The sequence below is a fragment of the Halichoerus grypus genome, chromosome 5 (genome assembly GCF_964656455.1).
Source record: "Halichoerus grypus chromosome 5, mHalGry1.hap1.1, whole genome shotgun sequence".
NCBI classification, from domain to species: Eukaryota; Metazoa; Chordata; class Mammalia; order Carnivora; family Phocidae; genus Halichoerus; species Halichoerus grypus.
In genome coordinates this window covers 48,015,772-48,087,860 of record NC_135716.1, presented here as the reverse complement: position 1 = coordinate 48,087,860, position 72,089 = coordinate 48,015,772, and the positions used below count along the sequence as shown (strand labels likewise).

At 38.1% G+C, this 72,089-nt stretch overlaps 1 protein-coding gene across 1 annotated transcript; it reads right to left on the bottom strand.

Moving 5' to 3' along the window:
* Positions 1 to 20,210: 20,210 nt before the first annotated feature.
* SLC7A13 (solute carrier family 7 member 13) lies at positions 20,211 to 41,335 on the bottom strand. Its single transcript, XM_078071675.1, is given in 5 exon segments — positions 20,211 to 20,288; positions 25,271 to 25,408; positions 36,542 to 36,673; position 39,487; positions 40,667 to 41,335. Coding segments are annotated over 4 exon segments (828 nt in total). The 3' UTR covers positions 20,211 to 20,288; positions 25,271 to 25,382.
* Between the last annotated feature and the right edge of the window lie 30,754 nt (positions 41,336 to 72,089).

Here is a 72,089-nt window from a genome sequence, read left to right as displayed (position 1 = left end):
AAGGAGAGATCACACCCAACACCAAAGAAATACAAACAGTTATAAGAATATATTATGAGCAACTATATGCCAGCAAATTAGATAATCTGGAAGAAATGGATGCATTCCTAGAGATGTATAAACTACCAAAACTGAACCAGGAAGAAATAGAAAACCTGAACAGACCTATAACCACTAAGGAAATTGAAGCAGTCATCAAAAATCTCCCAACAAACAAAAGCCCAGGGCCAGATGGCTTCCCAGGGGAATTCTACCAAACATTTCAAGAAGAATTAATACCTATTCTTCTGAAACTGTTCCAAAAAATAGAAATGGAAGGAAAACTTCCAAACTCGTTTTATGAGGCCACGATTACCTTGATCTCAAACCCAGACAAAGACTCCATCAAAAATGAGAATTACAGACCAATATCCCTGATGAACATGGATGCAAAAATTCTCAGCAAAATACTAGCCAATAGGATCCAACAGTACATTAAAAGGATTATTCACCACGACCAAGTGGGATTTATCCCTGGGTTGCAAGGTTGGTTCAACATCTGCAAATCAATCAATGTGATACAATACATTAATAAAAGAAAGAACAAGAACCATATGATCCTCTCAATAGATGCAGAAAAAGCATTTGACAAAGTACAGCATCCTTTCTTGATCAAAACTCTTTAGAGTATAGGGATAGAGGGCACATACCTCAATATCATAAAAGCCATCTATGAAAAACCCACAGCAAATACCATTCTCAATGGGGAAAAACTGAGAGCTTTCCCCCTAAGGTCAGGAACATGGCAGGGATGTCCACTATCACCACTGCTATTCAACATAGTTCTAGAAGTCCTAGCCACAGCAATCAGACAACAAAAAGAAATAAAAGGCATCCGAATCGGCAAAGAAGAAGTCAAACTCTCACTCTTTGCAGATGATATACTTTATGTGGAAAACCCAAAGACTCCACCCCAAAACTGCTAGAACTCATACAGGAATTCAGTAAAGTGGTGGGATATAGAATCAATGCACAGAAATCAGTGGCATTCCTATACACCACCAACAAGACAGAAGAAAGAGAAATTAAGGAGTCGATCCCATTTACAATTGCACCCAAAACCATAAGATACCTAGGAATAATCTAACCAAAGAGGCAAAGAATCTGGACTCAGAAAACTATAAAATACTCATGAAAGAAATTGAGGAAGATACAAAGAAATGGAAAAATGTTCCATGCTTATGGATTGGAAGAACAAATATTGTGAAGATGTCAATGCTACCTAGAGCAATCTACACATTCAATGCAATCCCTATCAAAATGCTAACCACTTTTTTCAAAGAAATGGAGCAAATAATCCTAAAGTTTGTATGGAACCAGAAAAGACCCCGAATAGCCAGAGGAATGTTGAAAAAGAAAAGCAAAGCTGGTGGCATCACAATTCCGGACCTCAAGCTCTATTACACAGCTGTCATCATCAAGAGAGTATGGGACTGGCACAAAAACAGACACATAGATCAATGGAACAGAATAGAGAGCCCAGAAATGGACCCTCAACTCTATGGTCAACGAATCTTCAACAAAGCAGGAAAAAATATCCAATGGAAAAAAGACAGTCTCTTCAACAAATGGTGCTGGGAAAACTGGACAGCCACATGCAGAAGAATGAAACTGGACCATTTCCTTACACCACACACAAAAATAGACTCCAAATGGTTGAAAGACCTCAATGTGAGGCAGGAGTCCATCAAAATCCTAAAGGAGAACACAGGCAGCAACCTCTTCGACCTCAGTCGCAGCAACTTCTTCCTAGATACATTGCCAAAGGCCAGGGAAGCAAGGGCAAAAATGAACTATTGGGACTTCATCAAGATAAAAAGCTCTTGCACAGCAAAAGAAACAGTCAACAAAACCAAAAGACAACCGACAGAATGGGAGAAGATATTTGCAAATGACATATCAGATAAAGGGCTAGTATCTAAAATCTATAAAGAACTTACCAAACTCAACACCCAAAGAACAAATGATCCAATCAAGAAATGGGCAGAAGACTAGAACAGACATTTTTCCAAAGAAGACATCCAAATGGCCAACAGACACATAAAAAAGTGCTCAGCATCACTCGGCATCAGGGAAATCCAAATCAAAACCTCAATGAGATACCACTCACACCAGTCAGAATGGCTAAAACTAACAAGTCAGGAAACGACAGATGTTGGCGGGGATGCGGAGAAAGGGGAACCCTCCTACACTGTTGGTGGGAATGCAAGCTGGTGCAGCCACTCTGGAAAACAGTATGGAGGTTCCTCAAAAAGTTGAAAATAGAGCTACCCTACAACCCAGCAATTGCACTACTGGGCATTTACCCCAAAGCTACAAATGTAGGGATCCGAAGGGGTAGGTGCACCCTGATGTTTATAGCAGCAATGTCCACAATAGCCAAACTATGGAAAGAACCAAGATGTCCATCCACAGATGAATGGATAAAGAAGATGTGGCATATATATACAATGGGATATTATGCAGCCATCAGAAGGAATGAAATCTTGCCATTTGCAATGACGTGGATGGAACTGGAGGGTATTATGCTGAGCGAAATAAGTCAATCAGAGAAAGACATGTATCATATGACCTCACTGATATGAGGAATTCTTAAACTCAGGAAACAAACTGAGGGTTGCTGGAGGGGTGGGGGGTGGGAGGGATGGGGTGGCTGGGTGATAGACATTGGGGAGGGTATGTGCTATGGTGAGCGCTGTGAATTGTGTAAGACTGTTGAATCACAGACCTGTACCTCTGAAACAAATAATACATTATATGTTAAAAAAAAAAAAGAAGAAGAAGAAGATAGCAGGAAGGGAAAAATGAAGGGGGGGAAATCAGAGGGGGAGATGAACCATGAGAGACGATGGACTCTGAGAAACAAACTGAGGGTTCTAGAGGGGAGGGGGTGGGGGATGGGTTAGCCTGGTGATGGGTATTAACGAGGGCATGTACTGAATGGAGCACTGGGTGTTATACCCAAAAAATGAATCATGGAACACTTCATCCAAAACTAATGATGTAATGTATGGTGATTAATATAATAAATTAACAAGTCAGGAAATGACAGATGTTGGCTGGGATGTGGAGAAAGGGGAACACTCCTACACTGTTGGTGGGAATGCAAGCTGGTGCAGCCACTCTGGAAAACAGTATGGAGGTTCCTCAAAAAGTTGAAAATAGAGCTACCCTACGACCCAGCAATTGCACTACTGGGTATTTACCCCAAAGATACAAAAGTAGGGATTAGAAAGGGTACGTGCACCCCGATGTTTATAGCAGCAATGTCCACAATAGCCAAACTATGGAAAGAGCCAAGATGTCCATCCACAGATGAATGGATAAAGAAGATGTGGCATATATATATACAATGGAATATTATGCAGCCATCAAAAGGAATGAAATCTTGCCATTTGCAACGACGTGGATGGAACTGGAGGGTATTATGCTGAGCGAGATAAGTCAATCAGAGAAAGACATGTATCATATGACCTCACTGATGTGAGGAATTCTTAATCTCAGGAAACAAACTGAGGGTTGCTGGAGTAGGGGGTGGGGTGGGAGGGATGGGGTGACTGGGTGATAGACACTGGGGAGGGTATGTGCTATGGTGAGTGCTGTGAATTGTGCAAGACTGTTGAATCTCAGATCTGTACCTCTGAAACAAATAATGCAATAGATGTTAAGAAAAAAAAAAGAAGATAGCAGGAAGGGAAAAATGAAGGGGGGGAAATCGGAGGGGGAGATGAACCATGAGAGATGATGGACTCTGAAAAACAAACTGAGGGTTCTAGAGGGGAGGGGGGTGGGAGGATGGGTTAGCCTGATGATGGGTATTAAAGAGGGCACGTTCTGCATGGAGCACTGGGTGTTATGCACAAACAATGAATCATGGAACACTACATCTAAAACTAATGATGTAATGTATGGGGATTAACATAACAATAAAAAAATTTTTTTAAATATAATAAAAATAAATAAAAAATTAAATAAAGTCAAACATTTGCTACTTAATATTTACAGATATAGACATATGACTAAAGTAATTCTACTTTATTCCCAGATTACAGTTGGCTAAAGATTAATTAAAATAAATGAGGACCATTGCCTCCCACATCAACCTGCACAACTCTGGATGGTCCCTTTTGTACAGTACTTTCTTCTGCTTCCAACCCAAGGCCTCCCCTCCCCACACTCCTAGAGCAGATCATGTGCTTGCCTTGCGGTTCCAGTTACGCTGCCTGGCTCTCCTTTCCCGTTCCTCCCATCAGTGCACGCCTGCTGCACCCCTGCCCGGGGTCATGTCTCCTATTTTGTTTCTGTGGACTCATCGCTCCCCTTTTTCAGTCTCCCCCCTCCCCATGCCTCAGCTCAGTCCTACCACCAATTCTCATAGGAAGTTAGGCAAATATGTCCCTACCCTCTTAAATAGAAGACTCCACACTGGATATAGACCCTTCTTGATGGTTCAAGATACTTTCTCCTACTACCTGTACCTCCATTTTTTGTTTGTTTTCATAATTTATATTTTTATGATTTGCCTTTTTAGAAAGTGTCTGTGGAGCCCAAAGGTGAGCTGAAGAGAGGTCCCGGGGAACCTGGACATGTGGAGTCCTGCCCTTGCCTAGTCCTTAGGGACCTGGGGCACCTCCCTGCACCAGGAAGATGAAGGTGTCCACAGACCCAACAGCACCCTGAACGTGCCCCACTACGTGGGTGCACCTCGCTGTGTCCTGAGCCTCCTGCCCGACACTTACAGGCAAGTCCCCACACCAGAGCCTACTCTAATGCAAGCACCCTCTCCACAGCCCTCCCTTTGAGGGCTGCATATACATGTGTTTTACTTTCAGTGCACAGTATTCACTTGTGTTCAAGAATTAAATTTATACTTCCCTTCTAAAAAACCTGCTGTTAGAAAGTAAATATGTTTCATTATAATTTTCAGAATATAAAAAGTCATAAAAAAGGCAAAATAATAATAACACAAGTGTTGCCTCAGGGGCTGCTAAACTGAATAAGCCCATTTGCCCTTCTTTGTTGTTATTTTTTTTAAGCGGGCTCCATACCCAACATGGGGCTTGAACTCTGGACCCTGAGATTAAGAGTCACATTCTCTACCAACTGAGCCAGCCGTGCACCCCCGCCCCTCTGTGAAGTGACTCCAGACAAGTACATGTTTTGTACTTGGGGGGTCACTTTTTCTATAACTTTCCTTCTCTCCCTGTCAGTTTAATAGAATTTTTTTTTTTCATTTTTCTCTAGTTTCTTTCCATTGAACCTGATTTGCTGCTCACCTAACTGGGAGCAATAAAACTAAACTTTTATACCGGCTCAAATTAGGTCTAAAAGAAGGGAACTAGAGCTCAGCATAAACTTTAATACCTGGCTTTGTGATGCAGCTTTGAATTCTCAATAAACCCTTTGGCTTGACGGATTATTTTCTATTTCCTGAGAGCCGAGATTACTTTGTTAAATAACTGCTGGGTACGTGAAGAGTTTTTATATTAACATTCCTGTTGACAGGAAGTGGTGGGGCTGAATCAGCAGACTGATATGTCCTCTAAATCAGTATTAAATAATGTCTGTGTCTGTACGTAAAGACTTGTGGCTAGTGGAGATGCCAGTTGCCAAATTGCATTATAAAACCAAGCCTTTAATTCCTTCTGGTTATTAAGTATTCCACTGAGTGTGTGATAACAGAATAGGAAAGAATATTTTCTTCCCAGGGTTCTGCCAGTTCTCAGCTTGGATTTAACACTTTGGCTGAATGCATTTCCCCTTTCTGTTTCATCTGGATAAATTTTGCTTTTCTGGTTTCCTGTCATATGAGGTTATGTTTACAAAGGGGCCATATCATCTTTGGGTAGAAGGTATTTCACAGGGCGCTGTCAGGCTAATTAGCAAGGAAAGCTGCTTAGTGCCAGCTGCTATGGAAACGTCAGATACTACATTATGTCAGACTGTGTCATTTTAATTGGCATTGAGGGAAAGTAGACTTAATCTTTAGGAACAATTTAATCCAAAATCCTTTACTAACTTGACATGGCATTTTAAATTTGAAGTGGAAATTCAGTTTCTTGAAGGGGGAAAAAAAATATTCTTTTCATAAAAAACGTGAAAATGGGACACCTGAAAAGGAAAAAAAAAAGATTTAAATTGAGTTGATATGGTTTGTAGAAAAGATTACTGTGTATTTTCCTACCTTTTCTTCCGTTCAATCTAATCCCTTCAGGGGGCTATCAAATCTGTATGCTCAAAGAGCTTCACTGTGTGGGTTTAGGAGAACCTAATCATTAACCCACAGAACAGAGAATCTACCAATGGCATCCGCAGTCCTTTAGTACTTTTCTAATGGGTACTCTGGTTAAGATTCTTTTATTTGGAAGCAAAAGAAACTGACTGGCTAATCCAAATGAAGCAGGAGAATTTGTTAAAAGGGTTGCTCTCAACATCAAAGGAAGGACAGGATTCATCGACCTTGAAGAGAACAGAAATCAGAGCAGAGGCAGGAAAATCATGGGGATTGGTTGTTCCTGAACCCTCTCTCCAAGACACTCATATCAAATGACTCAGCTCTGAGAACCTTCAGTTTTTATATATCTCGACTTATTTGCAAATGTCTGGGGAGGGAATATCCTCTGGGCCCAGCTAGATTTAGCATCTCTAGCTTTGGATTAACAGCACAGCCAATGCCAAGAATAAGGGGAAGAATGAAAGTAAAGACAGGACAGTCAGAGCCACTTGGAGAATTATTGTGCACCGAGCAGCAACCTCACTTTGGTGGTGAGCTAATAATCAGGCTCTAGATTGATGTAGTTATCACAGAACATTGATTTTCCTATATTTTTATCTTTTAAAATGAATAAATAACCTCAACACTTCAGTAAGTACCTACAGTATGCCAGGGAGAAGACAAAATTCCAAGCATAAAAAGATAAGCTCGTACTCCAGAGCAAGACCTAGATGTGTAAGTAACGTAACTTGCATCGTAAGAAATACAATTCAGGCTTATGCATTGCTTAGGGAATTGCTAGAAGCTTTGAAGGAAAGTGTCAATCTACATACACCTGAAGATGTCAGGGAAAGCTTCCTAGAAGAAAAACTATTCGAGTTGGGTCTTAAAGGATCAATGGGAATTTGTTATATAACAGGGGAGGAGAGGCATGTTCTATAGAACAAGCGCATTTTTAAAACATGCAGGACCAGCAAAGGATAGAAGAAAAGGACAGCACGGCTCATTTGGGAGCTGTGAATATTTGGTATTGTTGGAGTTTCAGAATCTGAAGGAGAAGTTGCCGAAAATAAGTCTGAAGAGAAAGGTAAGTCCCTGAAGTTTCTATTATGAAACATTACGGTGAATGGACTAAATGCCTTAGATAATGGAGAGTCTAAATGATTTATGGCTTGGTGAAGTGACACGATCAAGGTTGGTTTTAGAAAAGCTACTTTAGGGGCACCTGGGTGGCTCAGTGGTTAAGCGTCTGCCTTTGGCTCAGGTCATGATCCCAGGGTCCTGGGATCGAGCCCCACATCGAGCCCCACATCGGGCTCCTTGCTCAGCGGGAAGCCTGTTTCTCCCTCTCCCTCTGCCTGCCACTCCCCCTGCTTCTCTGCTCTCTCTCTCTCTCTCTCTGTGTCAAATAAATAAATAAAATCTTAAAAAAAAAAAAAGAAAATCTACTTCTGCAGTAAGGTGGAGGAGAGTCTGAGTAAGAGAAGAATACCAGCTCGAAGACCACCACAGTAGAGCAGAAAAGGGAGGTCTGGGGAAATTCAGTCTTCTTTCTCAGGCAATAGTCTAGGGACTAAAGGAGATATGGAATTAATGAAGAGAATGTTCAGAAGGTCACAGTGTTCAGAGGTCAAGTGCTGGGTCAGCAGTCAAGAGAAGATAGAAAGATGAGAGACTTGTATTTCTGAGTCAAAAATACAATTTAGCTATCAAAGTGTGGATATTTATGAGGTTTCACATATAGAATATTTAGAATAAGCATAGGCCTCAGGATGGAACCCTGGAGACAATTAAGGGGGATGGACCAAGGAAAAGACTGAGCAGGAATTCAAGAATAATAGGAAGAAGACCAGTAAGGAACAGAAATCAGAGAAAGTAAACAGAGGGAAGAGAGGGGAGTTTCAAGAAAGCATATGTATTGGTTAGGATTAGACTTAGCTGCAGGTTACAGTTCTTTCTCATGTAGGCTAGATGTGAAGTTAGGCAGCTGGTGCTAGTGCAGGGGCTCCATTATCATCCAATTCTTTCTCTATTCTACTCAGCATCTTAATAGTCTAAGTTGGTTGTCCAAGATTCAGTCCAGTGTGAAGGGGGACATACTGAAGAAGGGAGCACCACTCCCTTTTAAGATAGTTACTCTATATTTTGTACAACACTTCTACTTCCAATCCATTGGCAGAATTTAGCCACATGGGCACATCTGACTTCAAAGGAGACTAGAAAAGGCACATCACATTCTGGGCAATCATGAGTCCAGCTAAAAATGGTGCTCTATTTTATTTACTAAGGAAGAAGGGGGAAATGGGTCCAGAGAAGCAACTGGAAGTCTCTGCCACATAGGAACTGGTGAATAATGACATAAACTGAAGAGAGTTCTTATAAGAGAAGGACTAAAAAGTGTTTATTGTTAGTCAGTGACAGCCTTGGCAAAAGTAATTTCTTACCTGGTGAAAATGTGAGTCAAACTACAGTAGATAGACATTATGACATTATGATAAGGAAAATGAAGAGGAATATAGATTCCACTTTCAACAAGCTGGCCTGTGAAAAGGATGGTAAGAGGTTAAGACCATAGTTAGCTCAGCTCTCTTGAGAATGGGGTTCATTCTGTGCAGTCTGAAGGGCAGGAAGCCAGTCATGAGAAAGAGGACAATGGAGCAATCTTCCTCTTCTAGAAACTGATTCCTCTTCCCACCTCCTCCCAGTTTTTATGGTTTTTTGAGATATTATATTCTTATATGACCTATTTCTTTGTCCAGGTTAATTGGTCGAGGGTAAATTTAACCAAAATTGATCTGAAGAACCCAACTTCATGAACGAGTTGAATAAATGAGGAATGGCTAAGTTACTCAAATAAGCCAAAGTATCTCTACCATGGGATTTTTAGATTTCATACCAGAGGGAATATCGAGTCAATTTCATTCCAGTGATTGAAACTAAAAATAAGTTTGCAGCCATGTTTTTTAATCATGTGTTGAAAAGCAACCTGTAACGAGAAAGACAAATGATGCCAAGATTAAGATTAAGAGGAATATAAAGGTACAAAAATGACAGAAAAGAAGATCAGAGTCCTAGCAACATTTAGATCCTTGCTTCTGGTTGCTCCTGACATCCAGCAATATTCTTTCCCTTGAGCTGTATGAGATCATCAGGATCCTTATAATAAAATTCCCCCTTTCTGCTTCAGTGAATTCTAGCTGGGCTTCTGTCATTTATCATCATTAGAAGTGTTCAAGTAATACTGAGAGGAACATGTTTATATGTTTAGGAAAAAGACCCAAGAGAAAGGTAAGATACAAAAGACAGAACTGGAGAGTGTATCCCAGACAGCAATCTGTTTCTGCATTCCCTTTGAACTAGTTCCCTTTGAACTAAAAGTCCCTGCCCCAAATCCCTCCTGTCCTTGTGACCCCAATCCCTGACCACAGCTGTTTGGATCTTAAAGGGGCACCTGACTTCCCTGTATGTCCTAGATGAGCTTGACTGATCAGATTCTTTTGTGGAGTTTGGAATTGAGATGTGTAGAGACTGAGCTCACAAAGAGTAGAGGCTGAGACTATGTTGGGCCATGTGCAAGCTGTAACTGAGGGAGCCAGCCACTGAAAAGAAGTGGAGCATTCCCACAGAGGGAAGCAGAAGTGCCCGTGGGACCCTGAAAGAGAGGACAATGGAGGGAGTAGCTACCTTGATCAATGCTCCCTTATATAATGTTCAGGAGTGTAAATTTCAGAATCAGAACTAATTTGGAGCCCTCGCTCCCTATCAACTAATGTAACCTTGCAGAAGTTACTTAGCCTCTTTAAATCTCAATTTTCTCATCCATAAAATGGAGTTAAGAGTAGCATCATTCTCATAGTGTTGTCATTAGAATCAAAAGAAAGATGTCTATGAAGTACTGAGCAGAGTCTGACCCATGGTAAACATATAATGTTAATCATATATTAAATATAATATGATAATCAAAATGACGAATAATAAAAATTATCTCTTGGTTCTGATTCCCATCAATCCCAGATCCTTTCTTCACTCCTCAATGAGATCTACGTATCCTTATAATAATCTTTCTTTCTGTTTGATCTGAATAGGTTGAGATTTTGTTCCTAACTAACACGGACTTAAGAATGCTTGGTTCTCCATCCCCAGGGTGAGTTTGGATAAGTTACTCCCTGAATTGTCATTCAGCAATATTGCCCTCTCTGTCCATCCTGAAGCACTCTTGCCCTTGGCTTCTGTGACCCTACTCTCTGTGGCTTCTGTGGCTTTCCTCCTACTTCTCTGGCCATGGTGTTCCCTTGCTGGCTCAGTCTCTTTTGCCTGCCCCTTAAATGCTGTAGTCCTCAAGGCTTACTCCTAGGTGTCCTCATTTTTCTCACTCTGTATTTTCTTCCTAGACAATGATGTAAGCTCATGGTGTCAATCATCATCTAATTGAACCCTTGACTCCCAAAGGGTTATCTTAATCCCAGACCTCCTCTAATCTCCAAATCTACATATCTCACTGCTCACTTAACATTTTACTTGGCGATCTGAAAGGCAACTCACAATCTCCAAGCCCAAAACTGATCTCATGATCTTTTCCCTCCAAAGCTGGTTTTCCCCCAGGGTTTTCTATCTTGATACCACTACCCACCCACCCATTCAGTTTTGCAAGCCAGAAAACTGTAAGTTATACTACAGACCATTCTCTTTGTTATGCCCTGGTCCATCACTAAGTCCTGTTGCTTTTCCCATCAAAATATATCTTGAGTTTTTCCTACTTCTCTTTCTCCTTGCCATCACCCTTGTCCAAGCCATCATCATCTTTCGCAGGACCCTGCAACAGAAGTTATTTCATGACATCCTATCATATTTTTCTACAATCTTTTCTTCATACTACAGCCAAAGCTATATGGCTTTCTGTTGTTCCTTAAGGTAATAAACTCCTTATCACGGCATATAAGGCTCTGGATCATCTGGCTCTTGTGTGAGAAAAGGGGTATGTGGGAGCGGGCTCATACTGGCTGGCAATGGCATACAGATGGTTAAGTTCTCCAGAATTTTGCAAACCGATTTTTGAAAGGTTGATAATTTAAAGTTGGATGCGGTAGGAGAAATTGGCAAATGCTACAAAGCAGGGTTTTCTTTTTCCCCTGGGAGAACCAGTTTACTAGCGCACTGCTTATCTCTCTCTTCAGCCTCAGACTCCCGTTAGCATTCTGTGCTTTCAGCACACTAGCTAACTTTAAGTTGCTCTAATATGTCATACTTCCTCCTATATCAAATCTATTGGCCCTTTAAGTTCCTCTAATATGTCATACTTCCTCCTAATATCAAATATATTGGCCCTTCTTTCCCAGGAAACTATAAATTTTAAAAGGTCAGTGACTCTATCTGTTGACCCAACATCATATTCTCAGTGCCTATCAGTACCTGGCACAGGGTAGGTGCTCAATAAACACCCTGTTCTCACATGGATATTATAAATTTCAAAACAAGGTGGTACCTGTGATAATGATTTGAAAATGATAAAATAATATTTAAATATGATGCATATTAAAAGATGTGATGCTTCTTGAACAAACATATTCCTATTTTTACTAGCTTTTCTATTTTCCACTTAAGATAGTATCACAATTCATCTTCTAAATGATAAATTTTTATTTCTATAGAACTGTCATAACTGAACCATGATATTAACGTTTATTTAACTTGAATTAGATATGACTTTTATTATCATAATAAAATTACATCAGAATAGATGAGGGTAATATTTAACAATGAATTCTTTGAAATTTCTTCTTTCCTATTTCAAAAGTCAGCTTTCCAGAAACATATATTCTTCCTCTTTATACAATGAGGTAGTTGAAACATAAAGTTAAACTATTTCCTCTCAAAAGAGATTGTTTAAATTATCAGAACTCTCTTGGAAAACATTTCCAGTAACTTCTAATGAAGTGAAAATTTCATCATCATAATAATTATTAAGATTATATCCTCCGGTAGAATTTTCCATTTATATGGAAAAGAAATATGTTCATGACTATTTCCCTATCAATACTTGTAACTATTCATTCATTTTTCATGCTACTTTTTTCCTCACAATAAATATTTTTCTTTTGTCCTTAAGGCACTAAATGCAAATCAGATTTATTTTAGCATGTGAGCTAATTAGCCAAGGCAGTACTTTTTTACAAATGTCATAGTTTTATATGTATATATATATATATATATATATATATATATATATATATATATGATTTCTTCCACATAATTGCAACTTAATTTTGGGAAGAACAGATTGCTCCATCATAGAATAATATGGGATAACATTGTAATATGTAAAGTAATACGGAGTAATTAGCTACTCTTTACCAAAATCACTAGTTTTTGTTGTATTTAATGTTGGTACCAGATGTGATTGAGTAGATATCTTCTAGATTAATATTAGGGATCTAGTCAATCTTCTATGGTTCCAAGTTCAAATTATCCCCATGTTGGGCATAACAGAAATAAATATTCTATATGGAATAATCATCTCAAGCTCACGTGGAACATTGAGCAAGATAGGTCACATTCTGGGCCATCATATATATCTTAACAAATTTAAAAGAATAGAAATCATACAGTATCTGCTCTCGGACCACAATGGAATTAAACTGGAGTAATCAGATGTGCTCAGCTTTTAATCCATGCGTTGGTCTCTCCCTACTGGTTTTCTTATTCTTGTATCTGGATGTGATTCAGCAATGCAGTGTTGCTTGTAAAATGGCATATTTGTGCATCACTTTATTAAAGTTGCTTATGTGTCTATCATTTGAAAAGTGTCTCCTGTTTTTCAATGAAGCATTTGTTGTATTTTATGTGTCTTTCCTTGTCAGTACACACTATTAGTTGTAATTAGTCTCTGCTTCCAAGTGTACATGAAGCGAACAGACAGTCGCACAGTCCTTCAGTTGTATTTGATCACTGTGGACAACAAGCCAACAATTTAAACCAAAAACAACTTCCTTCTTTTCTTTAATAAGAGAAATAGCTTGTAGTTTCTGTTTGGATTTTTTATGTACTTCAGCTGTCCTTATATGTTTGTCTATGTTGATTTACCTTATAGAAACATTTTTCCCTGCCTTTTTTTTCTTTTTAAGCTGAGCATTATAATTTAAATACTAGTAATGTCGGTCTGGTAAGAATTTAAGACGTTTTCCTTTTTATAAGACTTATAGCTTACACAGCTTACTGGACACTATTGTTTGGTACTTCATTCTAATTCAGTGATGCTAGATACTTTTCAGCTTATTGTATTACCTCACTTGATTATTCTATATATACTAACATTTGTAATTGCTCCCTCAAGTCCAAGGACCACATCAGGCTGAGAAATTTATGCAAAAAAGTATTTAGGTTATGGCCTTTGAAAAGGCTTATTATAAAATCACTGTTTTACAAGTTGTCAAATACTATACCCAATACATCTCTGATGTTCATTTCATTCCTGCTTTTTCTGCGGTCTTCCCTGACCCCCCAGACTAAATCAGATCTCCTCATTTTATGCTCTTTTAACACCACATTCTTTTCTTACAGAACTTTATCTCAGTTTGTAATGATATATTTATTTTGAGATTAGTTGGTTGAACATCTAAGTTTCTCTGAGAATTGTAAGATCCATGAAGGCAGGGATTGTGTTAATTAAGGTACAGACTAAAATGCTTGCACAAAGAGAACCTCAAATAATGGAACTTATACAAGTCGCAAGCTTATTTTTCATTCATATAACATTCCACACAAGGTGGAGCTGGTAGGATGGCTCTCCTTTCCTCAACGCATGGCTTCCATCTCTAAGTGAAGGGAACTGACAATTTCTTACTATCTCCCTGTCAGACCAAAGCAGCGGCACAAGTTCAATACTTCAAAGGGTAAGACCCCTAAAAGAGCATACATTGCTTCTACTCCCAACTCATCAACCCTGACTTAGTCGCAGGACCACAAGTACTTACAAAAAATCTAGGAAATGTAGTCTTTAGCTGGTAATCACCTATCCTAGGGAAGAAGGGGAGATTAAACCTAGGGGGACAGGGAGCAGTCTGCCACAATATCTCTGTTATTACTACACATTGTATCTCCAGAACCTGCTCCAGTGCCTGTCCCATAGCAAACTCTCAGGAAATATTTTAAGGATGAATGGATGAATGGATTTCACATTTTCATACCATCACTGACCTTTCCCCCGGCCTTTGACAGCTGTGGACCCAGAAGAGCAGGAGGCCCAGGGGAGTTACAGTTATGGGAAAGTGGCTGTACGAGCAGCCCAGGAAGCAGCTTTTTTTTTTTTAAGATTTTATTTTATTTATTTTAGGGAGAGAGAGTGTGTGAGCAGGGGCAGAGGGGTTGGGCGGGGAGGTGCTGAGGGAAAGGGGAAGCAGACTCCCCACTGAGCACAGAGCCCTGCATGGGCCTCCATCTCATGACCCTGAGATCATGACCTTAGCTGAAACCAAGAGTCAGAGGCTTAACTGAGTGACCCCCCCAGGAAGCAGCCTTTTTACAAGGATGAAGCTGATGAGATAAACTGAGACTCACGCTGTGTGAATCACTAATCCCTAAGATAAAATGAAGATGTTTCAGAATCTACTCAGGTGGGATCATCTTCCATTGTGCCATTACCCATCACTCTTAAGTTGAAGGCGTGCCAATTTCTTCTTCCAGCTGAACACACAGGATTGTCAAAAGGGACACACATAGCTCCAAAAACCCAATACTAATTCTGAGAGATAGTGCAGTACAAATACAAAAGGAAAAGAAACATTTTTCTTTCACAACTGAATTGTTACTTCCCATTATCAATAGAAATAAGTGAGAAATAAGACCATGACTCTCCAAGGAAAATTTAATTGCAACTTTCTCTATTCCCACCTAGCACCTTCTATAGCACTCTTCACATGGTATCATAGTTAACTACACTATGAGATATTTGCAGACTGAGAGCATATCTTGTTTATAGTTATATAATCCCCCAAGTACCAAGTAGCACATAGTAGTATTAACAAATGTCTGTTAAATGAATCAGTGAATGAATGAGGAATTAATGAATGAATAATGAATCTCCTGAGTCATTGTGCTACTGGAAGAATAAAAGGTACCTTGAAGAATAAAACCTTCTCCTCTCTCCCTTCAAGAGAAGCTGAAGGAATCTCAGAGCTTCAGTAGGGCCATTAAAAAAAAAAAATTGGAAACAAGGGAAGAAGGAAAACACTATTTTTTTCTGCTTAACCTAAAAACTGTGAAGTATTAATTTGGTTATGGATGAGAAAAATGTTTCTCTATTTTGTTACGGGATTGGAATTTACTATCTATCAGAATTAGGATGTGCTTTGGGAGGTTGTGTGTGTGTGTATTTTAAGTATTCCTCCAAGCACAACTGCTGTTCCATGGCCTGACAGTGCTCTTATGGAAGACTCATATCCATTCTGGCCGTTACCAAGCTACTTAGGAGGTGTCGGCACAGCTCATTGACTCCCCACCTCCCACCCACCCACTCACCCACCCAGAATGTTACTTTGAAATGAACGACTCAGATTTGGGAAAATGTGCTTTCGTGAAGAGAAGAATGAATTGTGGGAGGAGATCAACCTCTGTAATTAAGAGGCATGATTTCCCAAAGGAAGGTAAAGATTTTCAGGGAAGAAGTCAGAAAAAATGAAGCATGATTAGAAACATGGATGTGTCCGAGACGGGTCCTCTATGAGTGTTTTAGCTTCTCGGGTGCTGTCTCTCTGGACCTTGGGAAAGGTCATATTGCCTACGTGGTAACACCCTTGACACACCAAGATGTGTAATCAATTGTGAGAAAACTATTCTGTGTACCATAGTGGTGGTGGTGGCAGTAAAGAGTGGGCCTACACTTAGTTAACCTTGCCCACCTGGGTGCCCATGGACAGGGGTGACAGAGGCTTATGGCCTTTCCCCAGGCCTGGGATAGAGCCAGAGGAGGGCAAGGATGCTATGAAGGCCAGGGGTAGCACTCCCACACAGAGGGAGGCAAGATTTCAAATCAAAGAAAGCAGCTCTCCTTCCCCAAAAGGCAGATATTTTTTTCTCTAAACTGCTCCTTGTTTGAATCTCATTTGGGTTAATTTGTCAAAAAGTTTAGAGATTTCAGCATTCTTTTATTTATTTATTTATTTTAATTTACTGTGCTCGCTTTGGCCACACATATATTTATTTTAATTTATTTATTTTATTATGTTCAGTTAACCATTGTATAGTACATCATTAGTTGTTTTTTTTTTTTTAAGATTTTATTTATCTATTTGACAGAGAGAGGGAACACAAGTGGGGGGAGTGGGAGAGGGAGAAGCAGGCTTCCTGCTGAGCAGGGAGCCTGATGTAGGGCTTGATCCCATGACCCTGGGATCAGGACCAGAGCTGAAGGCAGCTGCTTAATGACTGAGCCACCCAGGTGCCCACATCATTAGTTTTTGATATAGTGTTCAATGATTCATTAGTTACGTATAACACCCAGTGCCCATCACAGCACATGCGCTCCTCAATACCCATCACCCTGCTACCTCCCTCTTCTCTGAAACCCTCAGATTGTTTCTCGGGGTCCATAGTCTCTCATGGTTCGTCTCCCTCTCTGATTTCAGAATTCTGAAAAAGACTTTAACTGTAGCTCACTTTGTTCTTAATATTTTCATTTCCAAAGAGTTTGGTACCAGTAAGAGGCCAGAGAGCCTACAGATATTAAGCAATTTATGTTTGTCATTGTTATCTAAGTAGTCCCAGAGATCCATGAGATCATTGGTGGGAAGCAAGGTGTCATAATAATGCTCTGCATTTAAAGAACATAGTACTCTAAGGACCTAAAACAGTTTCATGGTGGATTTGTATTAAATATAATTTATTTCATAAGCTTAACATCCCAGTATTAGTTCATTAACTATTAAAAAAGATTATGAAATGCTTTTTAAAAATTATATTGCTTTCCATATAAACTGATTATTACCTGTTCTCAATTTGAATGTATCATCTCCAGTCTGGACACTAATTCAAAGCTAAAATAGCCATCTGGCTATCAATATGCATTCATTTTACATGGATGTGTGTATTTACATTCAATTTTTGTTTATGTTTAATATGCGACTACTCATTTCTCTGTTAAATCTCCTAGAAAGTCTCGATCGCTTTTCTGTGGTTTATAAAGGCTGCATATTCCCTAGTTAAAGGGCACCTATCCAGCAGACACTCAATAATTACACACTGTTGATGACCACGCTACTGGTAATTTAGGATGTAAGATGAGTTAAATTCAACATTTTCTTCTCATCCAGCAGAGATGGATTTCTTTTCCCCCATGGCAGAACTCCAGCGGCAATGATGAATCTCAAGGCTTCCACAGCAGAATTTGCCCTTCATTTGTCTGCACTGCTCTTCCTTTTGCTTCATGGCTTCTCCAGGGCTTTTTACAATAAGCTGTACCTACGGCCTCGCCTGCTGCCCCTCCACAGCTGTTTGGAAGCGGATTAGCTCGCTGCAGGCTGGAGCACCTCCCCAACCGCTACCATCACCATCAACTAGAAACAACTCCCAAGACTATCATTTGTGAGGGTGACACGTGGCCCCAGCTCCTGGGAAAGTTCTCTGGCTCCTCAAATGGTTAGTTAGATGGATAGATCAGTGCAGTGGCATCACTGACAACACTCAGGGAAATGTGAACCTAGCCGCACAGAGGAGTCGCCACTTTCGTGTCTGACCAGGTCTGCATATCCACCCACAATTTGGCAGGAAGTCAGTTGTGAGAAGTTTCTGGAAACTTTAGCCAGTTAATCTGAATTTTCCTCTTAAGCTTTGAGCCAATAACCCTAGATTCTCTGCTCATGAGTTAAGTAACTTTTAGCTGGACTAATTGTAGAAATTAGTTTGGTCCTACATAAGGCTTAATGCTGACCTGGTCTCTTTGGTACCTCTGCCTTTAATCTCAACTGAAATTGTATCATATAAATTCTACACTGACTCATGGCATTTTTCTCCACGTACCAGGAAAGCAACACTGTGGAGAGAGGATTAATCATATTGGATGGGACGTGATACTATAGCTTCCTATTTATCAGATTATTTCCCATTTCCACCATCAGAATACATTTGAAGTCTTAAAAAGTTTTGGCCTGGCAAATAGTAGGCCTATAAATATTCCTTAAATGAAAGAATCATCTTAGTTTCATACTTTCTAGGACAAAATATTTTTCATTTTTTATTTTACGTGTAGGCTTTCCAGATTGTGTACCATTTTGTTTTAATAAGTAGTACAATTAAAGGACTTCCTGTGATCAAATATTTTTGAGAAGCCACAAGTAAGCTAACATCAGAGAAGCTTATTTACTGAATCTGTTGAGAGAACTAGGTTGTTTAAGGTTATAACGATCAAAATAAGATATTTTGCAAATGCCCAGAGCATGATTTCTTTTATTCCCTAGAAATCAGTGTTAATTTTCATTGACCATCATAATTCACTATGTCCTGGCTAAGGTAATTAAAGCCAGATGAGTTGGGTTTACCCACGCCCAGTTTTCAAACTAAGAGTTTTCAAATACTACTAAAAATCATTCTCAAGTTAAAGGCCTGATAAGTTAAACTTTAAAGTTAAAGCTTAGAATTCAATATATGGCCTAGGTTTATTAGAGAATATAATAAATATACTTCAAGGAGTTATCTAATTGTGGGGCTTTTTTGTTTTATATTTTCTACACCGCAGTAATCATATTTATTCAGCGATTTATTGTTTTCTAGTATGGTCTTTACAAGGCACTGGTTCTTGGCATTTTATGCGAAATGAAGATGGATAATATGAGGAAAATTTATCAAAGACTTGGAGTTGGCCGGGAGGTACTACCGGGTGTCCTTTCAAGGGAGCCCTGGGTATTAGCAGGAAGACCCTCTAGGGGTCATCTGATTGTGCAGAGCTGTGACCTTTGACTCTCTTTGGTTGACTAGTGTTTTGCAACTCTGGGAAGACAGAAGTGAAGATATAGAAAACTGATAACAACGTAAATAATTTCTGTTCCTGCCAATGCAAATTAGTTTTGTCCTGTGAAGAACCTATTATCTCTGTAAATCAAATTCTTATTTGAAACACTTTTAACGTCTTACTGGTTCTCTCATTAATGACTTAAATAATTTTTGGTACATGTTCATTTTTCATTGGTATAAGAGCCATTGTTTCACTATTTTGAAAATTATACCTTAACATAATGAAATATGTCCCTGCCCTTTAGACGCTTATAATCTGAAGTGAGGAAATACACATATGTACTATATCCATAATACATGTCAGGATTTGGGAAATTCCCTGTAAGAATTGTGTGTTCATTAGAGAGATTATTTTTACTTGGAACACAGAGGTTTCAAGCAAGGATTCAGGCCCGTGTATTCTGATGACAAAGATAGAAATAAAGGAAAACATTCTAGGTAGGGATATTTCAAACAAATACATGGAGATAGAGAAAATAAATTGAATGTTGAAGGAACAGCAACCAGGTCAGTTTAATGAGAGCATGGGTGTACATAGAGGAGTTGTAAAATGAAAGCCAGTAAAGGAGAAGAGGCAAGAGAGAAAGAACAATTGTTTCCTTTGGGCATCCCTCCACAATTCATACTATTTCACAGTTTTTAAGGTAACATATTCTCATAATGACTTTTAAGATTAAGATAGAAATACATTAGAGGGAGAAATGTGAAAGCAGCTGTAGCCTGAACACTTAAAAGTCAGAAGTGCTGCCATTTTTATATACAACACATCCCCTTCCTTGTGCATTTCACCCCCTCCCTGCCATCCGCGTAACCTCTCTTTCCTGGCCCAGACACCCCCTCTCTAATTTAGAGTCTCGCCACCTCAAGGTAAAAGTAATACTATGATGGAAATATTGTGAGTGTTGACACAGACAGATTTCGGCTCAACTCTTAACTCTGCCACTTACTGACTCTGGTGTTGAGAGCTTCAGGATCTTCTGTAAAATAGTTGCATCTGAGTCTTAAGGTCCTCACTTCTGGCCTTAGGGTGGCAAGTCTGAGGGATAGGGAGGCCGGGGAAGGAGAAGATGCATAAGAGACTTGGCATTATTTTTTTTTTCTAGCTCAGCTTTCTCACACAAAAATGAAGGAGTCCCAGTAACCTACTATTGAATTGGCCTCTAGGCATAGTGAGGAGTTTCTGTCATCCCACACAGAATATTCCAAGCCAAGTTCAAGAAGCCCTGTCTATGCTCAAGGTTCCAGGGATAAAACCCAAATGACACAGACTTAGGGAGAGGGGTGGCATTTCACACTCTATTCTAGCTATCTTATAAAGAAATAAAGAGTTGGCCAAATGTCCATCCACAGATGAATGGTTAAACAAAATATGGCATATACATATAATAGAATATTATTCAGTCCTAAAAAGGAAAGAAATTCTGACACAGGCTACAACATGGATGAACCTTGAAGACATTATGCTAAGTGAAATAAGCCAGTCACAAAAGGACAAGTATTGTGTGATTCCGCTCACATGAGGTAACTAGAGAAGTCAAATTCATAGAGACACAAAGAAGAATGATGATTTCAGGAGCTGGGCGTTAGGAGAAATGGGGAGCTAGTGTTTAATAGGTACAGAGTTTCAGCTGGGAAAGATGAAAAGAATCTGGAGATGGATGGTGGTAATGGTTGCAAACAATGAGAAATGTACTTAATGCCTCAGAACTAAACATTTTTAAAATGATTAAAATGGTAAATTTTATGTTATGTATATTTTACCACAGTAAATAGAAAACGATATAGAATTGAGCTGCCCAGCTCAAACGAACGCTTCCTAAGTTAGGAGATTTTCCCATACTGACCCTCTCTCTATTTCTTATGCTCCTATCACTTTCTCTCCCCCCAGAGTCTCCACTTTCTTCATCATGTTGCTCTTCCCCCTTCCCCGCTTCCTGGGCACTGCAATTTCCCCAGCAGCTAGCTATTCATAAGCTTTCTTTAGCACATGCAAAATTTTGTTTTCTTCCAGCATAAGTTGTGAATCATAGTCATTTCCTTCCTGCCCTCAGTTTTCACTGCTGGGGAGGGAAGAAGAGGAAGCATCAAGCCTCGGGATGGGGGAGGAAAGGAAGATAATCCTCCAGTGTGAGCTGGAGTTTGGGTCTTTGGTTTGTTTTTCTTTGGTTATCCTCAAAAACATGAAACAAGTTAGAGAGCCTCCCTGCAGCTACCGAAGAGATTCATATCTCTCCAACTAGCATAACTTCAAGTCCTTGTGTTAAAAGAAGAGCTTCTTCTCTCCTTGGTTGCATTTCAAAACTCTCTTCCATTGATTCAGCATGGGAGGCCTCCATGACCAACTGCATCTTCCCAATAACCAGAATACACCCACCCATCCCACCCAAGTCAAGGAGTGGGGGAATCATTGGTAGAGTCTTACCACACAGACCTAATAATGAGAACAAAAGATAACACAGGTGAAGCCTCCACCTGTTCTTGACATGGAAGCTCAATAAATGATGCACATTTTAAAGATCAGAACCATGGATGCCTGGGTGGCTTAGTCAGTTAAGCGTCTGCCTTCTGCCCAGGTCATGATCCCAGGGTCCTGGGATCAAGTCCCACATCAGAATCCTTGCTCAGCAGGGAGTCTGCTTCTCCCTCTGCCTGCTGCTCGCCCTGCTTGCTCAGTCTTTTCTCTCTCTCTCTGACAAATAAACAAATAAAATCTTTAAAAACATTAAAAAATAAGGATTAGAACCATATGTAAGTATCATGGAAGAACTTTAAACATTACCCAAATCTTTTTAGGGTAGATACTGTAGGATTTTTGAACAAGGGAATGACATGTTCATAGCTCTCCTTCAGGAAGATGACAATTAGTACCAATGAGGTAGATAGATTGGAAAAGAATGCAACTAGATGCTGAAAAATTAATTAAAGGAAGGGTTTTTTTCATGTAACGCTTCTGACACCGACTCTAAAGTGTTTTCCAAAACATGAAGCAGTCAATTCTCTGATTCTCTGAACACCAACTGGATGTTCAACAATTCAATTCAATACTTCTACTTAACTGACGTTAGTGAAGATTCCACACGTTAAGGGCTCAGTCCCACAAGATCCCACTTCAGATGCTAATCACAAATCCTGAGCCTCCCCCATACTTGTGACTGACAGGCTACAAAACCATGGTTCCCAATACCCCTCTTCAGGTCTGATAATTTGCTAGAACAGCATGCAGAACTGAGAAACATACTTTACTTATATTTACTGGTGTATTATTAAGGGCATTTTAAAGGATACAAATGAATAGCCAGATAACGAGACACATTGGGCAAGGTCTGGAAGGGTCCTGCTCCCAGGAGCTTCTGTCACCCTAGAGATGCAGTGTGCCACCCTCCTGGCATGTGGATGTGTTCACCAACCTAGAAGCTCTCTGAACTCCATCATGTAGGGGTTTCTATGGAGGTTCCATTACATAGGCACAATTGAGTAAATCATTGGCCATGAGTGATTAACTTAATCTTCAGCCCATCTCCCCTCACCAGAGATTGGGAAGGTGAGGCTGAAAGGTCTAAGATTCTAATTAAGACTTGGTGTTTCCAATGGCCAGCCCCCAACCTGAAGCTACCTAGGGTCCTACCAAGAGTCACTTTGTTAGAACAAAAGAAGCTTCTATCACCCTATCACTCAGGAAATACCAAGGGTTTAGGAAGAATGCCAAGAATGGGGGACAAAGACCAAATATCTTTCTATGACATCACAGGAGAGTATTGCAGAAACTGCTAGGGGAAAAAAAAAAGAGTATTGGTTGTTGGTGTTGGAAAAACCCCAGAATTGATGGTCAGAAGTTAAGGACTTGTGCTAGGGGCGCCTGGGTGGCTCAGTCCTTAAGCGTCTGCCTTCGGCTCAGGTCATGATCCCAGGGTCCTGGGATCGAGCCCCGCATCGGGCTCCCTGCTTTGCGGGAAGCCTGCTTCTCCCTCTCCCACTCCCCCTGCTTGTGTTCCCTCTCTCGCTGTGTCTCTCTCTGTCAAATAAATAAATAAAATCTTAAAAAAAAAAAAAAGAGGTTAAGGACTTGTGCTAGAAAAGTAGATGCAGCAATGGAAAAGAGAAAAGCAATAATGTGAGAAACACTGTCAAGGTAGAATTAATAGAATGTAGATGGTCAATTAAATATGGGGAAGTGAGGGAAAGGAGGACTCAAAGATGACTCTTAAGTATGAGTCTACATTGCTGGGAAGATATTGATGCTGCCTACTGAGAAATAAAAGTAGAGTGGATTTGGTAGGGAAGATGTTCAATTTTATACATGCTGAGTTTGAAATATCAGTAAAAGATTCTAGTCCAACAGCTCAAGTAGGGACATGAAAATATTAGGGTACAGTTACATAACAATTTTACACTGTATTGAAAGAACTGCTCCTTTGAGATTGGATCAACCCACATGAAACTTTGGGACATGTTGACATTTTATCCTCTCCACCTGATATCCTATCTCCAACTTTTGAAAGAAACTCACACATTTGGAAATAATTTTCACTACCAAGAAAGTAAGTTGAGCAATAGAAGAAATAAGAAGAAAATATAAATTATAAATGAATCCTTAAAAGACTTAACGTTAGACACTTTCCAGAAAATGTCTTTCACTGACCTAAAGGCGAGAGAAAACTTTTGCGTGTGTGCTATGCTAATTATAGTCATATTTCTGAAGACGGGTTCATATCTTCCTTTGCCCCTTCATGTAGCTTTATGAGGTTTTCTCTTCTTTCTGATTTTCTGTATTCTGAAATGTACCCCTTCAAAGTTTGAAAAGAACACATAGCTTGACCATGTTCTTTAATACACTTAACTTTCTTCTCAAGTTGCCAACCATTTCTAATAGAAATAGAAAGTTGGCAAGATGTAGTGGGAAGGGGGAGAGAGGAGAGGAGAGGTTTTGAGGCGGATGAGGCTAGCAGGTAACTTCTGCAGGCTCTCAGACACACTATTTGGCAATGAGCTCTGGTTCTAGTAATCAGCATTATCGTTTTCAACTTTGCTGAAATCGCCTAGTGCTGTTTAAGGAGACTTCACACTTGTGGAATGAAAGGTAATTCTCTCCTAAGGTGTCAGAAATTCTTTCATCCATTCTATCTTGTTATAAAAATAAGAATCAGTAGAGCATGGATGTCTGAGATCGAATGGCTGATTTGGAGTAGTGTCTAAAAATAACCTAATAATTTGCCTCTGTAAAATGGCTCTTTTTACTGCATATATATATAACAGTTGCTGGGTACTTATTATAAGCTCTGCAACTTACATTCATAATTTTATTTAAGGCTCACAACAATCCTATGAGGATGGAGTATGGTCATACACACCTCCATCATCAATATGAATCTGCAAACAAAATCTCCTCCTCCAATATGGAGAGTGATAATTGTCATTCTCAAACTTTTTCTATACCCTAATTTAGAAACTCCGGCTGAATATTCTCTCACACTGGAGTCTGAGCCCTCATTTTACTAGTTTTACCATAGCTAAAATCTCAATGTAGTCAGGGTCTAACTAACCACCACACTGTCCCTCCTGTCATTACTGACTCATAAGTTTGTGAATGAACATTTTCCCTCATCAGACCACAAGCTGAGTCTTCCACTGACTGGGGTTTGAAAACTACTTATCCCATGAGACGCAACAAAGGCCATTTTTCAGCTCATATACAAGATGAAGAAAGCATATGGCACTGCCCCATTAGTGGCTTTTTTCCCTCAGCCACAGATGTGTGCCCATAATCTTTCGATGGCTTTCCAGAAGAGCGACCAAAGAAACTACAGAATTAATTCTTCGATAGCTTTGGCTTTTCAAAACTGTATGTCTCAGATTCTGCCTTTAGGTTCATAAAATATTTAGACATAAATCATTTACTTGTCTCCAGCGGACTTTACACAAATTTAATCATTGGTTTAGGTCATTTCCTTTATATTGACCTGAGGTAACTTGGATGCTGTTGAACCAGCAACAAAACATCACAAAGTTTTGAGCTCTTACTTTTTAAATTATGATTTCTGCAGAACTTGCAATCAGGCTTTTAAAAAATTCCAAACCAAGAATGGGCTTTGAGTTCCGTTGTGACATCAGGAGTTATGTGAGCCAGAATTTTTCAGTGAGAAACACAATGCGTGTTTCCTGTAAGCAAAAGAAAATAATATTATCTTTCAATTTTATGTATGTCTTTTAAAAGAACAAACTGCTGTGATAAGATTGAGACCAACAGATAATGAAATTCAAGTTGGAACTCTGGTTGCTGCCCAGAATGAGCCCATCAATTCAGAAGAGGAAGAGAATTATAGAGGCCACAGGCTTTTATAAGGAACACCTTGTTCTGTAGAAACCTCTCTGATACACTCAGTTTGTTTTAATGAGTTCTGTTTATGGCAAAATGCTAAATGCATATTATATAAATTGAAATTTGATACTACACAAGCCTGTAAGATTTTCAGATAAAATCCCAGATAAGGTGAGAGACAAGGTCTGTCCTTAACGCAGTTCAAAGAGATTTCTCATGAGGAGCTCCAGGATAATTTCCCATGATGCAATGGATTACTTTATTGCGGTAAGTGGCACAAAACAATCTTCTATGGAGAGTTAATATTTTTCTATGGATATTGATATTCATTCACTCACTCATTTATTCATTTATTTGTTCCTCTAATAAAAATGTATTACATACCTACTGTGTTCATTTGTTTTATAAATTTTATGGAACATTACCATGTGCCACATAATGAACATGAAAATACTTATATATAAGGCTGTGCCTGCCTCCAATTAGCATAGTGTCATTAGGCCAAATCATGAGTATTAGTAAGACAGTTTTTAAAGTAAAAGAAGGTAGAGGTCTTAATTAATTTAAAATAGTGTTAACCACTATTTATTTAGAGTTTGCCATATGCCAGTCACTGAGAAAAATACTTTATCTTATTTTTAATATAATTCCCATACAAACCTACATGGTAAGTTTAACTCCAATTTCTAAATAATAAAACAGGTTTAAAGAGATTGATTACCATCTCTCATCACTTAGTGACCACCACCAAACACCCTGCATTTTACCACTTCTGTCAGTTAAAATATATTTTTTAAAGATTTATTTATTTATTTTAGAAAGAGAGAGAGAGAGAGAGAAAGCATGGTGGGGGAGGGGCAGAGGGAGAGGCGGAGAGAACCCTAAGCAGACTCTGCACTGAGCATGGAGCCTAACATGGTTTGATCCCAGGACCCTGAGATCATGACCTGAGCCTAAACCAAGAGTTGGAAGCTTAACTGACTGTGCCACCCAGGCACCTGCCAGTTAAAATATTTTTAGCTTAAAGTAGAAAAACTGGTAAAAATGCCTTAAATCATAAGCATATTCAATTAAGTCACAAAGTAAGAAGTTTAGAGGCAAGCAGTTCCAGGGATGGTTAAATTTTCAGGTTAACAATATGAGGGTTCTATCTGTTTCTCCATGGTTCTCCTAACTTTCACCTCAGGTCCACAAGACAGCCAGCACAGCTTCAAGTATCACATCTTTACATGACAAAATTCATGAAAGGAAAGGATAGGGAACTTTTTCTGGTTTCTGTCTTTTAATCAGGGAGAACAATATTTCTTATAAATTCTACATCAGACTCTCCCTTACATTTCATTGACAAAAACTGGATCACATGCCCACCCCTAAACTAATCACAGCCTGGGTGCATGGGATTATAGTGATTAGCTAAGATCAATTATAATTTATCCCCTGAAGCTGGGAATGATTTTGCTTTTTACTTAAATAAAATTGGTTTTTGCTTAGCTGGGGAGAAGGAGACAACCAATAGGATCTTCCTCATATACTAAAGTGCACATAGATTCTATGTAATGAAGACTTTTCTGGCTTGCCACAAGACACGTCATCCTCCATAAGACTAACATACACAGAAATTTTGAATTAGCAATTAACCTAAAAACGTAGGACTGGAGAGTAGTAACGATACTTGGAAGATTTTGTGCTGTGAATTTTAAACTGTGAATGGGGTCAGCCATTGAAAAGAAAGAAGGTATTGCATTATACCAATGAAACACAATGAGGAAATTACATTTTTGTTTTAAAATAATTTATGCCATTAAGACAAAGATTTATAAGTCAAATCTCTTTCAACACCTTTCCTTTGAAATTTATTAAGAATAGTCTTATCAATTCAGAATTTTTTTTTCTTTGCTTCCTGCTACCCGCTCCTTCAATTCAGATTTCTTGACACACATAGTATTTATTTAAAAAATCTTTGCAACACATATTTTAACATTCATAAATGTACTGAAACTTAGGCTTCCAAGTTAGGACGGCAGACTGAAAAAACATCTATTTCAGCCCCTCTTCTGGAATCCAACTAAAACTACAGTAGAGGAAATTTTAAAATAACCCCATGAGGAAGGGGGAAAGAGGAGAGCAGTAAAATATTGGAAACTGGAAAGTGAATTCATGAAAGGTGACTGACTAGCAGACTCAAGACAGTGGGTCCCTAAACTAAAAGTGGGAGAAGCTGAGAAACAATTTGATGTGTACTACAGAATGCTCAGAGCATCATATAAAGTCATGCAATTATTCATGACTGGAGAAGGGGGGAAGCGGCAGCACCTAAATAAGGAGGATTAAGTGGAAATAACTTCTAGAGTCTCCATTCTACTCTTTTTTTTTTTTTAAAGATTTTATTTATTTATTTGAGAGAGAGAATGAGATAGAGAGAGAGAGCATGAGAGGAGGGAGGGTCAGAGGGCGAAGCAGGCTCCCCACTGAGCAGGGAGCCCGATGCGGGACTCGATCCCGGGACTCCAGGATCATGACCTGAGCTGAAGGCAGTGGCTTAACCAACTGAGCCACCCAGGCGCCCTCCATTCTACTCTTGACCCCTAGTAACTGCTCCTTATCCTGTGCTACCACAGCGAAGAACCGGAGAACCGGAGATTTACTTCTGGGAGACATCAGCACAGTTGGAGTTCTAGGTACCATGTGAAAATAAGGGATCTAAATGTGATTATAAATATACTGATTACTAAGGGCTGAGACTGTGCTCCCTAGTCCTGTTCCAGCTCAGCTCCCAGTAACATTACAGCAGTCAGAGCCTTGCCCTTCAGAGAGAAGGTTAGAAGATTTCTCTGAGGAACCTGACCAACCCAAGATGACAGATATACCGATTTTATCTTTGGGGGGTTCTTAATAATTAGTCCACCCATATCACCATATACAGTAGTCACTCCTAATCCATGGATTATTCATTCCAAAACTCCCACTGGCTGCCTGAAACCAAAGATAGTACCCAACTCTACATATACTGTTTTTTCCTATGTACACCTACCTATGATAAAGTTTAATCTGTAAATTAGGCACAGTAAGAGGTTAACAACAATAACTAATAATAAAATGGAATGATTTTAACAATATACTGTAATAAAAGTTATGTGAATGTGGTCCCTCTTTCTTTCTCAAAGTATCTTACTGTGCTATACTGACCCTTCTTCTTGTGATGTGAGAAGATAAAATGCCTACATGATGAGATGAAGTAAGGTCAGTGACACAGACATTGTGACTTAGCGTTAGGCTACTACTGACCTTCTGACAAGATGTAGGACAGTCATCTGCTTCCAGACCACAATTGACTGCAGGTAACTGAAACTGCAGAAAATGAAACTATGGATAAAGAGGAACAACTACAGTCAATTTTCAATTTCATAAACCTTATGCATACATTCAGAATTCCCATCAACTTTTTGGCTCATTAATCATAAGGAGACAATTAAGGCTTACAAGACATCTGAGAAAACCCTAATTCAACATGGACAATACAAATACAAGTGCAGATATTGAATCTTTGAGCCAAAAGCAATGTTATTAAAAAGAAATACAAATGAGACCTTGGAAATTAAAAATATAATAATTAGAATGAGGAAAGAGGGAAGCATGAGAAAAAAAATAGAAGTAAAAACAAAGATGAAAAATAGGAAAGAAAAGATAAAATCATGAGACCAGTCCAGGAGGTCCAACAGCAAAATAATAAAAATTCTGGAAAAACAAAACAACAGAAATAGAGAGAAGGAACTTATCAATGAAATGATTCAAGAAAATTTCCCCAAAACCAAAAGAGAATATTTTCTATATTGAAAAGGCTCATCGAGGGCCCAACACCACAGGTGAAAATAAAGGGAAGCTTAATATTTTCTCTCATCTCAAAGTTACAGAAGTACCTTGTTTAGAAATATAAGACTGAAGCTTTCTTTTCTACAAATCTACTGTGTGACTTCTCTATATTCAGGTAGTTTGTTTCCCATGCTTCTAAATGAGCACACAGCTATATGCTGGGAAATATCCCAACATGCCTAACCCATTGGCATAGAGTTGACACTTAAGCAAATTGAACAAAAGATGTCATCTCCAAGAACTCCATCTTCTAGGTCTAATGGAAAGACACGAACAGTGTCACTGAAGCACAATTATTTTCTTCACAACCTCATCATTAGCCTAGACAACAAAAAGTGGCATAAATAGCAACATCAAGATTCTTGCTTGTCAAGAATTCCCAGGGTACTCTCTTTGTCTTCTAGGGTCTCTGACATCAGGATCATAATAATCCAGCTCTAGAGATTACCTGGATATGATCCTCAAGTCTAGTTTATGATCTCTTTTGAAATACTGATTCTGTCCTTTCAGGACACATTGCTAATATGGAGAGGCTCACGGTACTACATCCTGAGATGGAGTTTAAGATCCTTCCAGATTATATATTTTAGCTCCAACTCCAGCATGCAGATGAATTGGCACCCACAGAAAGAAGTAAAAAGAGAGTGGCCTACATGAATCAGCCTGTATGGTAAGAGATTACCACACAAATAGGGAATCGAATTTGATAAGTAGGAAGACCTAGCTTAGTAGGTTGAATAGTAACTCCCCTAAAAAATACTCACTTGGAACATCAGAATAGGATCTTATTTGGAATAAGGGTCTTTGTGATGTAATTAAAGATCTCAAGATGAAATCGTCCTGAATTTAGGATGAGTGCTCTTACAAGAGAAAAAAGAAGGAGATTTGACATACAAAGAGACACAAGGGAGAAGACAGAGGCAGATACCGGAGTGATGCGGCTAAAAGCCAAGGAAAGTGAAGGATTCCAGACACCAGTAGGAGCTAGGAGAAAGGCATGGACCATCTGATCCTCCCTGAGGACCTCCAAAAAGAGCCAATCTTGCCAACACCTGGATTTTGGACTTTTAGCCTCCAAAACTGTGAGAGAATAAATTTCTGGTTTTTTAAGCCACCAAATTTGTGATAATTTGTTATGGTAACCAACCCTAAGAAATTAATTCACCCTCTCAGAGCTATTCTAAACCTGCTCTGGCTAGAGAGGAAATGAAAATTCCTCAGATGTTATCTGCGTTGCCGATTTCATGATGCAAACAAGAGTTAATATCTCAAAGGCCCTATTTACACAATATAGATGAGATCACTTTTAAACTTCAAAGTACAGTCATACACAACTTATTAATTTCCACAGTACACTTGGGTCAAATAGGTAAGTGTCGTTAACTGCACTTCAGAGTATAGCAAATAAGCCCCTTGCTTAATGTCATCAAAGGAATTCTTGACAGATTGGCTTCAAAACAGACTCCACTTAAAGTAAATATGACAGGAAAGTAAAGCACTCATGGTCAGGAGTGGTACAAAAGGAATTGGAAAGCAGATTTGTTATACAATGATTCTAGAAGGACTCATTTCCTATATATAAACATATATATATGTATAATGTATATATTACATATATAAAAACATATATATATACACTATATATATAATATATGTATAGTATGCATATATAAAAACCATATAAAATTCATGCTGCAATCTTCCTTGAAAGACAAATGTTAAAACCCTGGCTTTTGCTACCATCAGCCTATTTCTTGTCGCCTTGTTGTGAAACAAAAGTTTCCCTGAGAAATTTTATTGACCTGACAGACTTGCACAGAGGGTATCTATTCCACACAGTCTTAGAATAGGCATGTCTCAAGCCATAATTTATAGGAAAGACTTTGGTGCCAAAACAGCGAACAAAACTATAATGTCTAGAACAAGGGACATGATAGATGTGTTCTACCCTGCCACAATCAGACCATATCTAGAAAGTCTGTATTGTTTACAACATAAAAAATTAAGGATTTCTTAACATAAAAAAATCCTAGCAAGGAGGGGTGAAGGAATCAAGGCTTTCAAAAGCAGCAACTCTTGAATACGGGGCGGGGTGGGAGGGGTGTTAAATCTAGAGAGGGGAAGACTCAGATCCATGAGATAGCTATCACCAAATACCTGAAAGGGTGTAATGCAAAAGAGGATTTCACTTGATAGGTAGAAACCACATTTCCGCTTCTCATTAAGAAATGTTTTGGAAGGGTGGTGCAGTTGGTTAAGCTTCCGACTCTTGGTTTTGGCTCAGGTCATGATTTCAGGGTTGTGAGATCGAGCCCCATGTCGGGCTCCACATGCTCAGTGTGGAATCTGAGTTTCTCTCTCCTTTGCCCTCTGCCCCTCCCACTCATGCTCACTCACTCTCGCTCTCTCTCTCAAAAAAAAAAAAAAAAAAAAAGAATAGGGTACATGAATCAGCTGAGATAAATCAGCCATGACTGGGATACTGTCCACTCTGCCATCTGTTACACACACTTTATACATACAACTACATAGCTGTAAATAAGTCACATTTTAATCAAATGAAGACATAGTAAACTTGTTCTTCTAAGGCTCCTCAGAATTTAGAGGAAGGAGTACAAAGGAAAATAACCTAAAACACATGCTTCAAAATAGCTTTTATGTTGAAAAAATACTAGTAGTAGGGAAAAGCTAATAAGACAAATAGTGTTATTCTTTTATCTTCAAATCAGCACCAATAGAAGGACTCAAGAATGATGAAGAGAAAAAAAAAAATGGAAGAGGGAAAAATATCACCAATGTATCAAGCAATGCAAACCAAAACAGAGCTTTAGTTATAAAATGATTTCTGCGTGGTTTTTAAAGCTAGGTACTATCATGGGCACCTCTCTATACATACTATTCATTGGAGAAAGAAAGTTACCATGGGCATTTCATCATTACTGTTCCATGATCTTTTTTAAAAATCTTTGTTTAAAAGGCTATTTTTTTTTAACAGTTTCTACTTCTGACATCTGTTCTTCAGACACATCAGGGATGCAAATATTAAACTGCAATTGTAAATAGCGTCTCATCTTTTCAAACCAAACCAGCCTCAATCTAAAATATATTAAAGGTATGTAAAACAGAAGTCCACTGAGAACAAAGAGACACACATAGATATAATGCATATGTGGAGACTTCACGAAAGGGATCAAAGCCAAACATAGGCTGATGGCCATTGTTACCAATGGTAATGGAAAAGACACCTGAAAAAAGAGGCAAAATTCAAACAATAAGATATGAAAACCCATATAATGTATCTGAATACTTATACAAACAAAAAATGAGATATAAACTAATGATAGAAAATAGGCTAAATTATCTGAGTTTAGATAAATCTGGCTTAGTAGTTAGAATGTTTAAGACTTTCATTGTCAGGATATTATTGGTTGAAGGGAATGAGCATCTAGTGTTTGACTGTTCACCAGTGGAAATAATCATGATCATTTGGTAGTAAGATAATCACCTTCTGATCTAGGTGGAATGAATTCCTTAAGAGGGAGTTCCTAGGGCTCAAAGAAAGTTACAATTTTCCTGGGAAAATATCTCAAAGCAGTAGGAAATTCATGTCAAAAACACAGAGTATCCTCAGACCCCCTGTTATTCAGGCAGATATCGACAGGTAAATATTGTAACTTTATAGGCTCAGTCTATTAAAAAAAATCAAAACAAAAAACTTGGCCAAGACAATTCTCCCTGTTTTTGGTGGGTTTTTGGTTTTTGTTTTTGTTTTAGCCAAAAAACTTGAAGCCCTATTCTTGGTACCTGCTCTGCATTAGGATTGTTAAGTGTCCTGCACCAAACATTACCCAACCTAGGGAGAAAGTTCAATAGGCAGTCACTTTTGATACATCTTTAATAAATAGATATAAATCTATACCCCCAAAGTATAGCTATATTCATATTTATGAAACCCTTTAATTAGAAAGTCATTCCCTTTGGGAATTTATTAAGAATTTCCTCTTGGGGCACCTGGCTGGCTCAGTCAGTAGAGCATGAGACCCTTGATCTCAGGATGGTGAGTTCAAGCCCCACGCTGGGTGCAGAGCTTATATTAAAAAAAAAGAGAGAGAGAGAGAATCTCCTCTTAATTTGTAAAACACCCCTGAAAAAGATAACTTGTCATCTCACAGCTCAATATCAATTATCAAATAACTGAGAGAAGAGAAAAGAGCATTCATGTGGCATTCAAGACAAACATTAACTACTTATACTTATGGTTGCCCTTGCCGTTCTGTTTGATGCAAATGTGTATCAAATAATAATATAAATCATAATAACTATCAATGTCAGACTCTGGATTGTTTGCATGTCTTAGCTCATTTAATACATTTCATATTCCTAGGAGGTAGGCATTATTTATTCCCATTTTAGATCTGAAGAAACTGAGAATCAGAAGTTTAACAAGATGATTCCTCCTTCCCCATGTATTTTCTGAACACCTTCTGGAGGCCACCATGTGGCAATAATCACACTATGATTTTTGGTTCACCTGACTGTCCAGATAGATTATACCCTGCCTAAGGGCAGGAGCCACATCTTACTCCTTTCTGCACCCAGAATGCCTAGTAAGGTACTTAAAATGTAGTTGCTTCTCAATAACTGATACTCAAATCTGCAACAGTTAGGGGATGGCTGGATAGAAGAAGTAGAAGGGAGGACTGAAAAGGAAGGTTGGTTTTAAGTCAACCAAGGTTGATGGTTAGAACATTGCTTTCTTTTTCCCTATGTTCTTCCTTTTTTTTTTTTAAAGATTTTATTTACTTATTTTAGAGAGAGAGAGAGAGCAAGCAGGGGAAGAGGCAGAGGGGGAGGAAGAGGGAGAGAATCCAAGCAGACTCCCTGCTGAGTACAGAGCTGACAGGGCTCCATTTCACAACGCTGAGATCATGACCTGAGCCGTAACTAAGAGTCAGACACTTAACCGACTGAACCACCCAGGTGCCCCTTCCCTGTGTTCTTTTTTAAATTTCTTATATTTTATATTTCTTATATTTGGTTGTTTGGGCTAAAAGGCAAACACTCCAAAGAGACTGCCTAGATTTCAATCTTGGCTCTACTCCATGCTGTGCGAACTTGGGCGAGTAACAACTTTTCTAAACCAGTTTCCTCATCTATAAAATGGGGATAAGAGTAGTATCTGACTTTTGTCTTACTGAGAGGATTAAATGTGATAATGCCAGCAATATTTATCATGTATGATTTTGGTTCACCTGACTGTCTAGATATTCTGATAATCAGAGCATCAAGGCCACTTTTCTCCAATAGTATCCTTACACCACCAAGGTTTTGCTTATTTCCTTTTCTATGATTAAAGGGCTCTCCTGTAAAGAAAACAAAAAACAAACAAAACAAAACAAAACAAAAGCAAATCTTCCTCATCCAGACACAAAGTAAGTTTAAAGTAAGTAAAGTAGAAAGGATGGAATTTGTTGATTATCAAATTGAGCGGATGTTTCAGGACAGGAAATGCTCTCACTTGTGACCCCACAGAAGCACTAGCCTCTTCTATTTCCCACCTGTAGGAACTCCCGGGACTGCAGGATCATGACCTGAGCCGAGGCAGACGCTCAACCGACTGAGCCACCCAGGCCCCCGCTCTGATTATTGTCTTAATTTAAATTCCTAATACAATAGAAGATGGATATTTGAATTCAAGAAAATTATTTCAGAATCTAAACACTGTCTAAGGATTATATACCAAGAAGAGTAAGCATTAAAAACCAAATTACAAGCATTATGGTCAAAACACTTCATGGATCTTCCACACATGTGGAACAATTGCACCACCTATAAAATGGCTGCAACTATTAGGACACACCAGACAAGATAATCATAGTTTTTAACAACCAGTAAGACCAGAGCACTGGAAGTCATAACAGATGCTAGATTCAATGAACCATAATGTCTGGGTCAGCTGATCAGCAGTCCTGACCACACCCATAATTAATTTTGTAAATTTATTCTTTACATAATCAAAGTAGTTAATAAGTCACTGCTTGTTCTTATGCAATTTAGTGTTTGGTTTGTTCCCACAAATGCTCCGAATCTTGATCATATCTAGTTTATAGGTCCCTAAGTGAACTAGACCATTGTGAATCAATACGGATACCATGCATATGGCAGCTTCCTGCACGGCAGTAACACAAGAATGGAGGCGAAGTGTATTAGGACTTTTATATTAAACCTCTCTTAGATTTACCTCCAGTGCCTCAAAGATCTACCAAAACGGTAATAGCTACTCAAAAGAGATTAGTCCTTATGGTACTGGATGCTAGTTTATCTCAGAAGTTTCTTATTTCCAATATGTTCAGGGCCCCTTTGTCACCGTAAATTTTAGAGTCATTTATAATAAACAACATTATATTACATATTAATACTGTTAATTATATCCATCAATTGGCCATTAACATCTACTCTTTTAACTGCCAATATCCCACATTTCAAGTTTATCATTCTTTATGTCATGTAGAAGAACATTTAGAAAATCAACATGGTAGGGGCGCCTGGGTGGCTCAGTCATTAAGCATCTGCCTTCGGCTCAGGTCATGATCCCAGGGTCCTGGGATGGAGTCCCACATCTGGCTCCCTGCTCGGTGGGAGGCCTGCTTCTCCCTCTCCCACTCCCCCTGCTTGTGTTCCCTCTCTCACTGTGTCTCTCTGTGTCAAATAAATAAATAAAATCTTAAAAAAAAAAAAAGAAAATCAACATGGTAAAAGTTTTAGTAGACCTAAGCACTGATTACATAATGTCACTCTGGTGAGGAAAGATCATGAAAGGAATACAAATATTTTGAACCTAGTGAACCTAGTCTGCATCGTATGTCAGCATTATATATATTTTTCCGTATCATCAGAAATATGGTTTTCCATATTATTATGCTTAACTATAAAACTCTTTCCTAAGCCAAATCATACTCTTTGGCCCCTTTGTTATTTTTGAGAATTACAAGTTGATTCTCTATATAAAATAATGAAAAACAAACCGTGGTATGATTGGTAAAGTGATACTGATGACCAGAACAGTCATTATTATTTATTGCCTTAGTCATTTGCATACAAACCTGAAGAGAGAATTTCCTGGGGTGTCAGAACAGGCAGGTGGGAAATAGTAACCAGTAGATAAATGATAGTCACCAGAGGTAAAGCAGTAAAAATGCATCTTGGAATTGTCTTTCTGGGTTTCTTCAGCTCCCCTATAACACATAAAAGAGCAAAATCACAATGGGTAAAAATTATGTCTTAAATTTATCTTTAAAACTACTTCATGCATTAACTATTGGGCTGAATTCTTCCAATGTGCCCAGGCCACCACCACACTTACTAATACACATACACACAAACACATTGGTGAACTACTACACGACTATTGCCTTTCTGAGCTCGGTGATAATGCAGAAAAAGGGGGGAATTTTCTTCATTTTCCTTAGAGATGGTAACATTTCTGCAGAAAGTCACAAGAGTAAAAATCAAAGCTGAGCCCATAGGACCCTGTATGGTTTGGAGCCTACCTGTGTCTTCAGCCTCATCTATTCGGTACAAGGCATTTAGTCTGGGTAGTGGAATATGATAGTGGGCGGAAACAAACAGGAAGCCTAACCTCAAGAAGAGCTATGCATGAATTAAATAATCACATAAATAAAAGTGATAATAGTGACTGTGGTAAATATCCACATGAAAAGAGATAAAGTGCTTTGAGGATATATTATATGATAATTTGATGATCCCGTTTGCTATCTGTGTCATAGGCCCATGGGCTTTTCTTTGGTTTCTCAAAAGTGTCATGTCCTCTATACCCATTCTCTCATGTGGAATGTTCTTTCCTTTCCTAGTTGCTGAGCTGACACTCTCCCTTCAGATCTCGGCAAAATCATAACTTCTCCTGGGAACATAGAAGAGGAAGGTCTCCTTGACTAGCAAAACTGTCCTAGTATACATTTTCATAGCATGTATGAAAAGAGTAAAAGAATAAGTCATAAATTCTCTTTTCCTGTAGGCTCTTTGCCTTCCCTTAATGTCACTATTAAGTGCAAAAAAGAAAAGGGGTCATGATTTAGCATCATAGGTAATAGATTTTCTAGGACAGTCTTGTTCTCAAATATTGTTCCATTTGTCACACCATTTTCCCCAATTTTGCCATTCTCTGAAAATTATCCCTGACATAAAGAATTGACATTATAGTTATGTGTATATAATGTGACCCTGTGCCCTGGCTACTGGTAATAGAACCGAGTACAGACCTCTGACTCACTGAAAGCCAATCTCTGCCAGTATACAAGAAGATTCCTCTTAAGAATTTGAACCAAATGTCAACAAAACTGAGAGAAAGAAGAAAAAAACAACATAACAGTAGCAAAAAAGAAAGGTGGCTGATAAGTCTAGTTTTTAAGTCCTGGAGCTTCCCTAAGTCCTGTTGCTCCTGAAGATTGGTTGCTCATGTTTTCCTTGAAATACAGCATTATTCTTCCAGCAAGTTCTTCTTTTACTGCTTAAGCCAATGTGTGTGGGTTTCTGTTACTTAAAACCTAATCCCTCTGACTAATAAATATCTGTCCTTTGACATATGTCAAATCTGTTTTATCTGCATCTGCCCACAGGTAGAATGTAATGTCCATGGTATGCACTAATATAAGCTGATTAAGCACTTAAAGAGTAAAGAATTCCAATGTTCTCAGCTAAATGATGCCTGAACCATTTACTAGTTGTGGGATTCTGGACAATTTATTGACTGTTAAGGTTTCAATTTCCTTACCTGTATATTGGGGAGAATGGAAAATATAGGGACAATAAAATTCCAATCAAATGCCTAGCACTTAATAAGTTATTAATGACTATGGTTATTAATCAAAGGTTTTGAACAAGCAAAAAGGCAACTTTTAGGATTAACTACACTTTCCTCTGGGCCTTTTACTCTTTCTTATTATGTATTAGATTTATAGAGAGGAAGGAATATAACATAACATAACATAACATAACATAACATAACATAACATAACAATTCAAGGTTATAATAGCCAGACAGTGAATATCCTTGGTCTTGAACTTGGAAGATAGATGTTGCTACAATATGCTAAGTCAGCTGCCTATATATCACCATTTTACAGGTAAAAGTGTTACTTAGAACTTAGCTGTACTTAAAGCTTATTAAGTAAATTAACAATGCTAGCATACTCTGAAATTCCTCCTGAAAAATTTTGTTTACTGCCAGGTGCTTGTGAAGAGTTTATAGGTTAGTAAATTCTGTAAATCTATCTTCAGCAGAGAAAAATTATCTAGCAGTGAAACATCTCTGGCAATGGAACAAGATGAATAAAACAGAAGCCAGAGATATCTCTTCTATCCTGATAAGAGAGAGTGATAAAAGTGAGAGAGAGAGGGAAAGTCAAGCGGATAATGCTAGCCTCTCAAATTGCAGTGGTACATTTAATCACAAACTTTCTTTTCTCAATACTTCCCTGTTTAACTCAACGCGGACTGATTTTCCTCTCATGCCCAAAGTTCGCCAATGACTTCTTACTTAGTGAAATGGCTTCTGCTCAATTCTCACACTTCTCAACTTCTGAAGCCCTTCACCATGTTGATTACACCCTCTTTTTTGGAACATAGAGTGATTTTCTTTTATAATTCTCTCAACCTCCTCTGGCTTCTTCATTGCATCTTCTTTCTCCACCTACCCCCTAAAAGTTGGCCTTCTCCAGTCTCCAACCCTATGCCGTTTTATTCTACTTCTCTCTATGTACTTGCCTTAGTAATCCTATCTATTAACCAGCTCATCAGATGGAAACCATTTTGCAATCACCCAAGGTTATATGCTGTGTCTTACATGCACCTGCATATTTCTGGTCTCCATGGCTTCACTCATATTATTTTACTGCTGGAATTTTTTTTAAGATTGCATTTATTTATTCAACAGAGAGAGAGAGAGCACAAGCCGGGGGAGCGGCAGGCAGAGGGAGAAGCAGGCTTCCTGCTGAGCAGGGAGCCCGATGCCAAGGCTGGATCCCAGGACCCTGGAATCCTGACCTGAGCTGAAGGCAGACACTTAACCAACTGAGCCACCCAGGCGTCCCGCTGCTGGAATTTTTTGAGTTCAGTGAAAGTTGCCACCTTTCTGATAACACAATAAAAGGTGATCTTACCATCTACTGGATTCTCACAGTAATCACATTGTTCTCTTATTACCACTTATTAAATACTATCATTCCATGGTTTATAAGCACAGAATTATACTGATTTTAAACCATAATGATCATTTTTCAGATGAAGGAGAAAAAAAAAAAAAAAGTCCAGAGAAGTGAAGATACTTGCCACAGCTCATAAGTGGCAGAGGTCAGACCAAAATTTAGATACTGCCTTTTCCATTTTCCAGTAGACTGTTAGCCTCTTTAGGGTAAAGAATATATCTTATTCATCTTAAGGAACTACTACAGTGTTTCAAAAATGGTCAGTGTTTAAAAAGATATTTGCTGACCAAATTATTTAATGCATAAGGGACACATCGGTGACTCAGGGGGTCCTATGATTAAAAGAAACACGTGTTTTAAGAGTAAAGCCTACTTCATGTTGAAATGTCAAGGAAAAGAACTGGTAAAAAGGTTGAAGTTGAAAAAAATTAAATAAACGAATAAGGAAGATCCCTGAGGAGGTGAAAGAGAAAGAATAGGGTTCAAAGGAAGAGACTAATTTCAAAAATGAAGAGAGAAATCTTTTGTCTTGACATTGAAGGGAAGAGTGTTAAATCCAGCCTCTGAGCAATTATACTTATGATTCTCTTCTCTTGAAAAGTACTTCAGAACATAAGTGTGTCACACCCACTCACAACACAAACACAGTCTGGCATTGGATCACTCCTGAGGAACATGTCCACAACCCCAGAATTCATCCATTAACAGAAAGGAAACTAGATTAACATGGCGATCCCATATCTGTGGGCCCAGGAAAGAAAGCTGAAAAAGAGAAGTCGTTCAATAAAATAAGCACTTTTGAATGAATGGGGGAAAACATTAAGACTGGGTGATAAGTGCAAGACTGCCATATTCTGACTCAATTTAGAAAGTAAGAAAGAAGAACAAACACTGAATCATCACGTATTTAAAATAAAATTCAAAATATAAAAAAGAAGATGTACATTTCACATTGCATGCAATAAGTCATGACTTCAGATTTTCTCTCAATGAATTGGTAATTACTGCTATAAATGTAAAACATCCCCCGCCTGAGAACACAAAATATCCTTGGAAAACAGCGTCTATAAACCAGAGGCTTCTGGAAACTCAGTATCAAGAGTTCTGAAAGCTCTTCCTTCCTCTCAACAGCAGTACCTCTCCACTCAGGGAAATAAGGCCCAGTGGGGCCATTTTCAGCACTAGGCTGGCTGTCTGAAGCCAAGTCACCTCTTTCACACCGCGAGAATTCAGAATTCCCACAGTCCGCAACATGGCTAGCGCCAGACATTTCTTTGGCAGCTTTGGAGCAGAGCAGCTGGGATAAAAAGGTTCAGTGCTATACTCAGCGAGGAGTAGGGCTTGGCTGGCAGCTAACCCTGGCCCCAGAAACAAAGCTGTCCAGAGATTCAGAAAAGAGATCAAGTTGCCGAAACATCTTTTGAGAAAATAGTAGTGAGCTCCGCTGTGTGGGAAGGTTATACCTATCTCTGCTGAGCAGAGAGTGGTCATCATGGACAACAGGGCACAAGCAGCCCAAATACACAGGGAGAGCCCCACATTCATGCAAAAGTACTTCAATATCCCTTTGGGGGCCACAAAAAGTCCTATACCAATTATATTAATGATTAAAAAACTTGTGCCCCAGCAATATCCAAACATTCTCTTGAGTTGCATCTTCTTCCCTCTATCCATTGTAATTAAAATATTTTTAAAAATGTGTATAAATCATAATTTCTGAATTATTTTGCCCATATTGCTGAAAAGGATGTTCATGGATTCTCTGAAATAAAACAGTGCTGTCCTTTTTGCTCCACCTTGTTAAACATAGCCTATTTTCAATCACTGACAAAATATATGTGATGCATCCAAGCAAAAAAGTGTAAAGTTACTTGGAAGGGTGCAGTTTACCTTGTTTCCTAATTATTATCAAAATAATACATTCAGCTGGAAAAAAGGAATCTTAAAAAACAGGGTATTACAACAAAACACAGGAGTTTCTTACTCTATTTCACTCCTTCCCAAACACATTCTGGTTCTTTTCTCTGGAAACAAACCATTTATGTATGGTTTTAGTTCCTTGTGGTAGTTGCCTCCATAACTCTAAATAATATGAAAAGACTTTTATTCATAAATATCTCAACTTTGGAAAGCATCTATTGACTTCCTCCCATAAACACTGAGGAATCAACTCGCTTACTTTCCTCTTACTTAACCTACTTCTTCTTCCTCCCATTTTTTATCATCAAGCTCTCAAGAAACAAAGTATTTACTTTCCATCAGGCTCATGGAAGCCAATTAATAAGGTGGGAGAGTGAAATACCCTGCAACATAAGACTGTCCCTTAACCAGCCATCATTCTAGTAGCCTGGGTCACATGCAGAAAGATGTGAACCTGAAGTACAGGAGAAAGCCTGACCCCACAGACAGAGGTAAGGAAGTTTCTGAACATCTGAGCAAGGCCTGGGCCTTAGTAGCTCTTATATACATTGACTTTACAATGCAAAGCATTGCTCTGAGTGTCGACAAAGCCTTATAAGCCTGGGGCACACCACCAGCCTCAGAAGTAAGTTATTTCCAAATTATCCTTTAAGAGTGAATGAAAACAAAATTGTTTATATTTTTGTTCTGGTTGTGGCTATTTTATGGCAGATTGCATCCAAGGAAATCCACTCAAAATATTGTATAGATCTCAGTAAACATGACCAGGTCCTCTCCCAAATGAAACCATGCCTCTCATCCCATCCCAGAGAGCAAAGACCTGGGAGTGGGGGAAGGAGACCAGAAAGCTCACCTTAAGATAGAAACAAAGTATGAGAAGTAAACCAGGCACAGAGAGACAAGTACTACATGATTTCACTTATACGAGGAATCTAAAATAGTCAAATTTATAAAATCAAGGACTGGAATGGTGATTACCAGGGGCTGAGAGGAAAATGAACAGTTATTAATCCACAGTCAAGTTCAGAGTCAAGTGTGTGTTTAGCTCTATGATGAAGGGCCCCAACTTCTGCAATATAGCCATACCATCAAGGATAGTGATAATGAGAACTGACACAGATTTCAGTTCATTCTTGTGGGATCTAAGAGAATCCCTATAGGTTCCAGCCTATTCTTGTTCTTCCCTCTTTTACACCTGTCACTCCTTCTGGATTACTTGAACTTCAACTTCCCAGCAGCAGACTTGAAGACAATAGCCTTAATAGAGACTAATTAATCAGTTTCCATGACTGCATAATGTCAGATCTCTATAACAAAAAATCCTTGTAATTATAGAGGTATGTAATTAGATAAAGATTTAGATCTAGACACAGCTAAAGATATAAAGATAAATAGATATATAAGTAGATGTAGATATAGATGCAGATATAGATGTAGGTAAATAGACAAAGATATAGATACAGATTTCCTAGTGGTTCTGCTGCTCTGATTGATACAAAAAGCAAAAGACTATGCCATCTCATACATCCCTGGAATCCTGCAGTATTCAGGTATGTCTGTGATTCTGAAAATGAAGAATGTGAAAAAAGAGACTTGATCTGGGGTATCAATACCCATTTTGGTTTTCTCAAGACTATCAGAGATTCTCCAAACTCAGGGGAAGCACTCTAAACAGTATCCCTGGTCTGAGGGGCATTTACCTGAAAATACTATGTGGTACTATTACATCAAAAGGGAAAATGTGCAAATCATCTAGTATTAGGTTCACTGACATAGCTCCTACAGAGCCCAAAGGAATATCTTCCACACAGCATATATATAGGCAAGCTCAGCCATTGGACAGAAACTCTAGAAGGCTAAATGAGAAGGCTAAATGAGAAAATGCCATGTCTGTGCCTTCTTACACATAACTTAAGAAACAGGAGACGGGGATCCGCAGAGGAGACATTTTGAAGGACATCAAATTTTACAGTGACATGCCACCCTCAAGGGTTTGCAGCATTATTCCTTTCTATCTTTATTTTTCTTTTTCTATAAGTGATCTACTAAGAGAAGATCTGTCATGATGGCAGATCAAAAGGTGTCAATCTTATTGAGTGTACGTATATCATTAACTCAATTATACAGATATGCAAAAAAAGCCTTATAGAAGTTCAGGAATGTGTCTAATTCATGTGCCTCTAGTTATATCTTATTCCAGAGTCCGTGATCTTAATGTTTAAACTCTACTTTTTGTAGCCCTGACTTAAAAAATAACTTTGATAGCCACAATGGCAGATTGAGGATCCCCACTTGTCTGCTCCTCAATAAAAGCAGCAAAATGCTGGAAAGTTTGTCAAAATCAATCTTTACTTTACTTTAGAAGCTAATATAAGACTTATAACAATCTGAGGAGAATTTACTCAAGAAAAATGTCTAGGGGCACCTGGGTGGCTCAGTTGGTTAAGCGTCTAACTCTTGGTTTCAGCTCAGGTCATGATCAGGGTTGAGATTCTCTCCCTCTCCCTCTGCCCCTCTTCCCACTCATGCTCACTCTCACTCTCTCTCAAATAAATAACTAAAATCTTTTTAAAAAATAAAAATTAATAAAAGTTAAAATTAAAAAAAAAAGAATAATGTCTGAACTTTGTGAGTTTTTTAACTTGGCCTACTCCCATCCTCCTTTCCCCAGCTCCAGCGTAGCCTTGAAAACCAGCAGCCCTGATATCATGGTAGCTGTGAAAACCAGCAGTACTGCAGCCCCTGAAAAGGGACAAACTAAGAGCACCTCGAAGGGCACCATCTCTAATGCATTCTTCTCATCCGACATATCTCTTATCTTTGTTTTTTTTTTAATTTTTTATTGTTATGTTAATCACCATATATTATATCATTAGTTTTTTGATGTAGTGTTCCATGGTTCATTGTTTGTGTATAACACCCAGTGCTCCATGCAGAGCGTGCCCTCTTTAATACCCATCACCAGGCTAACCCATCCTCCCATCCCCCTCCCCTCTAGAACCCTCAGTCTGTTTTTCAGAGTCCATCATCCCTCATGAGGAATTCTCAATCTCAGGAAACAAACTGAGGGTTGCTGGAGTGATATCTCTCATCTTTGAAAAAGTCCCATTTGCAGGACTTTGACATTACTCAGAGCTTGCTCAGGGAAAATCCCTATCTGAAGGGCATTTGTCTGAAACTATCAAATGCAGTTGATTAACACAACAACTGCCGAAGGCAGCAATGTCAGTTTAGTGAAAAAAAAAATCCCAGCCTAAAATGTAAAAGGCAGATCTGGAGGAAGAAATGTCCAGAAGTGCCTTTGAAAAGTACTCCCATATTCGTGAATATCTAGAAGGCCATGTACACGTTCAGGCCTATCCAAAGCCTAGGAAAGCCCTGACAGGGCCCCAATTCCTTATCTCTGGTTGAACTTGAGGCAGCGCAAAAAGGAAATGAAGCCTAAGGCCGACTGGTGAATTGCCTTAGCCTCAACACACACACAGAGCTCCTTGGCAAACAGTGGAAGAACTACTGTTTCCAAGCATTTATGGAAACTTCAGATCAGTTGTTAGCTGACTACTGAGCCTGAGCTGTAGAGAATTCAGTGGTTGCACACTATAAGGAATATAGACTGTATAAGGTTCCCAAGGCTATAGTAATAAAGCACCAAAATCTGAATGTCTTAAAACAATATACATTCACTGTCTCATTGTTCTAGAGGCTAAAAGTCCAAAATCAAGATCTCAGCAGGGCCATATTCTCTCTGACAGCTCTAGTTAAGAATCCTTCCTGCTGGCCTCTAGCTTCTGGTAATTTCTGGCAATACTTAGCATTTCTTGATTTATAGATGCAAGACTCCAGTCACATGTTCTTTTTGCCCTGTGTATCTTCATAGTGCTTCTCCTCTGTGCCTGTCTCTGTGTCTAAATTTCCTTTTTTAAAAGGATACCAGTCATATTGGATTAGAGTCCACCCTAAAGACCTCATTTTAAATTGATTACCTTTGTAAGGACTTTATTTTCAAATAAGGTCACATTCTGAGGTATTAGGTGTTAGAACTTAAACATATCTTTTTTGAAGTACACAATTCAACCCATAATATAGATTTTATAGAATTAGTCCAGGAAAGTGATTAAACACACACACACACCAGCAGCAATAACAGCAACAAACTATGGGAACGGGGGATCTGATTTTCAGAGGTGCCACATTATATTATCTAAAATGTCCTGTTTTGACAAAAACCTATATGACTCATAAAAGAAGCAAAAAAGTATGGCCATACACAGGAAAATAAGCAGTCAATAGAAAATCTCCCTGAAGTAGCCCAGGTGTTGGACACATCAGATAAACATTTTAAATCAGCTTTCAAAAACATGTTCAAAGAAATAAAAGAAACTGAGTCTAAAAAATGAAAAGAAAGTATGACAATATCTCATCAAATAAAGGATATTAATAAGGAAATATAAAGTATTAAAAAACCAATAGAAATTCTGTAGTTGAAAAGTAAAATAAGTGAAATGAAAATGACAGAAAAAAGAATCAGTGCACTTGAAAATAGATCAGTTAGGTGCGCCTGGGTGGCTCAGTCCTTAAGCGTCTGCCTTTGGCTCAGGTCATGATCCCAGGGTCCTAGGATCGAGCCCCGCATCAGGATCCCTGCTCAACGGGAGGCCTACTTCTCCCTCTCCCACTCCCGCTGCTTGTGATCCCTCTCTCACTATGTCTCTCTCTGTCAAATAAATAAATAAAATATTTTTTTAAAAAAAGGAAAGAAAAGAAAAAAGAAAATAGATCAGTTAGGATTATATAACCTGAAGAGAAAAAAAATAATTTAAAAAATGAACAGAGCCTCAGAGACTTGTATGATACCAGTAAGCATACTAACATATGCATGTAATGGAAGTACTAGAAAGAATGAGGAGAAATGGGCAGAAAGAATATTTAAAGAAATAATGACTGAAAACTTCCCTAAATTGATGAAAAACAAATGAACCCCAAATAGAATATGCTGAGACATCTGCACCTAAGCACATCATAGTCAGCCTGTAGGAGGACATAGACAGAGAGAATCTTGAAAGCTCAAGAGAAAAAAACAACTTACCATGAATAAGAAATTCTCAATAAGATTAATGCTAACTTTTCATCAGAAACTATGGAGGCCAGAGGCAGTGGGATGACATATTTAAAGTGCTGTGGAGGTTGAGGGGAAGACCACCAACCAAGAATTCTACATCCGGCAAAACTATTCTGCAGAATTACGAAAAAAATTAAGATATTGACTGTAAACAAAAGCTAAAAGAATTCACAACCATCACTTCTGTCCTAATGGAAGGCTTTCAGTCTAAAATGAGAAGACACTAGAGGGTAACTAAAACTCACATGAAGAAATAGAGTATCCGTCAGGTAACTATACAGATAAACATAAAACACAGTACAAATGAAATTTTGTAGGTTTTTTTTTCTCCTATCTGATTTAAAAGACAACTATATAAAGCAATTAATATAAACTTGTATCGATAGTCTTATAATGTATAAAGATGTAATTTGTATAACAATCATACCACATAAGAGAAGGGAGGGAATGGAGCTGTATTAAAGCAAAGTTTCTGTATACTATTGAAATTAAGCTAATATTAATCTAAGGTAGATTACATTTTTTAGAAAGATTTTATTTATTTATTTGAGAGAGAGCAAGAGAGAGCACAGGCAGGCAGAGGGAGAAACAGGCTCCACACTGAGCAGAGAGCCCGATGCAGGGCTCAATCTCGGGACCCTGGGATCAGGACCTCAGCCAAAGGCAGACACTTAACCGACTGAGCCACCCAGGCGCCCCTAAGCTAGATCACTTTAAATTAGGATGCTAGTTATCATACCCAAGGCAACCACTAAGAAAGTAACTTTAAGAAAAAAGAGGCACAGTGTGACCCTGGTGTCTGAGCAAGGGTGGAATAGGGGAAGCTGACCTTGCAGTTTCCTCTGTCCTCTTCCCTTGAAGCCAGCTTGAGCTGCATCTCCTCTAATGGTCCAGTGAATGGAGGCTAGGCCAGGGAGCCCAGGAAAGCAGCAATGGAGCAGAGACCACAGAAGAGGTCGTAGGGTAGTGTGTATTCAGCTCCTGGGCATCCGCGTGTCGCAGCCCACCACAGATCCTCCAAGCACACAGCTCTGGCTCTTTCCCAGCACCAGGGACCTCTGCAGGGCATTGACCCAGAGGATGGTAGAGACCCACCAGATGTGCTACACACACATACGGGTGCCTGGTGAAATATTTAAAAATACAAAAGGGAATTTAAGTGGTACACTGGAAAGTATCTATTTAACACCATAGAAGGAAGTAATGGAGGAACAGGGATAAAAAAGGCATACAGAAAACAAACAACAAATGGCAGGTATAAATCCTACCTTATCAGTAGTCCATTGAATGTAAATATTTAAATGCTCTGATCCAAACTGCAGAAACAGGTAGGATGGATTAATTTTAAAAAAAACCCATGATCCAATTATATGCAGTTTATAAAAGACCCCTTAAATTTAAAAAAATAGGTTAAAAATAAAAAGATAGAAAAAAACATGTAATACAAATAGTACCCAAAAAGAGATGGAGAAGCTATACCAGTAAAAGACAAAACAGACTTTAAGGAAAACTTGCCACTAGATAGGAGAGACATTTTATAATGATGAAAGGATCGACTTAGCAGAAACAAATAATTACAAGCTATAAACACCCAGCAATCGAGTCCCAAATATATGAAACTAAAATTGACAAGATTGGAGGTAGAAACAGAAAACTCAACAACAGTTGTAGAGTTCAATACTCTGCTTTCAAAAATTGATAGAAAAACTAGAAAGAAAATCAGCAAGAATATATACAGCTTAAAAAATATCATCAACCCATTTGACCTAACACCCATTAACAGCAGAATATAAATTCTTTTCAACCACACTTGGAACATTCTCCAGGATAGAGCATATGTTAAGCCATGAAATAAGTTAATTAATTAGTTAACTAATTAATTAAAAAGGATTTAAGTCATACAAATGGGGTTAAATTAGAAATCAAAAACAGAAAGAAGCTACAGTAATCAAGACTGTGTGGTACTGGCAAAAGAATAGACAAATAGATCAAAGAAGCAGAATGGAGTCCAGAAATAGACCCACACAAATACAATCAACTGAGATTTGACAAAGAAACAAGAGCAATTCAATAGAGAAAATAGAATCTTTTCAAAAATAGGGTTGGAACAACTAGATATCCAAATGAAAAAAAAAAAAGAATCCAGACAGACTATACACCTTTCACAAAAATTAACTTCAGGAGAAAATATTTGCAAAACACACATCCAATAAGGAACTTGTATCTAAAATATACAAAGAACTGGGGTGCCTGGGTGGCTCAGTCGTGAAGTGTCTGCCTTCGGCTCAGGTCATGATCTTAGGGTCCTGGGATTGAGCCCCGCATCTGGCTCTCTGCTCAGCGGAAAGCTTGCTTCTCCCTCTCCCACTCCCCCTGCTTGTGTTCCCTCTCTCGCTGTGTCTCTCTCTGTCAAATAAATAAATAAAATCTTTAAAATATATATATATACAAAGAACTCTTTAAACTCATCAATAAGAAAACAATCAACCCAATTAAAAAATAAGAAAAGAACTGATTAGATATCTTATCAAATAAGATATACACATGGCAAATAAGCATATGAAAAGATGCTTCACATCATATGTGATTTGGGAATTGCAAATTAAAACAACACTACATACCTCTTAGAATGGTGAAAATCCAGAGCACTGACAATACCAAACGCTGGTAAGGATATGGGGCAAGAGGAACTCTCATTCACTGCTGGTGAGAATGCAAAAAATGGTACAGCCCCATTGGAAGACAGTTTGACAGCTTGACAGTTTCTTAAAAAACTAAACATTGGTCTACCATATGATCCAAAAATTGAATTCCTTGGTATTTACCCAAATGAGTTGAAATCTTACCTCACACAAAAACCTATACACGAAGGTTTAGTCATAACTTACTATAACTTGGAAGCTACCAAAATATCCTTCAACAGGTGAAGGAATAAACAAACTATAGTATATTAATACAGTGGAATATTATCTTGTGATTAAAAGAAATAAGACATGAAGAAGCCTTAAGTGAATATTACTAAGTGAAAGAAGCCTGCCTAAAAAGACTACATATTGCATGATTCCAACTATATGACTGCTGAGAAATGAACTAAGCTGCTCCACGGTATGGCTGCCTTAGCATCCATTTTGTTTGGCCAAGTGGCCTTCAGGGGCCTTAAACTGACATTAGCTCCTCATGGAAGCACATGCCCCAGATAACAGCCTGCAGAGTCACAAGTAAATGTAAGTTCCTGAAACGGCTTCCCCAATAGCCCTTGTGATAAAGTCTCCCCTGCCTGTCAGGGCCCTCCCCTTGTGTACCCCTGAGATGAGACACAGTGTATCTTATCAAAACCCTGCTGTTTGGGTGTGAATTGACCAATCTGACTATAATCTGGGAACCCCAAAGTACTCCACCTCTGGACCTTAATATAAACATGTGCCCTAGATCCTGGCACTCTCTGCCTGTACTCTGCCTTGACCACTCCATGTGGCCCCTCAAGGTATGCTGTGCACTTCCTCCATGACCTATGAGTAATGCATTTCTCTATTTGAATTCCCTTGTGGTCTTTAGTTGAACCAGGGCCCACCATTTGACACTCTGGGACTATACTTAACAAATGCTAATTTTACAAAGTCACAACAAAGATCCTGGAAAAGACAAAATTACTGAGACAGTGAAAAGAAAAGTGTCTTCCAGGAATTTGGAAGGAGAAGGCTGTAGCATGGGATATTTTAGAGGAGTAAAACTATTTGTATGACACTGTAATGATAGATGTATTTGTAAAAACCCATAGGATACCTGAAACTAATGTAACATTGTATGTCAACTATACTTCAGTTAAAAAAACAAAAGCCAAAAAACATAGGACATACAACACAAAGTGAACCCTAATATAAACTATGGCCCTTAGTTAATAATAATGCATCAATATTGGTTCATTAAGTGTAACAAATGTATCACACTAATACAAGATGTTAATAATAGGGGAAACTGTGTAGGAAGGGTGAGGAGGTGATAGGTAGAGGAGGTATATGGGAACAGTACTTTCAGCTCAATTTTCTGTAAACCTAAAACTGCTCTAAAAAATAAACGGTATTTCTCTTCTCCTGCTGGGTTTAGGCTTTATTTGCTGTTCTTTCTCCAGCTCCTTTAGGTGTAGGGTTAGGTTGTGCATTTGAGACCTTTCTTGTTTCTTGAGAAAGTCTTATATTGTTATATACTTTCCTCTTGGGACTGCCTTTGCTGCATCCCAAAGATTTTGAAGGGTTGTGTTTTCATTTTCATTTCTTTCCATGAATTCTTTAATTCTTCTTTAATTTTCTGGTTGACCCATTCATTCTTTAGTAGGATGCTCTTTAGCCTCTATGTATTTGAGTTCTTTCTGACTTTTCTCTTGTGATTGAGTTCTAGCAGGAGAAGAGAAATAATAAAGATCAGAGCAGAAATCAATGAAATAGAAACCAAAAGAACAGTAGAACAGATCAACAAAACTAGGAGCTGGTTCTTTGAAAAAATTAATAAGATTGATAAACCCCTGGCCAGACTTATCAAAAAGAAAAGAGAAAGGACCCAAATAAATAAAATCATGAATGAAAGAGGAGAGATCACAACCAACACCAAAGAAATACAAACAGTTATAAGAACATATTATGAGCAACTATATGCCAGCAAATTAGATAATCTGGAAGAAATGGATGCATTCCTAGAGATGTATAAACTACCAAAACTGAACCAGGAAGAAATAGAAAACCTGAACAGACCTATAACCACTAAGGAAATTGAAGCAGTCATCAAAAATCTCCCAACAGACAAGAGCCCAGGGCCAGATGGCTTCCCAGGGGAATTCTGCCAAACATTTCAAGAAGAATTAATACCTATTCTTCTGAAACTGTTCCAAAAAATGGAAGGAAATGGAAGGAAAACTTCTAAATTCATTTAATGAGGCCACCATTACCTTGATCCCAAACCCAGACAAAGACCCATTAAAAAGGAGAATTACAGACCAATATCCCTGATGAACATGGATGCAAAAATTCTCAGCAAAATACTAGCCAATAGGATCCAACAGTACATTAAAAGGATTATTCACCACGACCAAGTGGGATTTATCCCTGGGCTGCAAGGTTGGTTCAACATCCGCAAATCAATTAATGTGACACAATACATTAATAAAAGAAAGAACAAGAACCATATGATCCTCTCAATAGATGCAGAAAAAGCACTTGACAAATTACAGCATCCTTTCTTGATCAAAACTCTTCAGAGTATAAGGATAGAGGGTACATACTTCAATATCATAAAAGCCATCTATGAAAAACCCACAGTGAATATCATTCTCAATGGGGAAAAACTGAGAGCTTTCCCCCTAAGGTCAGGAACACGGCAGGGATGTCCACTATCACCACTGCTATTCAATATAGTACTAGAAGTCCTAGCCACAGCAATCAGGCACCAAAAAGAAATAAAATGCATCCAAATCAGCAAAGAAGAAGTTAAACTCTCACTCTTTGCAGATGATATGATACTTTATGTGGAAAACCCAAAGACTCCACCCCAAAACTGCTAAAACTCATACAGGTATTCAGTAAAGTGGCAGGATATAAAGTCAATGCACAGAAATCAGTGGCATTCCTATACGCCACCAACAAGACAGAAGAAAGAGAAATTAAGGAGTCGATCCCATTTACAATTGCACCCAAAACCATAAGATACCTAGGAATAAATCTAACCAAAGAGGCAAAGGATCTGTACTCAGAAAACTATAAAATACTCATGAAAGAAATTGAGGAAGACACAAAGAAAGGGAAAAATGTTCCATGCTTATGGATTGGAAGAACAAATATTGTGAAGATGTCAATGCTACCTAGAGCAATCTACACATTCAATGCAATCCCTATCAAAATACCATCCACTTTTTTCAGAGAAATGGAACAAATAATCCTAAAATTTGTATGGAACCAGAAAAGACCCCGAATAGCCAGAGGAATGTTGAAAAAGAAAAGCAAAGCTGGTAGCATCACAATTCCGGACTTCAAGCTCTATTACAAAGCTGTCATCATCAAGAGAGTATGGGACTGGCACAAAAACAGACACATAGATCAATGGAACAGAATAGAGAGCCCAGATATGGACCCTCAACTCTATGGTCAACCAATCTTTGACAAAGCAGGAAAGAATGTCCAATGGAAAAAAGACAGTCTCTTCAACAAATGGTGTTGGGAAAATTGGACAGCCAAATGCAGAAGAATGAAACTGGACCATTTCCTTACACCACACACAAAAATAGACTCCAAATGGTTGAAAGACCTCAATGTGAGGCAGCAGTCCATCAAAATCCTAAAGGAGAACACAGGCAGCAACCTCTTCGACCTCAGCCGCAGCAACTTCTTCCTAGAAACATCGCTAGAAGCAAGGGAAGCAAGGGCAAAAATGAACTATTGGGACTTCATCAAGATAAAAAGCTCTTGCACAGCAAAAGAAACAGTCAACAAAACCAAAAGACAACCGACAGAATGGGAGAAGATATTTGCAAATGACATATCAGATAAAGGGCTAGTATCTAAAATCTATAAAGAACTTACCAAACTCAACACCCAAAGAACAAAGAATCGAATCAAGAAATGGGCAGAAGACATGAACAGACATTTTTCCAAAGAAGACATCCAAATGACCAACAGACACATGAAAAAGTGCTCAACATCACTCGGCATCAGGGAAATCCAAATCAAAACCTCAATGAGATACCACCTCACACCACTCAGAATGGCTAAAACTAACAAGTCAGGAAACGACAGATGTTGGCAGGGATGCGGAGAAAGGGGAACCCTCCTACACTGTTGGTGGGAATGCAAGCTGGTGCAGCCACTCTGGAAAACAGTATGGAGGTTCCTCAAAAAGTTGAAAATAGAGCTACCCCACAACCCAGCATTTGCACTACTGGTTATTTACCCCAAAGATACAAATGTAGGGATCCAAAGGGGTAGGTGCACCCTGATGTTTATAGCAGCAATGTCCACAATAGCCAAACTATGGAAAGAGCCAAGATGTCCATCCACAGATGAATGGATAAAGAAGATATGGTGTATATATGTACAATAGAATATTATGCAGCCATCAAAAGGAATGAAATCTTGTCATTTGCAATGACGTGGATGGAACTGGAGGGGTTATGCTGAGTGAAATAAGTCAATCAGAGAAAGACAATCATCATATGATCTCACTGATATGAGGAATTCTTGATCTCAGGAAACAAACTGAGGGTTGCTGGAGTGGTGGGGGGTGGGAGGGATGGGGTGGCTGGGTGATAGACATTGGGGAGGGTATGTGCTATGGTGAGTGCTGTGAATTGTGTAAGACTGTTGAATCACAGACCTGTACCTCTGAAAGGAATAATACATTATATGTTAAAAAAAAAAAAAAAGAAGATAATAGGAATGGAAAAATGAAGGGGGGGAAATCAGAGGGGAAGATGAACCATGAGAGACTATGGACTCTGAGAAATAAACTGAAGGGAGGGGAGTAGGGGATGGGTTAGCCTGGTGATGGACACGTAAAGACACGTAAAGAGGACAAGTACTGAATGGAGCACGTACTGAATGGAGCACTGGGTGTTATATGCAAACAATGAGTCGTGGAACACTACATCAAAAACTAATGATGTAATGTATTGTGATTAACATAACATAATAAAATAAAAAAATAAACCATATTAATTAAAAATAAAGTATGGCAAAATCGCTGGATAGAAGATCAATATACAAAAATCAGTTGTATTTCTATATATGAACGAAATTAAGAATATAATTTCAATCTTAAAAAAAAAAAGAATATAATTTCATTCACCATAGCACTAAAAAGAACAAAATATTTAAGAATAAACTTTATAAAAGTGCAAAACATACACTGAAAACTGTAAAATTTTGCTGAAGTAAATTAAAGAAGACCTAAATAAATAGAGAGAGGCATTTTGTATTTAGAATTAGAAGAGTCAATATTGTTAAGATGGCAATTCTCTCCCAAATTGATCTATAGTTTCAACAAAATTCCTATCAAAATTCTGTAATGTGATAGAGATGTTAATAATCACTACAATGATAACCATATTACAATATTTAAATGTATCAAATTAACATGTTGCATACCTTAAATTTACACAATATCATATGTCAAATATATATCAATAAAAAAAAACTGCTGGTGGGCTTTTTTTTTTTTCCAGAACTTGACAAACAGGGGCACCTGGGTGGCTCTGTCAGTTAAGCTTCCCACTCTTGGTTTCAACTCAAGTCACGATCTCATGGATCATGGGATCAAGCCCCACCACTGGCTCTGCACTCAGCTGGGAGTCTGCTCAAGATTCTCTCTCTCTCCCACCCCACCCCCAAGTAAATAAATAAATAAATCCTTTAAAAAAAAGAAATTGACAAATCCTAAAATTTGTATGAAAAGGCAAAACACTTAAAATAGTCAAAGTAATTTTGAAAAAAAAGAACCAAGTTGGAGGACTTTCACTTCCTAATCTCAAAGCTTATTATAAAAAATAGAATAATCAAGATAGTCCGGTACTGGTATATAGACATATAATTATACAAATTATAATAACAGAATTGAGAGCCCCAAAATAAAGCTTTTTATTTTATTTTATTTTATTTTTTTAAGATTTTTTTATTTATTCATTCGAGACACGGAGATACAGAGAGAGAGAGAGAGAACATGAGCAGGGGGAGAAGCAGAGGGAGGGGGAGAAGCAGGCTCCCTGCTGAGCAGGGAGCCCGATTCGGGGCTCAACCCCAGGACCCTGGGATCATGACCTGAGTGAAAGACAGATGCTTAACCATCTGAGCCCCCCAGGCGCCCCAAAAGCTTTTCATTTTAGTCAACTGATTTTTTTTTTTTACAAAGGTGCCAAAGCAGTTCATTGAGTGAAAGGATAGTCTGTTCAACAAATGGTTCTGGGACCATTAGATATCCACATACAAAAAGATTGACTTAGACCTTCATCTCAGACCATACACAAAAATAAACTCAAAATGGACCATATATTTGAATGTAGGAATTAAAATAATAAAACATTTAGAAGAATATATAGAAGTAAATCTTCAAGACCTTGTGTTAGACAATGACCAAAAGCATGGTTCATAAAAGAAAAAATTGTGAAAATGGACCTCACCAGAGATTAAACCTTTTGTACTTCAAAGGCACCATTAACGAAATGAAAAGACAAGCAATAGAGAGCAAGCAAATATTTTCAAAACACATACCCAATAAGGACTTGCACCCAGAATTTACAAAGAATGTTTGCAACTCAATAAGAAGGTAGTCCATCAAAACTGAACAGACATGTGGACAGACATTTACAAAAGAAGATCCATGAATGGTTAATGTAAAAATGGCACAAAGATACTCGATAATATTAATTATTAAGGAAATGCAAATTAAAATCACAATGAGATCAATTCACACCTATTGGAATGGCTATAATAAATCAGGCAGGCAGTTACAAGCATTGGCAAGGATGTAGATAAACAGGAACCCTCCTACATTGCTGATGAAAATGTAAAATAATGTATTCATTTTGGAAAACAGTTTGGTCATTTCTCAAAATGTTAAACATTAAACTACCGTTTCACCCAGGAATTCTACTCCTAAACCCAAGAGAAATGAAAATATATATCTGCACAAGGACTTGCACAAAAATGTTTATAGCAACATCATTTATAATAACCAAAACTTGGAAACAATTTAAGTGTCCATCAACTGGTATGTAGGGAAAAAATGTGGTGCATCCATACAATGAAATACTATTTACCAACAAAGAGGACAACCTACCAACACATGGTCCATCATGGATGGGCCTCAAAAACATTATGCAAAATGAAATGCTAAGCCAAAAAAACTACATATCATATGACTCTGTTTATATGAAATGTCTAGAAAAGACAAATTTAAAGAGATATAGAGTAGATTAGTGCTTTTCTGGGGCTAAGGACAGGAGAAAGAATGAACTGTAAATAAGCATGAGGGATCTTATTGGAGGAAAGGAACATGTTCTATAACTGTTTTATGGGAATGGTAATACTATTTGGTAAATTGGCTAAAAGCCATTGAATTGTACACTTGAAATGGATGAATTTGATAATATGTAAAACATACCTCAATAAAATTTAAAAAAAAAACAAAGTGGGGCACCTGGGTGGCTCAGTCGTTAAGCGTCTGCCTTCGGCTCAGGTCATGATCCCAGGGTCCTGGGATCGAGCCCCGCATCGGGCTCCCTGCTCAGCGGGAAGCCTGCTTCTCCCTCTCCCACTCCCCCTGCTTGTGTTCCCTCTCTCGCTGTGTCTCTCTCTGTCAAATAAATAAATAAAATCTTTAAAAAAAAAAACAAAGTATAGTAACATGATATGTGAAGGATTAGTTGGTATTTTCCCTTATCCCTCCTGGCTTCCTATTGATCCTCTCAAATATAACTACGTGCAGAAAAAAGTATGTATTTCTTCAAGTGATTTCAAAGATGAAGAGGAAAAAATGGATGCCAAATTCTTCATTTCTAAGCTTCAAAGACCCTTTCCAGACAGAAAATATTTTAAAGGAGAAAAAGTGATCTGAACAAGCCCCCATTAGATAAGGAATCTTCTGAGCAGAAAGGAGGAGACCTCAGAGGGGGAAAAGAGAGTTATACACACTGTAGCAGACATGTCTCTTGTAAGGTGACCAGCTCCAGGACTTTGTGTTTTCATACTGAAAGTCCTGCATCCTGGAAACTCTTTCATTCTCAAATATGGAGATTTGGTCACCCTACTTTTAGTTCATACCTTCTGAGTCATATCCTGGGGGCTTGGTGCAGGGCTGTTGGTGGGAAACCAAGAATAAAAGAAACATGCGTCCTGGTTTCTACTTGGGATTTCTGAAAGACAGGAGCCTAATGCACCCTCAAGGAGATAGGAAAGGGTGGGGAACTAGACATGGTAATGTGACATACTTAGGAGTGAAAAGAGACCTACACACCATCCCAGGACACCTATGGTACCTGTCGGGTGGAGAAGGGGGTCAAAAAGTTCCTTTGGGCCCCACATGTGGCATGGAAGCTAACTCATGGTTATCTTTGTGGATGTCCAAAATTGGGATGAAGAGAGGCATATCCAACAGAGCCTATGTGGACCATCCTCAAAAGAGAAGTGGTAAGAATGGGCTCAAGGAATTGCCAGGGCTATGAAGCAGAGTAGATGCCAAGATAAGGCCACATTCTACCCAGGTTGCTGTTTGAGAAAGCATCATTCTTCGCTTTTGCCATGAATCTGATAGGATAAATTATATAGAAAGTAAGGGTCCACTTTGGGAGTGAACAAATCAAGACCTGGATGAGATCAGGCCTCTCACACACCACCCACGGTGCCAGATGCATAAGCCCCTAAAATTGAAAAATCCACCCAGGGAAAAGTATAGCAAAAAAGACTGAATTGGCAGCGGGGGGCGGGGCTCCTGAATATAATATAAATTTCAAAATTAAATACTGAAAAATAACTGAATTTATTTTTACCTCGAAATGACTAAACTAAGATTTCTGCCTCAGGTAAAATAAGAACTTTGAGACAAAAATCAAAGTGAATTATATAGACAATAAAGGAATGGACATATGAGGAACTTCTAAAGCAAGAACTCTGCCTTCCACTGAGGTTCTCAAACTTTAACTTTCAGAGAACGTGGCAGAACAGTTGGCCTGTAATTTGCATGAAGATAAGTGCTGACAGTCATTGAATCCCTGTGTATCATTTGCAAATAAATCTAAAAGTGCCAACACCATCACTAGTAATGAAGTACCAGAGAGTGAGACGCACTGGGAAACAGCTTATTGCATGTACAAGAAGATTTAATGAGGAGACCTGGGTACTCATTATATACTCATTTTAATAATTTACAGACTGGGAACAAAGGTTTACTTCTACAAACAGTGATTTTAAAATTAGAGATCTTTCAACAATCTTGCCCCTGAACTTTGGATTCTGGCTAAGTAATGTCTGTTCAGGTTTTCAGATTAATATGGGCAGAGAAACATTGTTTCAATGCATATATTCTAAGTTTTCTTGAATTTAGGGAAAACTGGAAAACGTGTTCTGTTTTGTTTCTCTTATTAATATACCGTCTAAGCGACCATTCTTATGCAAGGAAATGGTATAGGCTTGCTTTCAATATGTTTTACTCAGCATTAAGCATGTTTTCTGATCCTGTTCAGTTTAAAACATTTAAACATACCAAATTATGTTACTTAATCCTATCTTGTTTCTCAGACACTGACAGAGTTACATCATTTAGCCAGTAGGTATAACATTAAAATACATGGTATTTTTGTACACGTGAGTGGAAAAATATTGGCAAATAATCCAACGTAATTATATTTGTGATCTCATATTTTGGCTTGGACCAAAAATCCACAACTGTGACATAATGGCATGTACTTCAAACAAGGATTGTATTTCTACAGAAAAAAATTGGGGGATAATTATTTGAAACTAAAAATTTTAAAAATGTTTCCACTACTGGCTCTGTTGTGTTACATGTTGGCAAAATCCCCCACAAAATGCATAAGGAAAAAAATGTCTGCCACAAAAATACATAAATACTAAGAAAAATATCAATATTCTTTATGAAAAATATATCACATTACACTGATAATGTAAGAAAGATAGAAACATGGATAATGAGAAGACTAAATAAAGAAAAACACTGAGAGGAAAGAAAGAGTTGGAGAGAATGAAATAGAGAAGAAAGGATGGGGGAAGAAAGAAGATCTAATTTATCCTTTTGCTATTCATTAAATTGTACTATTCAAATCTCAAGAGTTCTTTCAAAGTAGAAGTTTTTATATTGATCTATAGTAATGTTTTAAGGGAAATGAATTTATAAAGACCACCTTTTGTATAAAATAAATACAATTTGTCCAGATCATATGAGGTGGTACTTACAATTAGACTTATAAAGGCAAAGATGGTAAATGGAAAGGGGAAATAACAAACTAGTAAATGCACTTTTCAATTTTGAAATTGGTCTTGAAAGTTTTCACTGCATTGAAAAAATGGGACAATGTCCAGTTTGGCTTCAATATCATCCTCCTCTAAGTCTTTGGTATAACCATATTGGGTATAATTACATTTTATTGTATGAGTTAGGACTACATATAAATCAACTTATAAGAAATCTGGGTGGCCTTTAAAAATATAGTCATCTTTTTTCTTGCATCAGAGGAAAACTGAGGTAGATATCAGTTCTGTGGCTTACCTCCATTAAGGTTCCTAACAGTCACAAGATGGCTTCTAGAGCGTTGGCAAAACACCTGCAACCAGGGCAACAGGAAGAGGAGAATGGCAGTGCTGCCTCGCATGTTTCTTTTGCCAGAGAATCAAGAAAATTTATGAAAATTCTCCAGATCCATGGGTAGGAAAAACTGTTGGGTCAGCCAGCCAACAGTTGTCAGCAATAGTTTTTTAAGATCTGTTTTTAATTCTTTGTCCTAAGATCCTAATTATGAAGTAAATCAAGTTCAAGAGCTCCATAATAAATTATAAGAAGTTTATTTCAAAAGAACTAAATATTCAAGGAAGTAGGTTAACCTTTAGGTTCCTACTTTGTAGTGTACCCAAAATGCCAATCATACCTAATGTTGCAAACCTCTTTCTAGGAGAACTTGCTTTCCTTCAACATCTGTGTCTACCAGGAAAATATCTACTGGCAAAATAAACAGTGTTAAATTCCAACCAACTCACCTAGAAAATTAAATCAATTTCCTTGCTGATTAACAATGTTATTAGAAGATCAAAACCCAGTATTTCATATGAATATACCAAGTTCTACCAGAAATCCCTTTACAGAAAAGAATACTGAAATATATTTTTTTTCTGGATCAAAGTAGCATCATTTTTTAAGTGGAGAATAGTGCCAAAGTGTGGCTCCCTAAGTATTTTGAATATTTATCCTCTAGTTTTATTTCATTTCTTTTTCGTGTTTTACAACATTTCCACATGACTAGCATTCTAGAAGATATCTCAGCATTGCAATCATTTTTCTTCTTCTCCACTGGCTTCACATACAGATTTCTCAGGGAGAAAGTTCACAAAAATAGATTTAGAAATGTTGGAACCTATCTTCCAGGCCTAACAAGAAAGGAGCAAAGCAATTGGATCATATTAATGCTTCTTCCAGGAAATTATTAGACAAGTTAGGTAAAACGAATTAATGAACAATATTAGAGATTCTCGAGTTGTCTATAGATGAATCTTCAGGCCTCTCTCTATGACTGTCTCTGTTTCTGGCTGAATATTCTGATGGAGGCAGAGCCTGGCCAATGAGGCCTTGTTCTTCACCTTTGAGGTGTTTTGTAGAAAGAGTGATTCCACTGAATTCAGGGAAATCCATGGGCCTCACAGGGCTGTATGCTCACACCATGTTTATGATTACCTCGATTTTTAAAGTATAGCTCATATTGAAAAAGTCATGAGTTTGTTCTGGCCTCTAGAGACAGGCAAAGGCAGAATAGTTTTTATGGCTCTGTGTCTGTGGCCAGGGAAGGTCACACACATAAACTAGGAAACTATTTTTGATAACTTGGACTTGGAAAGACCAGCTGAGCTCTCTGTAAGCTATTTAAAACCTGCTCTGGATTCTCAGGCAGCACCAGATCTTCTGATTACATGTTTACAAGCCAGTCCTTAAAGATCTGTGTGTCTCTTCACTCCACAGCCAGGACACCTAATGCTATTCACCTTTAAAGTGAAATCCAGATACTAATGGAATAATCTCCATAAATATCTGTGCATGTAGATGAGTGCAATTAATCCTATTTTAGAGACCAGCCAATAAGCTCTTTGTCTAGTGTCATCAGGAGGATCCACATTAAATCTGAGTTCAAATCTTTCATTTTTCCAACTTAGTCAAAATGCTCAGCATAAACTTGATGTCCTGGAAATAGTCTTTGAAGAAATATAAGATACATCCTGAGGAGCATGAGAAGGCAGTGGTTAAGTTCATATACTCCAGAACCAGACTGGCTATGACCCTTGGCAGTTTCCTTGCTCTCCCTGTGCCTTAGTTTCCCCATTTTAAAATGGGGCTGATAGTAATAAGCACAGAATAGATTTGCTGTTAGTACAGAATGAGTTTAGTGTTTGTAAAATGGTGAGAACAACTCTCTGGAACATTGTGAATACATCACAAGTATTAGCCATCATTAGCACAAAGCAAGAGATCGTGTTCTCCAAAATTACTTATTTCCCAAAAATAATTCAAATACATTTCTCTCTGAACAAAGAAAATTGGCGTTGCTCTTCTGTGATACCAATGATCTATTTCTTTTATCTTGCTCTGGAATAAAGGTGTCCCTATCAATTGTGAAATAGGGGGTGTAAAGATTTGTAACTGCAAATATCGCAAAAGTCTGTAAGTAACTTTTATTTCTCCACAACTGAAATTAATTTTATTCTAAAGCCCTAATTCGCTTCTTTGGTGAAAAGTTCATTCTTGCCAATTCAAGGTAACTTAATCACTTTCAGTTTAAAACTCAATCTCTTTTGACTCTCAACTCTCTCTTCTCCTTTGCCCCCTTATACCCTTGTGTAAAGTTTTTTTTTTTAAAGATTTAAAAGGGGGCAGGTAGGGGCAGAGGGAGAGGGTGAGAGAATCTCAAGCAAACTTCACGCCGATCGCAGAGCCCGACGCAGGGTTCAATCCCATGGCCCCAAGATCATGACCTGATATGAAACCAAGAGTTGGATGCTCACCCAACTGTGCCCCCCAAGGCTCCCACCCCTGTGTAAAATTTTTGAGATTTTATAAGCTCCTGAGAGATTTGTCTTGTGCCTGTGGGAGAGGAAGGGTGTTCTGAGCTCTCTTAGGTATGACTGCAGTTAGGGTAAAGCTTGGGCTACTTGACCTTGGGCATTACCTCTATCTCCACTGTCTCCCATATTGTCCTCAGCTGGTGTAACATGGAGTCTGTTGCCTTAGCATGGCTAGTCCACCCTGCAGACCCTACTCCAGGCTCCATCACCTTAGCCCTGGGCTCCTTTCTCAGATCTTAGTTCCTAAACAAAAAGATTTGGGCATGGGGGTGAACTAGCTCATGCTCTTTTTCGCTCAAACATGCTACACCACCATTGCTATCAAAGCCACCTCTTGGTGCTAGACGACATTAGTCATCTACTTCTGCATAACTTATTACCCCAACATTTAGTGGTTTAAAACAACAAATCTGTATTATCTCACTTTCTGTTGGTCAGGAATTCAAGAGCAACTTAGCTGGGTGGTTGTTGGTCAGGGTCTCTCATGAAGCTGCCATCAAGATGTCAGTAGGGCTGCAGTTATCTGAAAGTTTGGCTGGGGCTAGCAGACTCACTTCCAAGGTCACTCATGTCACTGTTGGCAGCAGGCCTCAGTCCTCACTGGCTATCGGCCAAAGACTTCTGTTCCTCACCATGTAGGCTTCTCCATAGAGATTCTGAAGATTCCTCAGGACGTGGCAGCCAGCTCCCCCAGAGCAAGTGATCTGAGAGAGAGAGCAACAATTTTATGTAAAAGACTAATGCGTTTTACTTGTAAAACAATGTTACATGAGACTCAATGGTTTATGTGGCTTCTAAAGCAATTAAGGGAAGTTTGATATCTAGAATTGAAGAGATGATAATCCTGCTCTATGATTATTCTCATTTGTTATTTAAATAGCTGCCAGACATTGTGAATTTGAAGCCGTGAGACTGAATCTGCAAAAATGGGGATAACAACAACAAACTTTAAATCACAAAAATCAAATTTTGCCATATAATTATGGTACTTGAACAGGAAATTGATATAAGTGTTATTTTAAACTCAATCACACACAAAATAACATTGTTTCTTTTGAGAATTTTTTTTTTTTAATGCACACAGGAAAAAAATAGAGGTAAATATCCTAATATATCAGCCTTCTCCCAGGACTAAAATAGAGAAAAAATGTTGATCGGGCAAATGGCATTACCCTCATCTTCAAAATAGTATCAGTAGAAATATTCAGGAAAGCTGAAGAGAGCATTTTATTTTATTGCGATTATTTCCTCTTAATTGAAAATGATTTACAAATGCAATAGAGAAAGTACAGGAAGAAAGGACCAAATATGGATGACTCTTTTATTTAATGAAACAATCATGCAGATCAATATTAAAGAGATACATATTGTTTAAAATAATACGAACCTGCAATAGAGGAAGTGTGAATTTAGACACATTTACATAGCATCTCATTTCAGAAATAATGTATTCTAGTATTTTCCCCATTATTAATTTAGCAGACATTTAATCTTTATTGGGAACATGGACCATCCTCACAAAGCTGTGTTGTTGTTGTTTTATAGCTTCCTGCTCTGGTAGCAATTCGTCAGCTACATCAGATAAAGAAGCCTTTGATAGCAATTATAAATCAATGATTTTCATCAAAACAAAATGAAATGTAATTGAAAGAATACTGAAAGTAAATGAGACATATCCCGTAGGGAAAATATTATACATAGATCACATGGAGACATGATCATTGGTATCTAAAACAAAATAGATGAATAGTTTAGATATGAAAACCCATAAAAAGATATCTGCATATTTCTCTGACAAAACAGAAAACAGCATCTGGGTTAATGACCTAAAGCAACTTAAACTACCTCTGAGGTTGTACAATGAAACTGAATAAAAGGAGATGATTTCAATGACCTCACTGATATGAGGAATTCTTAATCTCAGGAAACAAACTGAGGGTTGCTGGAGTGGGGGGTGGGGTGGGAGGGATGGGATGGCTGGGTGATAGACACTGGGGAGGGTATGTGCTATGGTGAGCGCTGTGAATTGTGCAAGACTGTTGAATCTCAGATCTGTACCTCTGAAACAAATAATGCAATATATGTTAAGAAAAAAAAGAAGAAGAAGAAGATAGCGGGAGGGGAAGAATGAAGGGGGGAAATCGGAGGGGGAGATGAACCATGAGAGACGATGGGCTCTGAAAAACAAACTGAGGGTTCTAGAGGGGAAGGGGGTGGGAGGATGGGTTAGCCTGGTGATGGGTATTAAAGAGGGCACGGTCTGCATGGAGCACTGGGTGTTATGCACAAACAATGAATCATGGAACACTACATCAGAAACTAACGATGTAATGTATGGTGATTAACATAACAATAAAAAATTTTTTAAAAAAAGGAGATGATTTCAGAGGGCATCTTTGTCAGAATTTTGGTTAAAGGGAAGGAGCACTCGTGAGTCATCAAACCCCATGTATGTGTCAGGATTATGACCACTTGCTGCCCTAACCAACATCTGCTTAAGGAGATTTGGTTCAAGGCAACACAAGTAATCAAATCTCATGCTAGAAAGCGTTCAGGTGATAAGCCTAGAAGACATCAGCCAGCTGTGTGACAGTCCGAATGTAGCAGGTTACTGGTATGATTTAAGAGATGTGTGGTGGGGGGTGAAGAATAAAAAGAGATGCTTGCACCAACAATTCCCTCAGCCTGAGCTTTCTTACTTCCCCTCCCCCAAATACCTCCACTGCTAGAGCCACTGTTTCAGGTAAATCTTTCACCTAATACGTTTTAGGGCAGTCAAAAACTAAGACTAACAAAGAAACAAGACCAGGCAGAAGATAACAAGGACACACAAGACAAAGGTTAGCCAATTCTCCCTCATAACTAAGGCTAGTTTTGCCACTTTAAAAATGCAAATGTATGTCAGGTAATAATGATAATCATAAAAGCTCATCTTTATTGAATGTGTACTATGAGCTAGACACTGTACTAAGTGCTTTGCTGTCATTTATTCATTTATTCAATTACTAAGTGCCCAATACTATTCTTTGTACATGGGTTATGGTGATGAAGAGAGTAGATACGATCCAGGCTTTCCTGGATATAATGCATATACTAGAGGGGAGAAGGCAAACAAGCTGATAAACAATATATCAATAGGTGGTAAAAGCTATGTGGAAAATAAAGGGAAAGATGGTTAGAAAACAATGTCACTATCTCATTTAATATTCAGAGCAAACCTAAGAAGTACAAGTGAGAAAACATGAGGTTCTGAGAGGTTAAGTAACTAGACCAAAGTCACACAGTATTTTTTTGACAATGGGTTAACAAAATTCTTTAATAAAATTTCTAAAAATGACTACTTCAAAATTTTCTCAGCTTGAATTGTTTTCCTTTTCCACCCCCAAAGAAAATGCAAAATTATCAGCACCTACACACATATACACTCAAATGATAGCCAAATTCTCTACACAGGACTTCATTAGAGTTTAAATTGCTGAAAAATAAGACAATTCCAAGAAGTGATTGTAGGGATGATTTTTTTTTTTCTTTGAAAAACAGGGGACAGACAGTGAAGCTATTTAGATAAAACTATTTTCTGTGGTTGTCAAAAGTTTCTTAAAGGCCTCATTTCAACTAAAAGAAGATCCAAATCCGAGTTGTCCCTACCTTCCGCTTGCTAACAATCTTTAGGGATACGTTTTCTTCCTGCTCCTAAGGGAAAAAATTGGATTTCCTAATATTTTCATTTTCTATGAACACTTGAAATTTGGGGCAGATGTGTCCAAATCAATGTGAACTTGACTCTTAACAATTGTGTGGCTTTCCTGGTTATTTTTATTTAATTGTGTTCACTCTTTGATGAAGGAATGGGACAAAGAATAGCAAAGAAGAAAGGGAGAGACAATACTGTACCTCTTAGAATTTCTAAAGAAGGACAAATCATAGTGTGGTGCTCCCACTGCCAGTCATAGAAACCTCCCAGTGCTAGCGGTAGGGTACCTAGCATTCTTTGCTTGTCCCTACATAGTCCTTACCATGCTGTATTTTCAATTCTTTATTTTCTAACCATTCCATTGGGCCATGAACTACTTGATGGAAGGGATTCTCTCCCATTCATGTTTATATTCACAATATCTAACACAGTCCCAAGACCAAGGTTGGATGACTAAATTAGCAATTAAGTTAGAATTTGGGATAAATCATTTTTGAAGCAGACATCCCAAGTAATCTTTGTTCCAGGTGTTCTTTCCTACAGCCCAGAATACTCAGAGAGCATAGGTTGAGAGCTCTGACAGCAGAGTCAGAAATCTAAGGTTAGATTCTCAGTCACAGAACTTGTTAGTTGTATGCCCATGGCCTTTTACTCAACTTCTCTAAGCCTCAGTTTCTTTATCTGCAAAATAAAGATAATAAAAGCATCTATATTTTTGCTTATGTATTAGATATGATAATTTATGTTAAATTCTTAGCAATAAACCTAATATTTTGTAATTGCTTCATACATCTTGGCTATTATTATTGTTATTGGTACTTGATACAAGCTTATAATTAGAGCTTCTTGCCCTAACTAGTTTAAGTCAAGAACTTTTTAACCAATAATTCTCCATAATAAAGGCATGGTTACCCACTCATTCTTTCTGTTGAAATCCTCCTTATCCTTTGAGGCACTGAAGACCAAAGAGTTTTTGCAGACCCTAAGGTAAGAAGGCTAAGATGGAAATTATAAGTTGGTAGATTGACCTTTTGGGGTAAGAGTTATCAGAGCACCACTTAAGAAGGTGCCTATTCTACTTGCTATATGATTAAGAAGGAATTCAGGGTGCTAATTCAAGAGTGATCCATTCATACGTTTCAAACGTCTATGCATGACTAGCTGCATAACTGTTCAGAAGCAGAGTTAAATCCTAGGATACAGTTTCCCTGGGGGTGTGTCTGCTCTGTCTTGTGCTCTGAGGAATTCAGTAGCCCTAGTTTGTCTTTGATGGCATCAACATATTGTCCTTTCATAAAAATATGAAAATTTGCAGCATGATGAAATTAAAATGACATCATATGGTTCAGACACTTTAACAGCTTCACTGAGTTCAGTTTTTAAAGTGTTTATGTTTATGTTATGTTTATGAGGTGTTTTTGTTCTCTTTCTAATGCAGCATACAAATAATCTCATTCTTAGAGTTTCCTCCTTTCTCACTTACTGTTCATGTCCAATAATGATATTGACGCTGGTTGCCCCTGGATACCCTTACTTCTACACATTGTCCTACACTTTTCTGCGAAATCACTGTGTATAAAGAATTTTGAAACAAAACAAAGTAGTTTCAAAACTGTGTCTCCACAACATTTGACTAGCTGAAACAAAACAAAACAAAACAAAAACCCAGACAATGAAACAGGTGCCATCTAATATTGTGTTCTTAACAAAAATGATGAGAAGGAAAAAAACCACAAGATGCTGAAGCAAAATTGGGCAAACCTGTGTGGTAAGGCTCTTAACCCTCCTGTACTGACCATTTCCTATTCATCTCATTAGTAAAGGAGCGATCCTTCACCCTAAATAGTGTGAGATGGCTGAACACATGACACCAAACACTGGAGAGATAAGAATGATAGCAGTTCATTAGTCATGTAACTCACACCCAGGGGAGGAGGACACCATATGCCTTGCAGGGTCACACGGGGATTACGCTCAGGAGCAGAGTGAGCCAACAAGAGCTATGGAAGTCAGGCTTTGTAGTAACAAGTGGATGAGGTGCCTTCTGCTTCACACTGGAGGATGTGATTGGCTTGTTTCAAAAATTTTGCAGACTAACATGGAAGTAAAATTCATTAGGTTGATGACTAGGTGCGGTGCAGCTGGTCCAGCTGAGAGGCGAACTAGCTGTCTTACCCCTCTATACTATTGAGTCCACAAATCCCTGAGAATTCTCTGTAATATTCCAATACTTAGCTTTTGGAGTAAAGCTAAGTGAGTCATCTTATTTTGTCGTAGAAATGAGTGATGGGAGAAACTGGTTCAATCAGGGAAACTAACCAAGATGAGTCACACCAGATTGAAGAATGGATCAGCAGCCTGATGGTACTCACTCTTTACAATTATTTTATGATTACCAAAGCAGGGAGTGAACCTGTGTTCACCAAATCCACCTACTGTTCCTCTGGAACACACATTTTCTCTGCATCTCCAAGCCACTTTGCAACTACCTTAGGGCCATGAAACTGAGATTCAGCCCATGGAATGTGGGCAAAAGTTACAAATGCCACTTCCAGACCCATGTGAGATTCTCTACCTTCTCTTCCCTTTCCCTAATGACCATAAAAGTCACAGGTTGAAGATGATAGCCTCACAAGATAAAAGGAGTTTAGTCCCTGAATGACTATGGTCCTCTTCCCCACAATATCCTCATTGGACTAGAACATAAGTGAACTATTATAAACTTTTATTACTTCTTATAGCAGATAGCTTATCCTAATAGATAAGCCCAGTACAGAACATTAAGAAAACCTAAGATATGAGAACACAGCCTAGGTATTGTTACAAATACTGGATACCATTTCCTCTGCATAATCCCTTTCTCATAGCATGCCATGTGCTGTAGAAAACATCTTTAAATTGTATCACAGAAAAGAAAGTCAACTCCTCTTAGGGACAGTGGAAAGAGAATCAAGAATTAAATATAATAGAGCAAAGACAAGTTCTGAACAATACTACCTAAACAAGAGAAAGGTGAAAAGAAGTGGAAAGACAGTCTACGATGTTAATAAATAAAATAAGAACTAAAAACAAAATGATAAGAAAAGAGTAGGAGAATAAACAAGAGATTAAAGGAATTTAATTGTGGGCCAAAACAGCATCATTACAGATAAAGCAAATAAATTAGAAACAGAATAGACAGAGATGAAAATTGAATTACTGAAATAGACAAAAAATTTGAACAAGTCACCAGTAAAATCAATCACTAGATAAAAAAGATAAGAAAGGGGTGGTGGGTATTGAAACAATCAAATATAAACAAATAGGTAAGGAGCATAAACATCCACAATTCAACAGAAGGCCTCCTGACCCTAGAGAACTTAACAAATGCAACTAAAAGCCTTCAAAGAACTACTACCAACAAATAACCCTCAAATAAAGAATGATTTCAGCACACTGAACACAAATGAGTAACACTAATCAAGCCATAGCTTAGTACAATCATTATATTTTAAAAATAAAGAACACAGAAGAAAAAAGGGGGAATAGACAAAGAGAAACAAAGAAAGGAAAAGTTAGGAAAAGAAGAAATTTTTTAAGCCTCAGGCAGAAAACAAAAAAAAATCTCTGAAAAGGAAAAAGAAAAAAAAAAAATGAGGGACAGCATGACCCAAGCCAAAACATAGGGGAGAAATATATGAACAAAATTTCTAAAGGAAAAAAAAGCCCATACAGCCCAAGGAGATTACACTCAACCAAGATGTCAGAACATCAAACAGACCATACAAATTTGAAGGAATTCTAGGAATATAGAAGTCCTGGGTTCTTACTGGGAGAAAAGAAGAAGAAGGAGGAGGAGGAGGAAGAGGAGAAGAGGGAGAAGAAGAAGGAGGAGGAGGAGAAGCAAAAAAAAAAAAAAAAAATCAAATTACTGAACTCAGAAATGGAAAATCCATGTAAAGAGCCTGGGGATGGGATGAAATCCACGTAACTCCAGAATAAATACTAAACTAATGTGGTCAAAAAGCAATGGCAGGCAAAACAGTAGAAGTAATATACAATCTGACTGTGCGAAACAGAGTTCCACTAACCAGGGGGGATGCAGGCACCAATGTGAAAGGAGACGAGTGGGAGTTAGGACCCAGGGCTCTGGGCTCAGATCTGAATTCTAGCCTTGCTGCTTTTTTAGTAGTGTGGCCCTGGGCAATTATTTGAATTTTTCTGAGCTTAGTTTTCTCATTTTAAAAATGGGGATGATATCTCTACCTCATGGGCTTGTTTTAGGGATGATGTGATTTAATACACTTAAGGCATGTAGGATAGTGCTTGCACATTGTAATCACTCAGTAAGTGTTAGCTATTGTTAGTAATGACCTCATTTCCCATAGCAAGGACTTCAATCGATACTGCTTAAAATGGAAATAAGTAATTTTTAAGAATGACTCCAACTTCTTAATGTGTTTTACTATCTTTTAGAATATAATATCCCAGCAATTTCATTTCTCTTGAACTCAAATAAATTTAAATTTAATATTTTAATTTAGACTATAATCTCATTAAAAAGTTGCTTTCACCAATTTATATACCTATGTTTCCATCTGTATATATATGTGTAGAAAGACATCTGGGCTGAAGTTATTTTTATACAGTGGGATTGGCAGTAATTTTTTTAACTTTTTTTAACTTTTGGCATTATTTAACTTCTTTATATTGATCCTGTGTTATTAAAATAAAAATAATATTACATGAGAACAAGGAAATTGTTTCTTGCGCCCCATAGATTAGGTATGACCTGAGCCGAAGACAGACGCTTAACCAATTTAAATTTAGCTATGGCCAAAATTGGTCTAAGAGTAGGCATTTTAAATAAAAATAATGTAGGTCACATCTTATTCACTATACTTTATATGGTTTCCACATCCAAATAAAACTCTTATGTAAAAATTACTTTCTATTCACAATTCATTCTCTTGAAAGTCAATTGATAATTATTCATACATAAATGCCTTCAAATTTTGTTACCAGAAAAATCAATCCTGCTTTTGTCTAGTTGAACATGTTCCTAGCATGGCTAGATCATTAAAATCCAACATCTTCTACTCTTCACATAATTTAAGAACAGAGATAAAACTAAAAACCCTTAATAGAGTCTCACATAAACTTTCTCAAACCTCTTAAACATTCACTGAAGAGGTAATAGTCATGTATTCAAAGGAATTTGCTTTCAGTGTTTAGAGTAGATAAGTAAATGAGGTTTAGTGTTTTATTTAAGAAATTACTAATTTCCTGCCTCCTTAGCGCTCTCTCTTTTCCCAAATTTCCTTATCTTCCTCAGATATGTTACTCCTATTCTTAATAAATGTTCTTACCTTTGAGATTTTTGTGGTGCACATTCTTATTTTTTGTCCATTTTCTCTACTTAACAGGGACTCTAAAACACTGCTCTATCCAATTGTCATTATCTTAAAGACTTATTTTCAAACTGACTTTTCATTAAATACCCACAAGAATATCAGGAGTTACTGATTTTTTTACATGTGTTTCTATTAATCTTCAGTATATATCTTTCAAGAGCAAACTTGTTTTTTTTTTTTTAAAGATTTTATTTATTTATTTGCTAGAGAGAGAGCGTACGTGAGAGAGAGTGAGCGAGAGTACAAGCAGGGGGAGCTGCAAGCAGAGGGAGAAGCAGGCTCCCTGCTGAGCAAGGAGCCCGATGCGGGACTCGATCCCAGGACCCTGGGATCATGACCTGAGCTGAAGGTAGCCGCTTAACCGACTGAGCCACCCAGGCGTCCCTCAAGAGCAAACTTGTAAGAAGAAATAACTTAGAACTGTTGTTAATAAAAGGGAATAAAACATTATCTTCTTAGAGCTTGAACCTAAGGGACAATAGAATATATG